Genomic DNA, 72,089 nt, shown 5'->3' with positions numbered 1-72,089 from the left:
CCGTCCTCACCTCCTCCTTTGCCAGCCGTTGCTGAACATGAGGGAGAGAGACACATCGACGGGCACAACACTTCCGTCGATGTTTTTTTTTTTCATTGTTCACCTGTCCCTGTTATTTGAGAGGGTGGTGTATGTCCCCCCCCGATGATTCACTGAATCCCACGTCTGTGTTCGGGGCTTTGAATGAGGATCACATATACAAGCACATGGGGCTCGTATTCTCATGTATATTGACATAACTTTGCATCGGACTCTGGTGTTGTTGCAAAGACTTAAGTACCCTTTCTTGCTATTCTTCTCATAAAGTGATGGTTTGAGAAAATGACAAAAATGCCCTTCATTCAAAAAAGAAAAAACAAACAGTTCAAAAAACGCACAAACATGTCCTCCATCCAGAAAGTCGAGGATGATGTTGACTCTTCAAAGTCTTCTTCTTCTTCTTTCTCCGTAAAACACTGTAAAACCCTCTCTCTCTCTAGAGAAGAAATCAATGGAGGATTCTTGAAAAGACTTAAGTGCCTCAAAGATGATTATTTAAGACCCAGTCTTTGCACTGCAGGATTATCCGAGAAAGAAATCTCCCCTGGAGGAGGCCATGAACATCAACCCTCTCACTCTCACTCTCCCTTCTCTTTCTGCTTCTGTGCACATCCAGCAGAAGATCTTACATTGCTACATCAAGCACCGACTGACCTGCACATTGACTGTTGTGGAGCCTGATTCAGAGTTTTTATCCTTACAGGAGGAGGGTTTGGGGGCTCCTCCCAGCGTGGGTAGCATGATTCAACTAAATGAGTTGTAGATCTTGATTCAGAGTTTTTACCCTTATAAGAGAGGGGTAAAACCTCATCTCACTCTCTCTTCCTTCTCTCTCTACTTTTGTGCACATCCAACAAACGATCTAACATTTCTCCATAAAACACCGACTGACCTGCACACTGACTGTAGCATCGTTCAACTTGATGAGTTGTGGAGCCTGATTTAGAGTTTTTGCCCTTACAGGAGGGGGGTTTGGGGGCTCCTCCCAGCGTGGGTAGCATCATTCAACTTGAAGAGTTGTGGAGTCTGATTCAAAGTTTTTACCCATTCATGTTTTAAGGCATTAGATCTCATATTTGAACATCCACACATGTGCAGTTTGCTTTCATCATGTTCAGTTGCTTTCTAGATTATACTTTGAATTCTGGTGCATTTTAGATCTATCGATTTGTATGTAACCAGAGCTCATTTTAATCTGAATTTTTTACTGCAACTTCATGCATATGTCTTCATGCTCTCCACCAAAAATCAGATCATTCTGAGTTTGTTTGACCCACTTTAAAAATCGAGATTCAGAATCTGTTATTTTTCACCGTCAGGATTTTAGCAGAATCAGGACCAACTTGCAAGAGTGATTTCTCCCTAACCAGAAATGATCTTTCCAATCCGTAAAAAGGGTTTTTTATAAATTGAATCTAGTTTGTTCATACCAAAGTTCAGCGATTTCTATGGTGTTTTCATACCAGTTTCGGGTCAAAAACCATAACCCTATCACCCTGTGTTATTTTAACAGCTCAGATTTTGATCCATTTTTTTTGAATTTTATTTCTCTAATGGGAGATCATTTTTCAATTATGTAAAACGGGTTATCTTCGTTTATGTGTCTAGTTCATCCCTATAAATTTTCAGAATTTTTCATGGTCAATTACTATTTTATTTTGATTAAATATCAGAACCTTGTATCCAGATTTTATAAATGTTATGATTTTCGCCCCCATATCATGATTGTTGTAGCACTTCTTCAACAAATCACTATTTGATTGACAATATTCTTCATCAAATCGTTGTTATGATTTGTTTTGGGTCTCTAATGAGTCTTTACTATGATTTGTAGTATTTTTGGGTCTCCAACGAGCCTCACAATGGTTTATAGTGTTGTCCGGTCTTTTAACTATGATTTATAGTGTTTTAGGGTCTCCAACGAGCTCCACAGTAATTTGTAGTGTTTTTCGGTCTTTTAACTATAATTTATAGTATTTTCGGGTCTCTAACGAGACCCACAACAATTTATAGTGTTGCTGGACCTCGCTATAGTGATTTGTAGTGTTTCCCGCTAAACACTACAGCGATTTGTGATACAAATCGCTATCCGAATCAGGACCAACTTGTCAGGGCCATATCTCCTTAACCAGAGATCGGATTTCAAATCCGTAAAAAGTGGTGTCTTCGTTATAAAGTCTAGTTTATTTATGTAAATTTTCAGTGATTTCTATGGTTATTTGTTACCCCATTTGGATCTAAAACCAGACCCCTATCAGTCTGCCTTATTTGAGTGACATAGATTTTTATTTCATTTTGTAAGAGTCATATCTCCCCAACAAAAGATTATTTTTCAAATCCGTAAAGAGAGTGTTCTTCCTCTATGTGTCTAGTTTATATCTGGAAAGTTTTATAACTTTCTATGCTCATTTGATATTTCAAACTTATTAAAAATCGAGACATGTTATTATTTCTTTTTAACTGAGTGGATGGAAGTTAATTAACCCTAACTTGGCTCAGGGTGAGGAGCGGAACGGGTGAGGAGCGGCGCACAGGGGAGGGCTTTGCTCTTACTCTGCGTTGGGTTTTAAAACCCTAACGAGGGCGGGCCTGGGTCGGGTCCCAACCTGACCCGAGTCCGGTAAATTTTTTTTACGTGGATTTTACACTTTGTCGACTCTTGTTGTTGTGAGATCAAACCAATGACACTTGAATAAAGTTACCATGTTATTTATGCCTAAGTAACTCAATTCTATTATTTCTTCAATAACACCATAGTAGTCAAGTTCATTTTTACCATAACTGCTACCCTTGACACACACGCCACTATTCATCATTGGTTTGTTTACACTGTAGTCTTTTGTATGGAATCGATAACTATTTACAATGTACCCATTGTAACAATGCACAACTTTGGTCGAACTATTTTGTAAATCACATATTTTTTTATCATTAACATCATCATGGCGAACCTACAAGCATAAACAATGACTGTAATCATGACCAATTAAGTAACATATTATTATTTACACAAAAAGAATGCATGTCATCGTACTTACCAATGCTTTAAACCATGGCCCAAACTTGTTTTCACGTTCTTTCTGTACTTCTAAAACAGTGAGATATGAAAGTTCTCTTTGCAACTTCAGATCAAAGCACTTGTCCTGCACTTAACAAATATTTATATTACTGAACCATGTATGTATGTACAGAACTTGGTGTTACATATTAAGTATACTTACTCAATAAATGGGTCGATCGCTGAGTAATTAAAAAGAATATAAATTTATGTTGTGTCTTACTCTCGATCTTTCAAGAGTTTTGACCGGCAACTGCCAAAGGCATGCCCAAGTGATTTAAATATCGATAGTTTGCCAGCCACAGTAAATTATTCTTCATCATCATTACGAGGTAGGCAAGTATAACATGTTAGAATATGAGGTTCAAAGTACATAGATGAGAAATTTGAAATCAATTCTAAAGTATACACCTCATAAATTGAATCCTCCACTCTTGCTTTATTCCGAACCTTTTTTTTTAGGTCAAACATGCATCTATCAATAATATACATCTCGTAATACAATAAATTCTCAATAGCATTAGAAAGAAAAATATAAATAAAAATATACCTTTCAAATGGGTACATCCACCGATATTGCACAGGACCACCAACCCTAAGTTCATATGGCAAATGTATGATCACATATTTCATAACATCGAAAAATGCTATCAAAAATATCTTCTCTAGCTTACAAATACTAGTAATAACAAAATCCTCAAGATTCTTTACCTCATTTACTACAAATTTTGATACACACAATATTCTAAAAAATCTACTCAACTCGGATAATACCCCCCATATAGGTTTGTCTAACATATCATGAAATGCTAGGGGAATCAACCGTTGCATAATGACATGACAATCATGGATCTTCAACCCATATAATTATCCCTCATCTTTCTTCACAGCTCGAGCAATGTTAGAGACGTATCCATCTGAAGATCTCAACTGTCTGGTCCAAGCATGTATCTTGCTATTGGTTTCAGTACTTTGCCATTGTACTCTTAGAGTTCCAATTCTGGTCTTTTACATATTACTTTTAAATCCATACGGGCCTTCGGATTATCCTTTATTTTTCTTTTGACATTCATTACTGTATTGAACACATTATCAAACACATTTTTCTTCACAAGAATCATATTCAAATTATGTCGTATCAATAATGTCGACCAATATAATAGTTTCCAAAATATAGATTTCTTTGTCCAATTGGGATCCTTCCCAAATCCAATAAAGGGCATCGGACTGCAGACATCTGTCAGTCCATATGCAAAGTATCGCATTCATCTTAAAATCTCTATGCCAGACAACCATGTAGGTGGACCTTGTATTTTAGTTGTGTCTGGTCAGAACACATTCCTTTATCGTCGAAACGGATGGTCGCTAGGTAGAAATCGGTGATGACAATGAAACCAGTATGGCTTCATTTCATGCATCAATCTAAAAAATTTTGTATCAGCAATGCAGTACGAACATGCCAACCTCTCATGTGTGCTCCAACTATATAACATATCATACGCAGGGAAATCACTAATTGTCCATAGAACAACAACCTTCATATTGAAGTTTTATTTTTTGTGGGCATCGTACGTGAGAACACTATCATCCCACACAGTATTTTTAGTTCATTAATCAATGTCCTTAAATATACATCAAGATTTTAGCCTGGAGAGGTCGGACGAGAGATCAATAAAGACAAGAAAAGATTTTGACGCTTCATACACAAGCTTGGAGAAAAGTTGTATGGGGTGACAAATACTGGCCAACACGAGTGTGAGGTTGATTTACCACAAAATGGATTAAATCTATCTCTATATAAACCTAGCCTAACATTTTTTACTTCTATTGTAAAGGCCTGATGAGTACAATCAAAGCGCTTCTAAGCTTCCGCGTTAATAGGATGAATGATCTTGTCTTCATCATGTTGAACTTTATTTGCATGTCATCTTATATGTTTAGCAATCCTCGAAGACATATACAATCGTTGCAATCTAGGGGTGAGAGAGAAGTAGCAGAGTGACTTGTATGTCACTTCTTTTGATCTCGTGCTAGCATTGCCTCTTGTCTTTGGCTTGAGCCGAGGATGCCCACATGATGGACATGATTTGTTGTTTTCTTGATCTTTAAAATACAACATGCAGTGATTTGGATAAGCATCTATCTTTTGATACCTCATACCTAGAGCGTTGATCATAACCTTCTCACGATAGAAATTTTATGACAGTTTCTCATCTTTGGGCAATATAGTCTTCACAATAGAGCACAAACGTTCAAAATATGATTGACTCAAATTATACTCTGACTTAAAATTCAATAGTTGAAGAACTGCAGACAAGATAGTATGTCTCTCACAACCATTCTACAGTGACTCATCAGTATCTCTAAGTAAGTCATAAAATCTACTAGCTGCATCGTTTGTTGCTTCTTCTTCTACTCCAGTTAGTACATCACTAGGACCTATAGCAGAACCCGGTTCTGGTTCTGCGACATCAAATATTAAATCCACATATGGATTATCGTGCACCACATCCACCCTTACATCAAAATTGTCCCAAAATTCTTCGCCATGAAGCATCCAATTTTGATAACCACTTACAAAACCCTTCTTGTATAGGTGATGTCTAACGCCATGAGGTTCTACAAATCGATTGTTCTTACACATCGTGCAGGGGCAGGAAGAAGAGGAGGCTGGAGGTCAGACGGGAGAGGAGAGAGGGCGAAGAGGGATGAGGGTGACAGTGAGAGGGGAGTTGCAGTCAGGGGATGAAAGGGGAAGGAAGAAGAGGAGGTCGGCGAGGGAGGGTCGTAGGTGGGGTGGGGTGAGGGACTCCGATGGTTGTTGGTTGGAGGCTGGAGGTTAGACGAGAGAGGAGAGAGGGCGAAGAGGAATGAGGGCGACAATGAGAGGGGAGGCGAAATCAGGGAACGAGAGGGGGGGAAGAAGAGGAGGTTGGCGAGGGAGGGTTGCAGGTGGGAGGGGACTCCGACGGCTGCCGACCGAAGGCTGGAGGTCAGACGGGAGAGGAGAGAGGGCGAAGATGGACGAGGCCGGAGAGGGAGGTGGGGTTGTCGGCGAGGCAGAGAGGGTGGGCTGGACGTGGGGGATGAGGTCTCCGGAGGGCATCATCGGTGTGTCGCCAGAGAGCGAGGGCGGAGATGGCGAGCAGCGCAACGACGGTCGGCGGAAGAGAGAGAGAGAGAGAGAGAGAGAGAGAGAGAGAGAGAGAGAGAGAGAGAGAGAGAGAGCTAATTGTGTGCCTTAGCTGCATCATTTTATATCAAAAATTGGCGACGAAAATATTTTATCTCAAAATCTGTCGCTACTTAGTGATAGATTAGCGACAAAAAAATTTTGTCGCTTATCCGTCGCTAAGTTGTGATGGAGTTTTAGACAGAATGTTTTCATCGTCAATCTGTCTCTAATTAGCGACAGATTTGGCGATAGAAATTTTTCGACGCTAATTCCGCAACTAATTCTTATTTTAGGGACGACTAATTTTCTCTCGCTAATTCGTTGCAAAATTGTAATGAAAATAATCTGTTGTAAATTTCTGTCGCTAATTAACATTTTTCTTGTAGTGATTTAATGATCATTCTCATAATCATTAATTAATAATATAGATTAGTGTAAAGCATTAGATAATGGTTTCTATATTGGAGCATGGACCTTTTGGATAAGATTCATAGTTCATGTAGGGTTCCATTATTTATAATAATAATTTATTTTTTTTTAAAACAAAAAAACTAATTAGAGATTTAACTAATTAAGATGGATATTTTCTAGAGTCTTTTAGAGAGAGACGAGGGCCTTCCCCAAGAGTGGGGCACTACATGGGATAAAGGTTAGAGAGAGAGAGAGAGTTCAAACCAATTAGGAAGGTTAGAGAGTACGGATCAAACTAGAAAACCTCTTTAGAAAAAGAGATTGGTTTCAATAAAAAAACCCAGCCCTCCTCTAAAAAAGGTAATAAAGCCTTATAATCCCATTCACATTTTTGAAGAGAAAGAGAAGAGAGGAACACGTTTTTGAAGAAGTCTCAAGTAACCCATTCAAGGTAAACTGAACCATGTCTGCATTAGAGACTTGCTGGTTAACAGTACAAAGAGAGCCCGCATGGAATTTGATATTATATAAATAATATACCATACTGTTTTCCTCCTTTTTCACATTATGAAGATCTTGTTTTAACCGAAGAATTCAAACATTTTAGTGTGATGCATAAGGTTTTTCTGACACAATTCATGCCTCTCGCGCATATGAGATGCTAATGATTTGTTCCAACACTTCTTAACAGTGGCTTTGATCCAACTCAATGCAAGTTGATCTTTCTATTTTCATAAAATGAACTATAGATTAGATTTTACCTAATATCCTTCAGTAATAACCGGATTCGATGTCGGGCAGGTGCCATCAATACATATTTGATGAAGTCGTGGTTGAACATAATGGACTTGATCTGTGAGCTCCACAGCAAGTAGTTGTCCCTATCCAGCTTCACAGATACTAAGGATGAAAGGTATTCTATATTGAATTGCAGAATTCAGATCCAAGGAAGGCTAGGATGGATCTCAAAAACACAGGGAAGGGCACTGGGTAGGCTCAAACACAATTAGAGATCGCTAGTCTCTGATACCATGAAAACACGAGAAACAGGAAAATATGAAAATTCAAACACACAATATAATGCGGTTAGGCGTCCACGATGAAGAGTCACCCTCTCTCTATTTGATGCTGAGAGGAGAGACTGCTCCTTGTTTATTTAAATAAAATATTGCAAGGTAGTTTTGGACTCTACAATTCTTCATGGTTTTAGAGTCTATAAACCCTTGAAATCCACTTTTTTGAGTGTCCTTTCTTGCACTCGATCTCATTAAGAGTTAACTTCGACTCTTAATCAATATGAGACTTCTCTGGACTCATTAAATAGGTGGGACTCTTTGCAAGACTAGAGTTTTCTGAAAAATGTTGGAAACTTTTGGGAGACTTTTAGATTCACACTGAACTGTGGATCTGGATCTGATGCTGGATCCGGTCATGCTGTCTTCATAGTAACTAGGGTTGGGAAAAGAGACGAGCTGCTAATGGCTCGGATTGTATTCAGATTTTAAAGAGCTTGTTTAAACTCATGAAATAGTTTCAACAAATTGAACATGAATAACAGGTGTTTGACTAGGATCGGCTCATGTAAGCTCGTTAGCTAGTAATAAGTATATTTTATATCAAAGAGTATAGATGATTGAATTTTTTGGCTTGCAAGCAGTATGTTTAATTAGAATTAAAATCTGATTGCTAACAACTTTGAAACATTATATTTATTTTGTAAATTAGTTGTTTTGAGTTTAGTTATATAAGTTTATAGTCCACACTTTTATTATTTTCAAATTTTCAATAAATATATATAGAGCAATGCTAGGTTGCTTCGGGAGCACCTACTCCCACATACTAGAAATCATAGTTGTAGGTTGCATCGTCTCAATCAGACCTAGTAGATGCACTTAACATAGTTTAGATAGGATTCGTGTTTTGGATCATGTTTTTTGGACATAAAAGTAGGCTTTTTTAAGTCACGGATTTTGGTACATCATGAGCTGTTGGTTTTTTAATATCTTAAAGTACATATATGCCATAATCACATGATCCAAATTAAACATGTTTTTCACTAAATAATGACTGTAGATCATATATATATATATATATATATATATATATATATATATATATATATATATATATATATATATATATATATATATATATATATATATATAATGGCACAATAGCTGTTGCTTAAGACAATAACCAGTTTTAAGGAGCTAATTATAATTTTTATTTTTATTTTTATTTTTTAAGCATCCTCCACTCTTCTTTCTCAAAATGCCTTTGCATGTTGGAGGAGTTGGGAGCTTGTTTCTTAATTTGGTATATTCTTAAATTTTTGGAGTGTATCCAGCAACACTACTAGACTTCATATAAAGTTTGAAGACTTCTTTTATTTAGGGAGGCATCCTCTGTATTGTGTATCTCAGACAAATAAAAAAGAAGGCTCAGTGCCATTGTGAACGTAGGCAATTTTTGTTGAACTACATAAAATTCTTGTTTTCATAAAATCATCTGAGCATTACAATTCCCCCCTTTCTCTCTCTTTCAAAATACCTGGATTTGGATCCAATTCCAGAACTCAATTGCCGATGTTGAAACTGAAACTTACCTGAGCATTAAAAATCCCCTTTAATTTAGGGTTCTGCGTAGTTCATTCATCTATGAATCTCAATATATATTCAGTATGCCATTAGATTAGTAAATGTAAGGACTAGGATTTCTGACTGTCATATCTGCAATAAAGCATTGCTCCAAAGAAAAGGTCGTTATGTGGTTCACTTATTTATTTGCTTCAATGATAATCAAAACATCTACCTTGAAAAGCAGCAGCAATTTATTTCACTCTACTGAGGGAAAGGAGATCCGGTATTCCCGGACGCTTACACAGCCCCGTGTTCTCCCCACCTAGGGGGCGCATATGGCTGCCCCCTATTAAAGAGGGCAACTCAGTGTACTTTCCCCAACTTTTAAAGGGGCGACCACAGATGAGTGTTCAGCCTGAACACACAACCACGTCTTCCTCCAGGAAATGTCCTTGTTCAAGAGTTATTGAAAACTTCTTAGATACTTTTTTTGAAAGCACGATACTTCTCGCTGACCAGAATCTTGATTTTATTTTCTCATATGCTTTTCACACGCTTCATATATTCTTTCACTCTACTTTTTATGTGTTTTCTCTCAGGCTTCTCACTCACTTTCATGTGCTTTCTCTAAGTTGGCAGTAATCATTTTAGATTTTGTTAAAATTTATTTCTTACACTAAAAAAATCATGAAAATTAATAATAATCACTTTTATTTTAGTTTTCATTTGTGTTGTGTTTTTTATTCTCATTCAATTCTTATATGGTTTTTTTATTTCTTGCTTCGGGCTTCCTATACCTTTTAAAATGCATCACTTCAAGTATAGTTTTTTATTTTTTCTTCCTGATCTGGCAACCTTGACTTACACACGTGAAACTATTCTTAGTTCACCATCAATACAAAAGGATATAAATTACTCAAATTCAATTGACTTAGCACAACACAAGACTTCCCCCATCTCCCTCAGCCAAGATGTTATTTGCAGTCCTAAAAAGCATTCACTGAATTTCCATGCAAAATGCTCTTATATCATTCACCCAAAAACATTATTCACAAAGCTGCAAGAGTACGCCAGATTAAAGCTTTGCAACCTGTAAACCTGCCAATAAAATTTGAAGCCGTTACCGAGTGCCTTGTTTGTTACTTGACAATAGAAGCTTCATCAATCACATGACTTATGTTTGCATTTAGAAGAAGCATCCTGCACATCCAAGCACAAGCCTGGTCATAATCTATCAATTCACTTATTGAACAAGATCACTATAAAGGAGAAGTGTAAAAAGCATCAAAATGACAGCATATGGTCCACATTCGATCACCGGAGTGCTATTAATACGGCTCGTGCCGAACCGAGCTGGGCTCGTTTAGCTTGTCCTGAGCGGAATGGGCCGAGCTCGGCCCGGGCTCAGCTCTACAGATATGGGTGGTGATAGATCGAGCATATTTACATTGTAAGTATAACCTTTTAGATTTCATCTCATCTTTTAACTAGTGTCATCCTGAATCTTAAATATAATACAATGTTTTATAATTTTACCAATTGTATGTGAGGTCTCCAGAAAAATCAGATTACCCTTGTTTTGACAAGAACATCCCTCTTAGAAGACATTTACAATAAAGATTAAATAAATTCAGCATAAGAAGAAGAAAAAAAAGAAGAAACACTTAAAAAGAGACTAAATACCATTTTTTTGCCCCAACCGTTTATCTTCTCAACAAAATAGCCTATTTATTCGCCACGGCAGTCATTGCCTGAGGGCAGAGCGGCAGTGAGAGTGTAATAGGGCACCGGCAGTAGCCTAGCACCAGCCGCGGCAGTCATCGACTCATCATCGTTGTCGATACTCAAGGAGAGGCAGGCGCGACTAATTAAGGCAAGGGCGCATCGGAGGGGCAAAAGAAGTTGTCATCGTCGAAGGCAAAAGCATCAGCTGACAGTCGACACTCGGCAGAGGCAAAGGAAGAGAGGACTGGAGAGAGGCGCACAGCAAGAGAGGAAAAAAAATGTAACCCTAAAACATTCGTATGTTATTAAACTGGTGGGTTGGGCCAAGGTGGAGCGGTGCGGGTTCATGGGTTCTGACCCACTTACATGAGCCAAGAAGCCTTATTGAGCTCGGTAGGTTGATCAGGTTCGACTCGTTTACTCAATCGAGCCTCCTTTATTTATACAAGCTCAGCTCAATTACCTTAATTCCAAGCTGAGCTTAACCGAGCTGGGTCAGATGCCTCACTAGTTGAGAGCATCTTCATATTGACCACATGATAAGTAGTCTTATCCAAGACAGGATGCAACCTCTGCTATTAGTTCAGTCACCATATTTGCCACAATTCGCCTGTCGAGCTGTGTTTCATATACCAACGGGGCTTCGCTTGTCTGGTAAGAGCAGCTAGTTTACGTCACCTTGTGTTGGGACGTTGCAAGTTTGAATCCCAATGGTATCATTGTATTGACTGGTACCAGGTGTCTGCCTAACCCCAACTTGCCTTTAAAAAAAAAACGATGTGTTTCATATCAAGTTTTTCAACATAAAAACATGATTTATTAGCGTAGGAAATTTTGAAGCGTTGAAACTGATTATTCAACATAAATGGGACAATCAATAATACGTTTCTGACTAAACAAGTCATGTGGATCAAAATCTGCAGGCTGTGAACAGTTTTAAAACAAATCAAGAAAAATGTTTAGAAAAAAGAAAAAAAGTGGTTTTCATTTTTTACTAAAAAGTACGCTGCACTAGAGTGCAGCGAATATTTTTCAATGTACACAACTGTAACACTGTAAACAACCTCCACTTGCACAGTGAAACCTGCCCATGCCTCAACCTACCGACGTCATAAGGAAGGGTGTTAGTGGGTCAGGTTTGATCCAGACCCGATCCGTACCGAATCTTATAGGATCAGGGTTTGGTGATGAGAAAAGAGGATCGAATAGAGTCCAGGTGAGACACAAGTGACCGATTAATATAAAGCCACGTATGGTTTGTGAAATTTCATACCAGACCCTACTCGGTCTGAGCAATTTTTCAATGTAAAAAAGATAAAAACTATCATTTTGTTGGGTATGATCCAGTCTGGTTCATGTAATCTTTAGAGGATCCGGGTACGGTGCTTCTTATGGTAGGTACGATTAGACCCGGTACCAGCATCTCAAACCAGATCTGAGTTTGGTTACACCTGAATCCAAACCAAACCGGACCCGTTAGTATGGTGCGTGGAGGCCACATTCATTCGGAACCAATTAAAAGATGCCACGTGCAAACAAGCGGGCTCCACATGGGTGTGATGATCCGACGGCCAGTCCGTTCGGCACATGGAGAGCACGCAACTATTAAATGCCCCACCGGGTCCTACGGTTCTCTCTCTCTCTCTCTCTCTCTCTCTCTCTCTCTCTCTCTTCGATCCAGTCCAGAGCAGAAATGGAGGGCGTGTCGTTGGGGCTCTGCCGGAGCATAAAGCGGTACTGGAGGAGGAGGAGGTACAATCGGCTCGACGGCACGGCGGCAGCGCCTCTCCGGAGGGGCCGGGTGCAGGCGGCAAGGGCCGGTGGCGGAGGGAGGCGGAAGTGGCGGATTAGGCTGCCGGCGAGGATCCGCATCGCCTCCCCGAAGGCGATCCTCGTCCGCCTCCGGGACTGCTACGTCAGGATGATGCTCCGGCTCTCCAACTCCAGCGCTTTCGCCGGCACCGGCGGCAGCGCCTTCGGAGGGCAGGCTATCGGCTACGGCCGGCCGTTCGGCTCGGCGACTCTCAAAGAGTACGACGAGAAGGTGATCGTCGAGATCTACAGGTCACTCGTCGCGCAGGGCCAGCTCGTTCCCCGCCGCCCCTGCGACGCGCTCGGTTCCTAACGTTATCTTCGCGTTAGTTTTTCCTTCTTCTTCTTCTTCTTCTTATTGTTAGTACTTATAACTGAACGCTTTTTTTATGGCTAGAATTGTTTAAATAACGGCCGAGAAATTCCCATCTTTTCTTTTTGCTTCATCCTTCTGTCGTATTCCTTGCCCGCGTTTGGTGATCATATAATTCATATTGACCAAATTACCCTTATGGAAAATGCTTAAGTTGCGTGAATTCAACGTCTTTGTTGATGAATACTGACGAGGGTAATAAGGTTATTTTGAGTTGCCATGGTATAACATGAATCTGTTATTCTGCGCTGACACGTTCACGGATTCGTGGGATTGAGTGAAAGAGTGACACGGCATGCGTAAAACGCCACGAATTTATCGTGATATTTTAAACTTTCTTCCGATTTTATCTCCAAAATCTTAGAAAATTAATTCAGTAACAAGATAAGCTAAATAACTTTGAAAAATCACAGGTTTTTTCTTTGAAAGAGGAACAAAAAAAAAAAAAAACTCAGCGTAGCAGAATCTAGGGTGTTGGGGGAAGAGGACATTGGGGTCTGTTCTACCATAACCGAGAACGGGGTCACTTAGAGGGCCCGCCTTTTTATAAGGTAAAACTCCCTGTTGATGACACGACCACTCAACCTTCGGTGCACCAACCGCCGGATTGCCTTCAGCTTGACACAAGACCCTGCTGAGTAACCACCGTAGTGGTTAACCTTCTGCTTTTTATACAACAATTGACTATCATCTAACCCCGAACATCTTACCATTGAACCAACCAATTAATAGGTGTTAACAAAAATTTTGCGATAAAAAACCTGTATTTAGTAAAATCTTTTTTAAATTTGTTTAAAAATATGTGGGTGCTTATTTCAAGCTTCAATCATCCTTCTCTACAAGAAGGTAAGACATTTAGATCTCCGCAGCTTGAAGCTTATTATTGAGAAAGTCTCGATCTCAGATTCTAACTTCAACTATCGAAATCATCTTTTTTAGACTTTGAGGTTTACTTATCCTTTAGGCTCCTCTTGGATCTAACAACACCTTCGAGTAGGTACGATGGTTGTTGTTGTTGCAATAGCTTTGAGAGTTGGTTTGATCTATATAAAAAATTGGATGAAAATACTTTCTATATTTATATAAGTACTCATTCAATCACTCGGGTGACTTGTTCTTCTTATTAAATCACTAGATTTGGTTTGATCTGTATAATTGCTTTATCATGTGGTTGAGTTTTGAACCTGTGTCCGAAACAAGACACCCCTAATAATTAATGACATGAATAGCAATCTACAAGACTATAACCAAGGCATAAGTGTCACTGTCCAGCAACCGCTGCTACCGAATAAAACATTCTATTCACTAAAATGAAATGTTTTGCTAATTAGTTAAAAGCTTGTTGCTATAATGCTATGCCCATATATGTGCAGTTTCAAATGGGGTTTTCCCATAGTAGCAAACCTTCCCTCAGAAAACCTTGGGAAATTTTATTGCTATATACATAATAAAAGATATAAAAATAGAAATAAAATATGAACAATATAGAAAACTATGCAAGAAGTGTTTTTATCATGTTGATATCAGGTTGAAAACATGATATTTTCCAAATAGGTTACTTATAGAGTACCCTTGCTCAAAAGGGATACCACCAATTAGGTCAAGCATTATCATTTGACATCTTCCCTGATGCATAAAAGCACATTTTCTGCATAGACCCTTTGATTCAGCACACAGAGTCATAATTTTACTTTTTACTTTTTCAAAGGGGAGGGGGAAGCAACACCCTTTAGATGGTCTTGAATGTGGCCATAAATCCTGTTCATCATTCTGGCCAACTTTTTTGTTTTAATTTACACGGAGAAATTAACCACCCCCAAGCACAAAGACCTAGTTTGCTGTCCTCACAGCGTAAAACTCTCTAAGTTTACCTTTTGCCCCCAAGGACTCGCCACCCTTCAGCTTTGCGCAACGAATGACGCCTATGAAATTCGAACATAAACCACCTGCCTAGCGGCCTAGGTCCCTTCACACTAGGCCAAGCCCCTTTGGGGGCCCCGGCCCTACCTGGCCAACTTGCCCAACAGAAGTGAATCAAATCAGGTATTGCTTTTTCAATAATGAAAGCATCCTTATACAGTTATTCGACCTTCTCCTTGTCAGATGCAACCCATTCCCATCCTGTTGCATACATTACCTTTCAAACGAGTTAACAACGCTGCTCCCATCTACATACTTGATATAAACATCATACCTTCTTCTTCTTTTATTTGAAGGCACCAATACAGCACAGCACAGAAGTTGCTTTCTACACTTATCCAGGTGAGTAGGCCCCACCTAGGGTTTGGCTCGCTGAGGGAGGAGGGGGGGGGGGGGGGGGGGGGTCCACGGTTCTCAGCGAGAGTTCCTTGTTATTAAAAGGGCATGTTTGGAAGCTAGAAAATGGTAAGAAAAATGCAAAGTAAAAAAGGAAAAATGATAATTTTTTCATCCATTCCAAACTGGAGAAAATTTTTGAAAAGAAAGTTTTTCTAAAAAGTATGGTTTTTTGATAGCGGAGGAATTTTTCTTATCAAAAAATTCTTCTTGATTAGGGCAACCATTTTATCCACAACACATCTCATCCCATGGGCGGCCATAGAAAGAGTTTCCTCCAGCTACACACTCTCTCTCTCTCTCTCTCTCTCTCATGTCTTGGGCCTGGTGGGTTATCCGGTAGGTTCAATGTTGGTTGAACCTGTTTCGTAATATGTTGATGGTTATAGTTCGTTTCTCTCTCTCTCTCTCTCACACACACACACACAGCTTAGAATAAGTATAAATCCAGAGATTCCGAATTAGGTTAACCTTTCAAACAGGTGATGAATTCATGAGAAGACAAGAGACAACCAAGGGAACTGAAACATATTAATATCCCACAAAAATGCACACAAACTTAAGAGCTCATAAGCTTGGTATGTTTAAGTTTAGGATTCCTTTACCTTCATAAATACATGGATAAAAGTAATTCCCGAACTTGGTCATTAGAAATTAGAGGTGTATGGGGTCCATGAACTTGGTCAGCATTGGACTTGGTACGTGTCAACGGCAAAACAAGTAAACATGAATATGAATATGGATATGGACACAGTACAAAGATGGGACTCAAATACTTGACTTTTATGAAAATTAGGACAGGGGAAATTAATTAAAAATATTATAATACTACAAAAAATATAATAAAATATTACAAAAACGACGCAGGTGTGTCATAGCATGCCATCATGCCGTGTCATGTAACTTAGATAAGTTGCCTCATGTCAACGTTTCCGTGTGACGTAGATGGCACGTTGCAAACTAATGTAAGGTCATGTTTGGAATCTCGGCGCTGGGATGGGGGCGTTTATGCATTTGGTGTTCCCGAGGCAAAATTTTGGTCAAACGCCCATGGATGGTGGGAAGTGAGGCTCTTTGTCCTTTGTAAAGGATGGTTTTGTGATGAAGGTGGTAGCTGGTAAAGCAGCAGTCACTTCATCAAATGCATATGTATAAACTCCATAAACGCCCATCCCAGCTACCGATCCCAAACAGGCCCTAAAAGTTCATGAACTACGCTTCAGTTCACGAACTTGGGCAAAGAGATTGTAACTTTCTATCAATTTCACGCACGTGAATACTGGAGTTCATGAACTCGGGCATGTGATGAGGGAAAGGAGGGAAGTTCATGAACTTGGTCACATGGATTTCCGATTCATTTGTAGCGTGTTGGTCGTTGATAGCTCTAGACTGCACCATTGGTACAGAACTACACTGTACCACAAGTTCACTCATAAGTCATATCTAAGCCATTGTTAATCGGTGTCTTCTTTACGTCCACGTATTTTCAACGCTCTTGGCACTCCTTAACTGTTCAGGTACGGGGGAGCCTTCATTTGCTAGGTATCTCATCCTCAGTCATGGTTGTCCAAACCAGTGTTTTAAAACCTTGTGATTAGTGTCCAACTCGTGACTCGTGAGGATTTATATTTTATATAAAATATATAAATATATGTATATACTATTTATATTTTATAATATTTTACCAATATATTATAGATAATATACATTATATGATATTTTTATAATATATTTAATGTATACTTTTATTAATACATGTATAACCATATATATAGATATATATATATATATATATATGTGCATGATTCGCCCATGACTCGTCTGGGTTTTGTAAAAAAACAAGTTCAACATGATGCCGTCCTGAGTAGGTAACTTGTTGTCACATCAATTGTTCCACAACAAGCTGATGCTGCTACCGCATTAAACTTATATCTTTATTTTTTGATATTTACATGGCGAAACCACATTCAGGATCAAAGACTTAGCTGCGTTGGCTCTGCCATGCCATACTTATGGTCTGTCCTGACAGCATAAAACTTCATGGACTTTACCCCCTTGACGCAATAACAAATCTCTATAACATTTAGATATTTGGGAGCAATAGACGGCAGCGTTGCATGGACCCCGCCGAATGCTGCCTTGTATTTGGTCCAAAGGCCCAAGCTATGTGTCAAGGCACCATTGGATGCCGAGCAGCTCATAACTTTGAAATAAAATACCTCACCAGCTTTTTGTGCTGTGACAGGATCAACTAATCAGGAAATGGGACCAAGTATATCTTATTTATTCGGATCTGGGTTGGATCCAAAATTCCACACCACCCCAAGAAAAAATGAATTGCTGCCTAAAAGTGCCTAACGTGCTGAATGTGAAACATTTCTAAGGTTCAAAATATAAAGGTCATTGCATTTTTAATTCTGTCTGCTCATTTTTTACTTTAAAAAAATCGCCAAGAAACTTAGACGAACATCGACTCACGTGGTGATTCCTTATAATAACATATTTTTGGGTTTTTTTTTTCAGTTCTTGGTGCTTTCGTAGGGGGAATTTCATTTTAATTAATTAGTTGGTTTTCTCAATTTTTGTTTTTCTCCTCGAGTACCAAGTTGTCTCTTAAAGTATAGGAGTTTAATGTGTTTAATTTTATATTAAATATTCAAAATAAAGCAACAACATGAAATTCCCAACATTAAATAAAGCAACAACATTAAATAAGCAAAATAAAGTATAGGAGTTTGGTGTTTTGTTGTTGTTGTATTCAAAATAAAGCAGCATGGGTGCCAAGACAACAAATTTAACTGATTTAATTGAGTCCCAAGCTGTCTCTAGACTAGGAGTTCACATGCTTTGGTTGTGCTTAAAGAAGATACTGATTCTTTTTTCATTTTTTTAGGGGAAAGGTAAACTGATTTTATTAAAATTAATCTAACACAGTCACCTAAGATTAGGCCATAAGTTTACTGAACATACGGGAACAAGAACAAGAGAAGAAGAGGGGTTAGAGCCAAGATACTATTGAAAAAAATAGCTGAAACATATACTCAATCAAATAAAAAATTTGATTGAAGGCCCACATATATAAGGGCAATCTCTAAAGCAACAGTTGTCCCTCTAAGATCAATTCTTCAGTGTAACAGGGCAATCTCTAAAGCAACAGTTGTCCCTCTAAGATCAATTCTTCAGTGTAACAGGGCAATCTCTAAAGCAACAGTTGTCCTTCTAAGATCAATTCTTCAGTGTAATAGGGTTGATTGATTGAAATTTTGCTTCCTAGAGGCTACCTACCACGACACCAAACCATGCTTTTTCGCATTAAATATTACCCCAACTTGCACTAGAAAAGGTGATGGATGAGATACAATAGAATGAAAGGAATTATTATCTCACAAAAGAATCCTGATATATATAAGCTTAGGTTCAATGATAAAAAATAAATGTTCAACCGTTACAAATAAATGTATAACAGTTATATCCAATGGTTGGTGGCTATTCGAAAACAGCTAACACAATTAAGTATTCAACAAAATACAATAGCTAGCTCACTTATGTGCCTAACCGTCAACAATCAATTTTTCTAACAATCAATTTGAAAAAGTGTAGAAAGTCAAAGTCAAATCAAGCATGCCTAGCTAGGTGGCTCGATCAAAGTTAAGAGTTTTAGCTAGGTGAATATATAATGTTGATACATAAATCCAATAATCTCCCACTTGAAACTATGAAACAAGTAAAGCTACTCATTAAGCTCTTATGTATAAACTATGGTACAGTTTGGGTTTGAACCTTCACTTTGTGTAATTTTGTCATTATAAGTTCAAACCTTAGTAGCTCAGCTTTGAACTAAAGATATTAACAAACTTTTTAGACTCAACAACACACATTAAATTTGAGTGATAATATGTGTTTACTAAATGTGAAGTTGCTTTTACACAGTATCCTAGGTTCATGAGTGATCTAGAGATAAACCTAAGTCTCATAGAAGGCAACCCTAAATTCACGCTCATATAAGTGATGCTGATAAAAGTGATAAACCTGTTTGAAATACCTCAGCCACAAATCTTATAAATCTCATTATGGGTTCTATATAAACTCATCCTAAAGATCACATGTTTTGAGTACTTGACATAAAAAATTGGATAAAAATATTTTCTATATTTATATAAGTACTCATTCAATTACTCGAGTGACTTGTTTTTCTTATTGAATCACTAGACTTGGTTTGATCTATATAATTGCTTTATCATGTGGTTGAGTTTTGATCACATATAATTGTTTTTAATAGGCTTTAGCTCCATTTTTACTCAATGTACATACCATCTCTCAGGAGCCCTTTTAATGAGTGTCATTAGAGACAAAAAATCTAATTAATCAACTTTCAAGAAATATACTCCTCGAGTGTTTTTTCATTATTAGTCAAAAATTTGTTTATATATTTTCCCTTATGTTGTATCATGATACATTTATAAGGGGCACAAATGCTAAATGACCATATTGATATCATTTTTTTTCAAAATTTTTGAGATATTAGGTCAATTAAATGTCAAACATCTATCAATAACTATATTATTGCTTGATAGGATATTAGATCAATTTGCATCACTATTTAAAATGTGTTTTTTCCTAATAGTACTTTCAATCAAGACTTAACAAGTTCTTCAATTGAATACTCATAAAAGTGATTTTTTCATAAACATTTTTATCAAGGTTGTAAATAGTTTCTAATCTTATGTATTCATGCTTATCATGTCATTTAGCGTACCGGCCATATTGTAAGATTTAAATTTGATTCACTTGTATCATTAAAATACTCATAAATAAGTTGCATCAAGTATTATCTCCAAATCTGTGATGCTCAATCCATTCACTTGAAGCACAAAAGCATCATTATAAGTTCTAAGAGAATTAGTTTAAAAAATAACCTCAAGTTTGACACAAATTTGGATATTCCAACTCCTGTACTTCACTAGACTGTCAGACCAAAAGAGCCAGAAACCTAGAGTTTTTAAATCCATTAAAAACACGTGTATAAATTCAAAGAAAACATAAACATGTCAAGTTGGAGTTAATTTGATTCAGATCCACATACATAAGCCACTTATCCCAAATTAAATTTTAAGTGAATCTTCTAGATCCATAAGATATATAATCAAACAATGAGTTGTACATCATGTCACAGTTTACAGATTCCTCATAAATAAATATATATTACTATACTCTTTCAGTAAATGTCTACTCACAATTGAGCCAGCGCAGTTAGGTCTCTGTGCTTAGGGCAGTTTCTTCGAGTAAAAAACAAAATAAAAATGTCTACTCACAATTTGAATTTGACAACCAAGGTAGCACACATATACTATCACATATACTGGCTATCATGCAAAGAAATTTATCAAGAACAATTTAAACATTGGTACAGTTTTCTCACAAGAAAAATCTTTCATAACCATTTTTTTTTTCACAAAATTATCTCAACTATTTCACAATCATGAAAACACTAATACATACACTCGCTATGTTCTTGTCTATAAGGATATAACAACAAACTTAATAACAATATGTTATCCATTATACAAATTGAAAATCTTGTCTAAGTTTACCTCTTATCCGTGAACGATTAATCTAAAAAATATTTATGAAAACAATTTTAAATATATTTTAATAGGTGATATGAATAAGAGACATCATGATACAGTCACTTCAAAAGTCATCCATGATCGAAAGTTTTTTTTTTTTTGAAGTTTTCTGTTTTTTTAAGACATTGGTGTGATATACCTCATCCATATATCAAATACTCACACACCAAGTACCAAATAGGTATGTTATAAAATTTTATATACCGATGCATAATCATCGCTAATCAAATTGAATTGTTAAATTTTCTTCAAAACTTTCTTATGCAATTTAAACAATTATGATCAACAATAATTTATAGTACATTTAATGTAAAGACACTACGTGTTATCATATATCACAACATTTGCGATCACGATACTCAGCAAAATCTCACTTCAACATTGTTATTATTTTTTAAATCAATAGCAACTCACAAGAAGCATGTTCTGTTAATCATTAACACACATTAAACATAATGATAAACAAATTTTCATTTAATCTGAAAAAATCAATTTGGCTGTTATAATTAAATATCATGACCTACAAAATCGTTATTTGGTCGACCACAACAAAATTTGGCCAAATAGCTAAGGGCATCCCAAACGTCTATCCTGTTTTTGGTATTGGATATATCAACTTATATATCATTTCATGATGGAGTTTCAATTTGGATCCTATATTGATCCAAATAAAATCATACGTTTTGATACACTAGTTCCACAACCGGTCTTCAAGTTTCTAAATCAATATTGGGTTCCTATGACCCAACCCATAACTGCAAAATACTACAAAACTCATGAAATTATACCTTAAATATGTCATAAGTTATAGATCCAACCCAACTATTAAGAAGGCTTAAGAAGGATTGACCTTGGTTTTTATGCAAGTACAAGTCCACAAACCTGTTCATGAGTCCAACATCGAGATTAATTCCAATGCTTGTCCAATAGGTCAAGCTGGGTCCAACTGTCTACTATGACCAACCTGGTTTTTCTAAGTTGAACCTGTTTGATTTGATCCTTGTGATTTTACTGGATCCAAACTGGTCTAATAAGGTTCAATAGGTCTACTATGACCATTCGTCTTCAGCTAGATCCAGTAAGTCTGATTTGGTCTGATCTTAATAGATCCAATCCAACTTGAAATGTCTCCATCCATTATCAGTTTCAACAAAGGGAATAGCCCATGCACTCCAACTTACTTTGATTCAAGTTGAATTCAATCTGATTCAAACCATAATGATCCAAATTGATTAGATCGAACCACATCAAAGTAGATTCAACCCAGTCCATCAGATATAAGCTGAATGGTGTGCTAGGTCCAAAAAATCCAACGGAGTCATCTTGACCTGGTTTAAATAGATTCAATCTTACTATGAATCAATTCAAAAGAAACCAACTCCAATATTGGCCCCATCAACGTGATGGTGGTCTGCCTCTTTTTTTTTCAAGCTTTATCACTTTCTTCTTTTGCTTAACTGATAACTTGGCGTCAACTGCTTTAGGCCAATGCTTGCAAATGAAAAGATACCTCTGAATTCAATAGTCACTGGGAACTCTGCGAGGGCTTGGTGCTGTGATGGGTTCAAAACTTTCCATTTAGGGGTGTCAACGGGTCCGGTTTGGTTTGGACCCAGGAGGAATCAGACTTGGACCTGATTTTTGGGTATGGAATCGGGTCCAGAACCACATCTAATGTGGCATGTTCTTAATTGCAAGATATTTAATATTTTGCATTGTTCTTGTGACATAGTTGATATTTGATGATGTCTTATACAGCTCATAGAAACATAAATGCTTCATATATGATTTTATGGTTGTATTTTGTGCAATTCATCATTGTTTCATGTGATTTGATTTTTTTAGATTTTTTGCTAACATTTCATGATTTTTTTAATTTTGTAAAAAAACTTATTAAATTTTTACATTTTTTTACGATACAATACGCATCTTATTTGATACGAGTAACGATAAATATATGATCCTTACAGTGTCATGGAGCCTCATAAGTAGAAGACCACAAGACAAGCAAGAACTTTGTAAAGTTGTTGCTGCTCACCATTCAATACAAGCAATCACCAGATTTTGAAGTGAACCCAATCTCAAAGTTTTCTCTAGCCTGAAAAGCAAATTACAAAATCTTACAAACTTGTCATCTTCAAGCTCATGGCTAGGGTGCCTTCCAACCCTAGCAAGAGAAATTTCAATCCCTTCGTAGTTCTCGCAGAGAAAGACGACAACCAACATATATCGTAGGGATATCAACTCTCTTAAGCACCAACTTATAGTTTTTCAACGGTCCAAACTAGTCCTAAGTGAAGGATGCCTACTTGTGTATCACCTCAAAGCGGTCCTTCAAAGTGTCTTACTGGGCACTCGTCCATACAAGGGCAACATGACCCAATGTTGCAAATTTCATCTGAAGCTAGAATGCTGCAACTCTCAGCTTGAGCCAGCAAAACATTTCTGCAAGAACCAAATCGATGAGCCATGAACAATAAATTTTTTTGCACACACAATCCACAAAGCAACTATCAACTCAAGGGGCCAAAACAATGAGCATTCTGCCCAACATGGGCACTCCGCTAACCCACAATTTTAAAAGAGAATCTAGAAGTTTAGTTGAGTCTTTCATACCCAAATGTGCAAATCCATTCAACTGAATCCAACGTGCATTCTCTGCATGCACAAGGCAACTGTCATGCTCAACCTGCGAGCCTAACGCACAACTGGTAGAAATATTTGGTTTATCCATGTTTACTTAGCCAACTCAACAACAACCTTACATTTCTTCTTATCATCAACAAAATGACACATACCAACTTGTCAGTATCTTGCTTATGTGCTAGGTCAATCACATTTCAGCTGTGCAAAATTGCGTAACCAAGATAAACCATCACTGTCTTCTTCAGTGTCACACACAATGAACAACAAGGTTCCGTTAATCTTTCTACTCTCATACCAATTTGTCACGAGAATAAAAATTTTCGCAAACCTACAACACGCCAGACTACCCAGTCCGGCCAGCCCAACGGCCAAAGGCCGCCCACCAACACTTTTCTACGTGTAGAATCATTTCATTGGCTCTGCGCACCACCTCGTACGTAGCTGCCTAGCGAAAGTTGATCAAGCGCATCTTCAAATACATATTCTATTTAGTCTATGCAACTTAGTGCATAGTCATCCCAAACCAGCTATCACTTCCTAAAAGGGCACAAACTTGCGTTAGCCTTGCGTGCTATCGAGTGTATTGTGACTCCATGCGCATGCTATAGCAAAACCTCACCACTGAAGGAACAAGACCTTGCGACCCCCAGTTCGAAAACCAGTTGATGATTGAATACCATAGCAAAGAACACCACCCAAACTCATTTGTCATTGCTTAGGCATTCTCTCGCCTAGTCCCGAGTTACTATACTCGATTGGAATCACCTAAGGTGATTCTTGAAGAAATTAACCCTAAAATACACGCACCTCTGTGCATTCAACCGCTACGGGTGAGAAACTCTTGCAAGCCGAGAGGTCCTTAACTAAATCTCCAAAGACAACATTTTCTGATCCGCTGACACTGCTTAATCAAATAATGCTCTACGTATGTGCTGCCACACAACAATGCACTAACGATAATATCATTGTTTATCGTGTATCGTGCTATCACCATACGTCGCTGATCTAGCCAACACATGTTGCACGTTTCTGCACTCGATGCATTTTTTACTCAATAAAGCTATGCAATACGCATGCCCTATTCCGAAAGCTTAGTCCAAGACAAGCTCATTGAGATTTCATAATCAACTCTCAACCCACATTTTTAAAGGGAAAAGGAAATTACTTGAATTAGTGTAGCAAGGATCAAAGCATAAAGTATAAACTCTTGAAACAATAACCATTCTATCGTACCCTAAGCCCATGGCATAGCAAAGCTCAACCATGCATGACCTTACGGAAAGATAGGCATATTTTAAAACACTTTTTTTTAGAGAGAGAAAAGGCAATGTCATATTTTAAAACACTAGTGTATAACATTTTAGAGAGTTTTTTAATACGTCATGGATGATTTAAATAGTTAATTTTCAAGTTAAATGAGAGAGAGAGAGATTGCTACAATCTATTTGTACCTAAATCGAACTAGCAAAACCCTTTTTTGTTTTTTTAATAAATATGATCCACGTTGTGCTTTTGGACTGACCAAATCCAGCATGTGTATAGATCTTCTGCCAATGCAAAAATCAATGGTCGAAAATCATCAGTTTTTTTCTAATCAAAGAAGTTTTTTCGAAACAACTATGACATATGAGTCTACCCTCACTAAATACACCACGGTGAACACTTCTACAAGGTTAGCTCTTGTCAAAACCAATGTTTTAAAACCCGGTGACTAGTCCTTGAGAAACTTGCTCGGCCTGGTCAATGACCCGGTTAGGTCATGTTGACTTTATATTTTATATAAAATATATAAATATATGTATATAGTATTATAATATTTTACCAATATATTATATATAATATACATTATATGATATTTTTTATAATATATTTAATGTATAAATTTATTAATACATGTATAATCATATTATATATATAATATTAATAATATATATATATGCGCATGACTCGTCCATGACTCAGCTGAGTCAGCAGAGTTTTGTTAAAGCCGAGTTACACCTATTTTTTTGACCCGGTGACTGGGCAATCCAGGCCCAGTCACTGGGTCAACCTAGCAAGTGTTTAAACTATGACCAACACAGTTTTTTGATTTACTCTGAGAAACCACCATAAGATTACAGACCTAATCACACTGGCTCAGACTGCTGTACTTACGAGCGCTGTCCTGACAGCTCCATGAGCAAGAACTAAATTGTGGAGAGAGAGAGAGAGAGCAGCCTTGATTGAATCATTGAAAATTACTTAATTAATCAAATTTTAAACTCACCCACCAAGTTGATGCAGCTTTCTAACAAGAAAAATCCTAATTAGCGATGACAATTTGAGACAGATTTTTTCCGCGACGGATTAACAAGAGAAAACTATTTGTCGCTAACATTCGAAATATTTACGGAATTAGCGACGGAAATATCTTCCTCGCTAAATCCGTTGTTAATTAGCGAAAGATAAGCGATAACATTTTTCTGTCACCAAAACACTACAAAAAAAATCTAATTAGCGACGGAATTAGTGAGAGAATTTTTTCATCCCTAATCTGTCGCTAATTAGCGACGGATTAGGGTCATCGCTAATTAGCGATGGATTAGGGACAGAAAAATTCCCTCGTTAATTCCGTCGCTAATTTTTTATTTAAACCATCCCACCTGAGGCACAAAATTTTTCCTCTCCCCATTCAAAATTTTCCCTCCCCCCGTTCGAACTCTGAACTATGGTTTACTTATCAGGAATGAAGCATAGGTGCATTGGTTCTCCAATCGCTAATTTAACTAAATTTCGATAAATTTTTTGGAACTCTAGTCGTGAGGTTTCTGACGGGAAAGGAAAGGAAGAGAGAAAAAATCAATGGCGTCTCAAAACTGCTCAAGCCTCGACACGTGGGCCTTCCGGCCTTTGCTGACCGTCGATTTCTGGTTCTCAGAGGCATTCATGAGCCGTGAGACCGACGCCCTCACTCGGGCGCTCAAGCTTGAAATTTGCAACTCCGCCTCCCTTCCCAAGCCGAACGCCCTCACCACCACGAGTGTCACCAGCTCTGAGACGGACGCCCCCCTCCTCCCTTCCGCCCGCCGGACCACTGTCGCCCCTCTGCCCACCGGAAGGATCTCCAAGAGGAAGTCTCGGGCGTCGAAGAAGACGCCGACGACGTTCATCAACGCCGACCCCACCAATTTCTGCCAGATGGTCCTCTGGCCGTCGACACAGAGCTTGTCGGTCTCCTTCCAGGGGCAGTTGTTCTCCCTCCCGATCGGCAGCCGCGAGAGGCTGCTTGCGGTTGCCCGCGTCCCTTCTCCTGTCGTGACTGACTCGCTGCGGAAGAGCGTCCCGATGCCGCAACGCGCCAATTTTGTGCAAAAAAAATTGCTTCCTGTCGGAGAACGTGCCGACAGAAAGCAATTTTTTTTTATTTTTTTTAAAATTTAACGGCAAATTAGCGACGGATATTATCCATCGCTAATTTAAAATAGCGAAGGACTCGCGATGGATCATGTTCGTCGCTAATTCGTCGTAAATTAACGACAAAAATAGCGGCAGATAAGTTCTGGCACTACTTAGTATCGAAAAAATCGCGATGAAAGTTATCCGTCGCTAATCCGACATTAATCCGTCGCTAAACTATTTAGAGACAGATTAGCATTGGATTAGCGACAGATTTAGGTTGTCGCTAATCCACAAGTTTCTTGTAGTGTATATTCATATAGTATTATAGTATTATAGTATTATAGTATTTTACCAATATATTATATATAATATATATTATATGATATTTTTTATAATATATTTAATGTATAAATTTATTAATACATGTATAATCATATTTTATATAATATATATATATATATATGGGCATGACTCGTCCATGACTCAGCAGAGTTTTGTTAAAGTCGAGTTACACCTATTTTTTTGACCCGGTGACTGGGCAATCCAGGCCGAGTCACTGGGTCAACCTCGCAAGTGTTTAAACTATGGCCAACACAGTTTTTTGATTTTTACTCTGAGATACCACCATAAGATTATAGACCTAATCACACTGGCTCAGACTGCTGTACTTACGAGCGTTGTCCTGACAGCGCAAGAATTAAATTGTGGAGAGAGAGAGAGAGAAGAACATTTATCATTCAACATTACCAAAATACATCCAACCGAATATTGGATGAAAGAGGAACATAAGAGTAAAACAACCACCATCTAGATGGTGACTGTGCACAGTTCAGAGTACAAGTAGATCCAAACCCCCGTCTCTACTATGTAATTTAAGAGTCACCTTCCAAAATTGAATTTGATGCCCCTGAAAAAGATATTGTTTCTTTCGGTCCATATCACCCACCATGCTGAAAACAACCATACCCGCCACAATAATTTCTCTTTTTTTTTGTTTCGTAAACTCATGGGACCAAACAAGAGGTCCCGAATAACAGAACTTGAACGCGTTTGAACCGGCGGTGCACCCCAAGTTTGAAAGAATAGGTCTAAAACTACCGGGCAAAACCAAAATAGGTGAGTCGTGTCCTCTACCGCCTTCTCGCAAAGAACACACATGCTTGGAAACTGAAGCCCCCGTTTTCTGACATTAATCTGGGTTTGAACACGATCCAGAGCCACTAACCACGCCAATGCCTTTGCCCTTGGAGTGGGCCCCTTACCCCATATACAATCAATGGAAAACCAATCCATCCCGGATGACAACAAGGAATAGTAAATTTGCTTAATAGAGAACCTATCTCCGCTCGCCATGGCCCAATGAAGCCACGGGCGGCCATGGCCAGGCCTAAGATCCCTGTGTCACTGAAGGAGCGAAGTGTTTTCCGCCACTCCAACCAGAGGGACGAATGGCAAATTACTTAATTAATCAAATTTTAAATTCAGCCACCAACTCATGCAATTTAAAGTTGGAAGGTAAAGTTGGATATTTTTTCCCCATTTCACCAGAAGGACTGATTCGGATGACTGAAATGCAAGGCACAAGGGCCAAAACCACGGTTGAGAATAGTTGGAGAACGATAGATGCGATTTGCAACTTGGAGCTAGTACGTGGTCCTCCCCCGACTCCCCAGCATTTTAAAAAGAGAAGGACAAGGACAATGTCTAGAACGTACCCATACAGCTAAGATTCAAGGATGGCCCACAACTTGTAGAAAGAACCCCAAGGCACCAACCCTCCACAAAAGGCCATATCATAGCCACAGGACTATGGACGACTATATGGCCTGTGGTTGGTTTAGTCGACTTGGCAAAGTACCCACCAACACTCACCAAAAGCATAAGCCTGGGTTGCCATATATAGACTCTATAAGAATCAACCAAGAAATCTGGGTTAGCTCCCTTGGTTACCTAACCCTTTATACAAATAGTTCAGTTTTTATACATGTTTGGAGAGAGAGAGAGAGAGAGACGCAAGTTTTAAATAAAAATGAACCAGAAAACAGGCACACAAGAAAGGAAACATATGATCCAGCTTGTAAGGAGCTCATTAAACCCAGAAAAATAAGCTCTGCAAGCTCAGCACAAACAAGAGGTGTTTTGGCCTGTCTCCACTTGTTCAAGCTCATTAAGTAGAAATAAATATATTTCAGACATTTCGTGTATCATATAATGGTATGTAAAATAAATGTTCAACACGTGTGACTTGCAAGCAATAAGCTTTTAGAGTGTGTTTGTGTATCAAGAAAACTGTGGGGTTTCCACGAAAAATGCACCAAGCATGAAGGGCTTCTGCGGCCCCACCGTGACAACGCAAACAGTGGGTCCTCTTTCCTTGCGGATTGAGGTGCGGAGCCTCCATCAGCTGTAGGCAAATCCCAGCCTTCCAGCTTTGAATCTGTGTTTTTCTCTAAGTCTGTGTTTGGGAGAGCCCAGTCCGCCCCCCCCCCCCCCCCCCCCCCCCCACCCCCTCGCTCCGCCTATGCACCCAGCCAAGCAGCCCTCAACTTGTGTCTAAACCAAGTAGGCCGAGCCTTGAACCCCAACCAAGACACTCGGTTGGCCAACAAGCCTTAAAAAACACATACCCTTTCCATGAAACAAACTCACAATGACAAAGCCAAATGAGGCAGAATTTCCATCCACCAAAACCTCAATTTAGAAAACACAATGACAACCCTAAAATAAAACCACCAAAGAAAAAGCTTATGGAGGAAAACTACATCAAAACATTTTCTGTATAAACACCAACAAGCACTCACTTTTGCTCTCCCTTTTAAAGCTTTTGTATGTGTGTATCATATTCATATCACAAGCACTCCTTTTGCTCCTCTTTTCTTTTCCCTTTTAAAGCTTTTGTACGTGTATCATATTCATATCACTACCTGCCAATAGAGAGAGACCCATTCTCCATTCACCAAAATCATCATATTATATTCCTTCTCCTTACAATTTATAAAGAAACACCCTATCATTAAGAAAAGGAACCAATATAAAAAAAAATAAATAAAACTTGAATTATTAGTACCGAGCTGTAGCACCATCTGGCTGGTGGATGGTAATCCTCAATAATCTGAGTGTTTTTTTTTGTAATTTTCACCATTAAAATTCAGAAACCCTCTTTCTTATTACACTTAAAATAAAATACATAAAGTCACAAACATCCAATTTAGAGAAATTCAGAAAAAACAAAAAAGAAAAGGAACTCCAACATTGGATGCTCTGGACGTTGCGGGACCCACCATGAAATTGGCGTTTAGCCTGTCGACTGAACAAGCTGAAGAGAGAGAGAGAGAGATTCTCTCACCGGTATAGATTGTTTACTAATTTATCGAAATTAATAAAAAAATAGAAGGATTCCTACCACCGCCCTCGGCCGGCGTGAGGAGGTTTGTTTGTGTCATACAAGTTTAACCTGATTCACGTTTCCGGCGAGAAAATTAGAAATTTTTTAATATATGATTTTTTTATGTTTATTTTCAGAAAACGAATTTAACTATAAACCATCATGCAACAACAGAATACAATAGACAAATGTAATCCCAACAAAAATAAACCAAAAAAAAACGAAAATCAATCACAGGAATTAACCCAAAAAAAAAAAATGGGAGGGAACAGACCACGAGCAGCACCTTTTTCCGGTGAGTCACCGCCAGAAAGCGGCAACGGAGGAAGGCTTTCGTGATTGGCTCTAGGAGGAGGAGGAGGAAAGGTCGTAGAGATCGTAGGGAGCCCAGAGCGAGTCGAGAGGGCACGGCCGGTTCGAGTCGAGCCGGAGCCATGGTTTGCCGCTCCCGCTCCAGTGGAGCAGGCTCACCGGGCCCGGGTGGAGGCTCCGGCAGCTCCCCCGGACGTTGTCGCCGCCGAGGCCGTGCTGGTTCCACCGGTGGTCGATCGGCTCCACCTTTCCGGCGAAGACGAGGAGGAAGGGCGGGAGCGAGCCGAGCTCGTAGATCCGGCGCGCCTTCTGGACCTCCATCCAACGCTCGATCCGCCTCGTGTAGCCGAACCTCCGCCACCGCTCCAGGTCGATCACCATCACCCCCGTGTTGAAGTAGCACGGCTTCCTGCCCCGGAAAGTGCCGGAAAACCGTCCGTCGCCCCAGAAACCGCTCGTGAAATACTTTGTGAAGTTCGCGTGGCAGTATTCCGGCGCGCCAACGGTCCTCGAGCCGAGCCTGGTCCCCCACAGCTTTCCGATGTCATCGACGACGACGACGTCCGAGTCGAGGTAGATGACCCGCCCGACGCAGGGTTCGAGCAGATCGCCGAGGTAGTTCCGGGCGTAGTTGAGAGGCTGTTCGAGCGCCGATCGGACGGACGACGAGATGAGGCCGCGGACCAGATCAGGATCGAAGAAGTAGAGCTTGAATCTCAGCAAGGGGAAGGTGGAATTGACGAGGAACTCGAGATTGGAGGCCGAGTCGGAGACGAGGAAGTGGAAAAAGACGTTCTCCGGGCAGACGGAATGCTGAAGAACGGAGTGAACTGCGGCCATCGACCCACGGAGATACTCGGCGTCGAGCGTGATCGCAACGTGAACCAGCAACGGGTCGCAGGCGGTCGTTCCGTCGCCAGCCGGCCGCTCGCATTCCCCGGCATTGCGGAAGGCCGGAGCTTTCCTGAAGGATAAGAAATTTCCGGCCGGCGGCATCTGCGTCGGCAGTCGAAGATAGCCCCCCCGGAACGCCTCCGCCGGCGGGAACGACTGCAGCGACGGCGCGAGGACGATCACGACCATGGCCGCCGACGCGAGGCCGGAAAGCTTCACGAGCCAGAGCATTCTCCGGCGGGTTTTCCGGTGGCTACTACTCGTCCGGCATCCGATGTACCTGAAATTGATGAGCAGATGGAGAATGATGAACGACCCCTTGAGGTCCGCCAGCCTCTGGTCCCTCTGAACCCTCCAGATTTTCATCTACGGCTGAGATTCTTCCGCAGCTCAGACGCCGAAACCCTCCTTCTCCTCCGCTTGGAACCCGAGCTCCGGCATTGGCTGCAGACTTCGGACGACGCCCATCGACGGCCACGACGCAGAATGGGAGTCGAATCGACGGCCGTCCTTCCCTTCCCTCCCAATGTTGGTGATCGACGGTGGTGGTGGTGGTGGTGGCGGTAGTCGGGAGGGAAGGAAACGAAACAAAGCGATGCAGAGAGAGAGAGAGGAGAGGCCAGAAATGAAAAAAAATTAACTTTTTTCTTCCATTTCCGCCATTGAAAACTACGTTGACACCTCCAGAGATTTTTCTTCCTTTATTTTATTTATTTGTTTATTTCAATTCTTCTTTCTAATATATATATATATATAAAGAGAGAGAGAGAGAGAGAGAGAGAGAAGATAAAAAAAACAAGCACCCACACACATCATCAGAATCCTTCTCTCTTACTTTACATTAGAAAAAGCCAGCAGAATTTTTTTCTCCTTTCTCAGGAAAATGGATAAAAATAACAACTATTTTTTTTAAATGAAAATATCTTTTAGTAAAAGTTTTTTTTTTTTGAAGAACAAATCGTAGTAACTAGCAGGAACCCTCTCTTTTTCTCAGAATTTCAGATCAGACAACTACCTTTCTGATATTCCTGAAAAAGACTGCCACCTTTCTTTACACTGTGGATAAGGTAGGGCTGGTAAACGAGCCGAACAGTGCATGTTCGGGCTCGGCTCGTTTACTAGTGATTGCGCTCGTGGCTCGTTTTGTGTTCTTGTTTAGCCCAGCCAAGCTCGTGTAAAATTTATACATAGTATATATATTTTATATATTGAAAATATGCATAACTTTTTATAAATTACACTTAATAGATCATATTTTATATATATATTTTTCGTTCATTCTTCTTTTTTATATATATTTTAGGCATTCTTTCTTTTTTATATTACATAAAATATATATCTTATCTATAAAATATATATATTTCACTTTGTGTTCGGGCTCGACTCGATTAAGTCTGCTCGTGGCTCTCGGCTCGCCAACTATACAAACCGATCGTGAACCAGTTTGTGATGAGCCAAACCTAGCCAAGTCACGAGCTGCTCTGTTTGTTTACCAGCTGTAGTTGCAGTATTGCAGACAAGTTGGATTCAATTCAGGAAGGGAAAGTTTGCAAATTTGGCTGTTCCAGATCCAAATCCGACTGTCCACTGCATTTTGAGATCCAAAATATGATCCGTTTGCGTCCCTCACTGTGGATACAAAACTACTTACACATATCCCCGGTCAATGTGATACCTCTAGGCCCATAACAACATGTTAAGACCATATCTGTGGTGTATCTTCATCAAATTAAAAAAAAACATGTATATTATATTTGTTTTTTTTTAGTTTCCTTTTTATTTCATGTTTTCTTCAATTTCTTGAATTAAAGGCATTTTAATAATGTATTCACTATTTAATGAATTTCGTTGTTTTTATACATTGCTATGGTCCAAAGTCGCTACAGGTAGGCAACGGCCCAGCCCGCTCCACTAGTGGTTCAGGCTATCCGGGCCGATGACTGGACCAGGCCAAATGCTCGGTTTGGGCCGGCCTGTTGAAAAAGTCCCAGCCACGACCCACTAGTTAGGCCCATGAGCCTAATCGAGCCAGTTTAGCCCTATATATATATATATATATATATATATATATATATATATATATATATATATATATATATATGTGAGATGAGTTAGACAGTGGCTCAGCCTGTGTCAGCACGGTTGGGGCCGAGCCAAGAACCCAATTTGGGCTAAGCTTGGACCTAATTTATAGGTCAAAGCCCTACCCATGGCTGGCCATTTTCCACCTCTAAAAGTCACCAACAAGGGCTCCGCTTATTGCATAGGGGCGACTTGTGAATGTCACCAAGGTCATGTTTGATGGCGTGTTCAGGTTTGAACAAAATGAACAAAAAGGATGAAACAGAACATTGGTTATGTTTGTTCTGTAACAACTGTTTCAAGTCCAACGTTTGTTTGGATTGTACCCAAATGCTATGTTCCAAATGTTTGTTGTTTGATGACGATGTGCAGACAACTTGGACAGTCATGGATAATGGGCCAAATTATTTTGGTTTGGATCGTATGACCTGATCCGTACACCATTTTACATGTTTTAACAAGTTTATTATGGTTTTTTACCCAAATATAGATCCAATTACGAAATTATATCTAAAATCATGAATTTTTGCCTTAAATATGGATTTGAAATTGGATTTTTACCTCGAATATGGATCTCAAATGAGATTTTTGCCTTAAATATGTATTTTTGCTCTCAATATGGATCTCAAATTGGATTTTTGCCTCGAATATGGATCTCAAATTAAATTTTTTTCCCAAATATAGATCTTGAATGAGAGTTTTGCCCCAAATATGGATTTTGGATTTTTACTTTGAATATGGATCTCAAATTGGATTTCTGTCTCGAATATAGATCTGGAATTGGATTTTTGCCCCGAATATAGATCTTGAATGAGATTTTTGCCCCAAATATAGATTTTTGCTCTGAATATGGATCTCAAATTGGATTTTTGCCTCGAATATAGATCTAGAATTAGATTTTTGCCCCGAATATAGATCTCAAATTGGATTTTACCCCGAATATGGATATCAAATTGGTTTTTTGCCCCAAATATGATTTTTCAAAAACTATTATATATTATGCTCATTTATCAAAAAAAAAGGTGAAAAAGATTTTCACAAGAACATTTTTGGATTACCTCAAAGTCTTAAAAAAGGTAAAGAAGATTGAAAGAATCTTTCAATTCATAGCATTTGTGGAGGCACCAGCAAGGTTGTTGTTAGTTGTTTTATCCTTTTGTCTCAATGGGTTGACTAAAATTAGCTTAAGACTCTTCTGGGGATATATATTTTATGCATATGCATTCGTCTTTATATTTTGCAGTTCAATGCATGATCTAAAAATAGAAATAGTGTGCGATCTTTGCCATCATATTCATGAAGAATTAGACATAATTTAGATCAACTTAGCATTGGCAATTTAGATCATTTACTGAAAGAGTAGTATTAATAAAGATGTATGACTTTATGAAAAGGTTCAATTGCTGAGACTTGTTCTAATATGGAGTAATTTTATCATCAAACTATTTCATATCCCATTATATGCATCATTCAGTTGAAAGGTTTCAATCCTTATCTCAAAAGTTTATTTTCATGAAAAAAAAGAAATTAGAAATATTTGAGGTTAAATGCACAAGAAATTAGAAAAAAAACCTCAAAGATGTAAAACTTATTACCATGCACTTAGCTGATAGCATGATCAGTTTGCTAATCAAAATACATAACAGAAAGCAACACAGAGATGTAGTTTGTTGCAGCTGTCAACAAATATCACAATATCAACTTTGAAATCAACAGGATATGATTATCTCCAACCTCACTTGATCAAACATAACTCTATGCTTCCAAATCATTGTGATGAGCTAGACCGAGCATCTCTGCAATTTCAGAAATGAACTGTATTTACCTCTACATAACAAGATCATGAGAAGTTTAGATTAGTTGCAACCACCATCTACATTCGCACCTCATTTTGCTTTTGTCTTTTCTTTTTTTTCATTCTCAGAAGTTTTCGTTCAACTACCCATTAATGTTTTCTCTTACTAACTAATGTATTGTCTTTAGTCTTTTATATCCTTTCAAAATACCAATATGGAGGGGTATGTTAAGGAATTTTAACAAATTCTCTTTAGAATCTTCTTGAAAGCACTAAACCAAGGATTCCATAAACATTCTGATGTTCTCAGAATCATGCTCATATTTGACATACCTTTGTGGCTTAAACAGTCGAGAAAATTCAGTTGTCTACTTGCTCTTATGAACCTTTTCTTTGGTCAAATTTTCAAAGATCTTTTCATATTCTAGATACGGATTGACAAAGAAATTGTAGACTTTGTGCCTGCTAGGCTTCACCAAAACCTTCAATCCCACCTCAACAGCAAGCCCACCTTGTGACCTCAGCCACTGAATGACCTTGTATGTGGGAACAATCTGTTTCTCAAGATTCACACTCAAGTACTTTGGAACTTCAATCAGAGCACTGATTGGGAATCCGATTTCATCAGTAAGAAAATCGATCTTCCTCCCCACATTTGCTAAATCATAAATGAGAATTCTAGGTTCTCTCCACAACAATTTGAATGCATCTCTATGATTCAACTCGTGTCGACCAAGGCAACCTACATTTCAAAATCTTCAACCGAATCACACATCTACCCAATTCCCCCTGCTTCAATCCAAAAAAATTGTGGGTTGTTGACAGGGCCTTCTTAATCTCAAAAAAACCAAAACCTAGTTCCCTAAACTTTGAAACTAGAGGTTTTAACTTGTCCTCCACCCCCAATTCAAGAACCCCTGGGAGACCGCCGACAATGCGATCAATTTCTTCGCTTCGAAATCCAATTCCCTTTAAATAATTGATCCTCGACGCAATCTGTCGCGTACCCAATTTGAACAATTTTGAGAAATCCATCAAAATCCTTGTTATGGCTTTGTCTCCAATGCCGACATCCCTCATAACCCCCACTCTTGGTTCCAATTCCAACCGCCGATCCCAGAAAACCAAACGTCCCTTCACCGGTCGCCGCCCAGAGAAAGCTCGTCCCTCAATCTGGATGCCACCCCTTCGCCGGCCACTGCTGAGAGAGAGCGCACTGCCCCTCTGGCCGCTACACAGGAGAGGGAGAGACAGCTATGAGAGAGAGTGTGTGTGTCGAGCATCTGAGAGATGGTTCGGCATGCTCGCTACACAGAAGAAACCCTTGCTGGAGGAGCGTCTTCCTCTGAAGACGCTCTTGCAGGAGGAGCGGATGGTGCCTGAGACCGAAGAGCTTGTGGGTGCGCCCATCGAAATTTTTTTGTTCTCCTCGTCCCTATTACTTTTGTAACGGGGGTGGGGGTGGAACGAAAAAACCACGTATATAAGGATATGGCGGACGCACAGAATGCCGTCCGCCGCATCCAATGTTTGTTAGAAATCGTCGTTTCCAGCGAGATTTTCGTCCAAATCACGCTGGAAACTCTGTGGACCTCAAAGTTTTTACCAACCGGAGGTCAGCTAACGGTGTGGCCAGTGATTTGATTTTTTTCTCTTAAACTAGAAAAAAACTATGTTCCAAATTTTCAAAATGAACTTGAGGTGCCATATTTGAATTTTGACAGCTTCTTAAAAAAAAGTGATTGCATTAGTAATTTAAGAAAATATAGACCAGTTTCTGAAACTTTCGTAAAATTAGGTCTCTCTGTGAAATATTACTCTTTTTCTTTTGCAAGGAGACTCACACGAGCGCGGCCAAAAGTGCCAATATCTGCCACGTACGCGAAATGGAGGCCGAGATGGCTTTCACTGCCACGTGTAGGCGAGGCTCGCTGCGGAGTTCTGGCGAGTGCCGACGCTTCCTTGTGGAATCTTCTAGAATCATATATAGAAAGATGCCCTACATACGTATTTTCGTACTCGAGTACGTACCTCTGCTCCCCCATCAGTGCCAGGCTGGCGCCCATTAAATTGAGAGGAGCTTTGTGCCGTCCTAGAAAATCTAAAAGCCCCTTTTTTGTCAAATAAATAACTATAATACCATTTCGCCATATCATACTGGAATGGCGTTAGGGTAATGTATGACATAAAAGAGTTCTCTAGTTTAAAATTTAATTTGTTTGAATCTTTTTCTTTTTTTTTTCACGGATTTTCGGAATTTGTTCCTTCCGGAGAACAGCTGGCATATCTAAGGGCCTGTTTGGAATCTAAGAACTGGGATAGGAGTTAATGCATTTGGCAAAAAGTTGGTCCTGGTGGCTGTTTGTAAACTGGTAGCTGGAATGAGAGTTAAGGCTTCTTTAGAATCTAATCGTCGGAGTGAAAAAATAGGCGCCGGAGTGGGTTTCATTTTTTTCTTTTGGTTTGGAACGAAGGGAAAAAATGAAATTCATAGGATTGTTGTGAGTAGCATTTGCCGACGCCTGATTCACGTTTCGACTGCCACAATCAAAAGGTGGTAGTCGGCAAATCTCATGCTGACTTCACTCTGCATGGTGCGTCCGGCTACCTCCGATGCCCTCCCAACCTACCATATTAACTCCACTTTCTTTCAGGTGAAGACCTCCTGAGTGGTCCGATCAGTACAGAGGTAGGTGATCCTGAACTCACCCCGGTCGAGATCGTACCGGCTCTCGATGTTGTGACCGGTGAGCTCGCTCAGGGCGGCGAGCTTGCTTTCGGTAGTGCCCTTGTTAACCTGGTAATCACCAAAGAAGGGATTCTGCTTCTTCGCCTTCTTATCCTCCCGAGAACTCCCTGCCATAGCACGTCAATTTCTCAGCGATCAATTACCAACAAAAATCACCAATTACAATCCAGGAAAAAACAACGAAGTCTATGGTTTTTCGATCTTCCAGGGCAAGAAATGAAAAGGGTTTGAAGAAAGAGATCTGGAGAACAAAACCCAGTTTTTATTTTTCCTTCTTCGATCCAGAAACAAGACTACAGGAATTGGGTATAGAGGTTTAGAAAGAGAAACACCCATAAATTTCTCTTTTTTAGGCCAAGGGAGAAATGGGTGAGCCAGAATAGGAAATTTTAAGAGGAAAGAGAAACTGGGTTTTATCTATACATAGAACTTTTTGGGGCAATTGCTCGATAGAAGTTTTTTTTTTTTTTTTTTGTTGGAAGAATCTTGAGTTTTTTTTTTCATAAGTTGGCTTTCTCAAGAAAATCTCATAAGCTTCAAAAGTTTTTAAAAATATATAAAAAAAAATAAAACAGATAAGAAATAATAGGTTATAATAGTATTTTTCATATGAAAACATGAAGAAACAGCTAGAAAAGTTTTTAAAATACAAAAGAAACACATTACTCTCTCTCTCTCTCTCTCTATATATATATATATATGTATATATAAGAATTGTGCTTGAATGTCAGAATATTATCATGATGTTTATATTAATTGCTGATAGTTTCCTATTTTATTGGCTGTAGTGAAAAACTGTTAGCACGGTGACATTGTCAAAATATAGACGAAAACAAAATAGATCAACTTTTCATTTTTAACTATGGGCTCGTTTGAAAGAAAGAAAAAGCCTATGAGAGTTTTTGACATGAGAAGTTAAAAAAAAAAAAAAGTTTTTTGCTTGTTTTTGTAGTATGAGAAAAAAAAGTGGGAAAATGTGAAAAAATTGAGAGATAGGGTGGTGGGTGGTGGTGATGGTGAGATACAGTAAGATGGTGAGGAGTATAAAAATAAAATTTCTTTTGGTAGGAAACATTTCTCCACCCCATGGTCGAATGTTTTTTATCAAAAAGTGTACTTTTAGAAGCAAAAAAGTCTCTGGTTTGAAAGGGTCAAAAAATCCATATAGATTTTCTATTTCACATTACTTTTCTTACATCTTGTTGGCTTCTAAAAGTGCTATAAGTATGAGCTTTAACCTTTAAAAAAAAAACCATATTCTTATATATGTTTGGAAACTGCTATATAAAAAGAAAATTACAAAATCCACACATCCTTCTAAACAATTTCAAAATGAATTTGTTAATTACTTGTCAAAATTTTGATGATGCTACCAAACAAGCATGTGTAAAGTAACAAATCACCAAGATTTGTCAGCTAACATGGATGTTGAGCTTCCAAACACGACCTTAGTGTTTGGGATGATAAGTGGCATTGTATTTACACTAAAGCATAGAATTGGCAGCTGCTACTTCCTATCCTAAAATGCCACTTCCCATCCCAGCTACTAGTTTTCAAAAAGGGCCTAAAAGACTTTCAGATCATGTGATTGATAGGCGATCCTCAACTCATTGGTTGATCTCAGATGTCATATAAATTAAGGACGTACACTTGAAAATTCAAGGGATTGTGTTTCCCTAATTAACCTTGAGAGTCGTTCATCTAAGAGATGAATGGTAAGTGAAACGTTCGCTTTACATCTGATGCACGACGTTGTTCATTCAAAAAACCCTTTTAAAGTAAAATAACGATAACGGCCATGATGTGCGTTATATTTGAACCATTGCTTAGTTCCTAATATTCCACTATAAGTAGGGCTACATCTCAATTAGAAAGATACAAAAAAAAAATCAAATGATTTTTTTTTATGTCTAAAAAACTCTTACCGAGAATCGGGTAAAACTCCGAGTTGGGGACATGATCGGCGGGACCCCACCCCGCCTCACCCCATTTGGATCGGGAATAGAGGACATGAAATGGGGATAGAGGTTAAAAATCAAAATCCATGCAGGGATGAAAGGTAGAATTTTGAGAGGAGGCTGGGGTAGAGACCTTGTCCCCCTGTTCACTGTCATCCCTATGTGACATCCCGTCAACTTGGTGACATTCACAAGTCACCCCTATTCTTCATTTTTTACATTAGGACAACAAACCACTCTTGACTTGGGAAAAGATCAATTAGTTAGTAAAATCATACATCTCCTTTAGGGGTGTAACTCTACCGGGTATACCTGACCCGACCCAACCCGATGTCCCAAACCAATTATAGCCGACCCAAATCAATATTGGTGGACTCGGAGGGTTGGGTCTTAGGTATTGTAAATGAAAACCTAAACCCAAACCGACCCACCCAATTATTTGCACAGACCCAAAAGGTTCTCTATATTTTAAAATTGAATTGAACCCGACCCGATTATACACATTAACCGTCCGTACTCAACTTGACTATATACCTGAACCGACCCATACCCAAATATGTTTTTGTAATTCTAAAAGTTTTACCTTTAAAACAGAGAACCTTAAAGAGTGGGATTTTGTAAAGATATTTCTAGCCTTGTAGGTTTTGGAGGGCAGAAGACCTTATGGAATAAAATAAAGTTGAAGGGAATAAAGTTTTTATAAGACGTACAGTCCATGAAGACGTGTTTGGGGCTTCATCATCGAGAGTACGGTAACACTGTTAGATGGTCAATGTTGATCTTTTGATATATATATATATATATATATAAAAGAATGAAAACGGTCCCAAACCTACTCAATGAAAAAAATTAATATTTTTTTCAAAATTCTGACCATACACATGATTTATTTACTCTAAATAAAGACTTGGATCATGAATGTTGGATAGAAAAAATGGTATTTAGAGCTTCAAAATTTTATGAAAATTGTAAGCCATTGATTTTTGAAACTTATAAAAATCTATCCATGAATCGAAATCAAATGCTCCAAAAACTGATTCCTATAAATCAAATGCTCCAAGCATAAAGATCACATGAGTAGGTTTGAGATGAACCGCTATTTACATAGATTTTTTGTTCTTTTCTCTTGAATCTAACCATACGGATGTGATCTTCATACCTGGTTTTATAAGAACTTGTTCTTGAACCATTAGATTTTGATACTTAAAATGTAGTTTTTTAAAGTTTTTAAAATCAATGGCTCATAATCTTTATAAATATTCAAGCATTCAAAAGTCACATTTTTCATCGAAAATACATAACTCAATGGTTGATTCTTAGCAAATTCACCATGCCAATCCCATCTATACGGTTGGATTTGAAAAAAAAAAGTGTTGAAAATATCCATATTTTTAGTTCTCATATTTCAGTTATATATATATATATATATATATATATATATATATATATATATATATATATATATATATATATATAACCGGCTTAAACCAAAGTATTAAGAATCAAATCTATTCAGGAAATCATGGGCGATTCCTATTCAGGGCTGAATCATTTTGAATCAGCCAGCTTTTAACCACGGAAAGGCGCATGTCAAATAAATATGACAATAATATTAAAAACTATTTCAACTAATTTCAGATTTATTTAAAAATGAACCGGTTCAGGTCAGTTTGTATTGATTTTCTGCTGATACGAATATGAATCAGCTGGCAACCATACTGACATCATTGTCTTGAATACAAAATTTATGATTGATTTTTCCGTAGACAAGCTACCAAGCATCCACCAACAATAGTTCCGTGCACCTGGTTAAGTGAGTTGGCTTAAAGTGTTCAAGTAGAAACACATCGCAAGTACGACACCCAGTGTATGCATCTCTTATTATAAGGCCCAAGGCAACCAGAAATGATCCCTAAACTAATTGGTGAATATTTGTTTAGTCACCGTGGCACCTTGATGCAGTGAACATGAGGATCACTTCTAGCGTAACTACAAAACTAAGACACAATGAAAAATAATAAGAATAATAGAAAAAAAAACCAATAATAATTAATTTATCTAGTCTCCTTTCTATTTTTAAAAGTAATGTGTTTCAGCAGATACCTTAATTTTGAATAGAATGGTTTTGTCCAAAGTTCCTTCTTAAAAAGCAAGGTGTTTCGAGTCTTTTATAAGAAAGTTGGATACCTTGAACATGCATATATACTTGGAGTGTTAGTCCATGTATATTCGGGCAATGACCGAAAACAGCAACCCCTACTTAGTAGAACCCAGTGAAGTGGTCTCGCTGATCCATGGATCATTAGAGGAGATGTAGGAAGCCCATTGTTTTCAAAAATTGAATCTATGTGTTGATTGTCTTGCTTAGACTCTGGCTTATTGGTAGAACCTACCTATGATCAAGGTTTTAAAGAATGACTCCCACGTGGAGTCTCCCAAAAATCTTAGTCAATCCAAGTTGGGTCAAATTTTTGGTAGCCCTGGTCCAAAATTATAATTTGAGTCTCTGATCCAAGACCACCAGATGACTTACCCAATGTTGTTAGTATCGGTATCGGCCCTAAATAGGTTGGCCAACGATTCAAGTGTATCGATCAATATCGATACTCAAGTGAAACGTTTTGTATCGACCAAAAAATAATAAAAAAACATTATGTGTCAATCAGATACACTTGTTAAAACAAGTGTTAAAACTGTTTAAATAATATTTTTAAAAATATTAAACATAATTTTTAGTATTTTTTTACATTTATTAAAAAATAATTGATTCAGGGGTGATGCATATTGATTTTGATATGTATCGATCGATACACACTGATACCTATAACATTGGTCTTAACTGAAAGCTCAAAGTTGTCGTGGAACTCCAAGACTTGTGATTAGGGGAGAATTCCTACCCAGGAAAAGTGACAATCTCGTATGAGGTAGATCTTTTTGACCAATTAAAAGGGGAAGAAGGGCACCTAGATGATGATGAAGATAGGGTCTAGTCAGGCAATCAGACTACAGATAAAGGAAAAGGGTTTGTCCAAACGTCCACTCACAAATCCGCATATGAGAACCTAGAAAATGGGAATGCCTCTTTGAGGAGGAGCAGGAGGAGGAGGATGAGAGAAATTCAACAAAAAAGTTTGTGCAACCTACATATCTCCTCTTAGAGATCTCAATCTAATGAAGTCTACAATTTACAAGAAGAGTTGAGAAACATGAACCATCAGATGTGAGGTGCAAGGGTGAAAGGATGCCTTATGAGATATAAAATTTCATCTAGGACAGGTGCAACGAACCATTGGAAATCACCTGTAAACACCTCAAAATTTTTAAGTCCATTCTAGACATTTCTTTTCGCATATGCCAAAACCTTGCAGGGCAGTATCGAGTCTCGCTCCTAGGATTATCTTAGTCTAGAGATCGGTCTATCCTCACTTCGTTAATAAAATTATCATTTTACCCTTGAGTCACCTTTAATCCTTTAGTCAGTCAGACTTAGCCAAACTCAGTTTAAGTTCAGAAAAGCTAGAATGTCAGTTATTTCTAGCTCCACTAAGCTCACGATAAGCCGTGTAAGTCCATTTTAGCTAAAATTAGTGCATTTCTCACGAAATAAACTCATTTTAGCTTGAATTTTAGCCAGACTATCCCTAAGTCAGCCAAATCCAGTACATCCTATCCCCGAGAGTCTGACATAAGTGCATCAAGAGTTTGAATGATCTAGTTTCAATTTAAAATCGCTTTTTACACACTCAGACCTTCGTTTTAACTCATCTCAGCACATTTTTAGCTCATTCGAGCTCAATTCAGTCCAAATCAAGCTAACTCCAGCTGAATGAGCTAGTGTTCTAGCTCCGAATTTAGTTCATCTGAGTATAACTGATTTCAGATTCAGTTCATTATAATCCAGTCCGGTTCAAATTAGTTCAGACCAGTCTAGTATCGTGTTTCTGCATCTACAGGGCGAAGACAAAAAAAATAAAAAATATCTGAGACACTGTTTTCAATAATTTTTAAACTGGGACAGACCCCAAATTCAGACTCGGATCAATTCTTTCATCTAATATCTTATCAATATTAGAGATCCGATCCATTTTAATTTGGATGTTGGATCCAATGTTGGATCTGGTGTCTAATTTCTTTGTGGACCTGGATTTTTCCTTTGATTCATTCAGAAATCTATATCCAGAGTCAAATTCATTCTTTCAGCCTGGAATATCCCATCGGATATCCAGGATCCAATTAACGATTTCAAATCCATTTGGATCCACCTTCTGATCCGTTCATAAGTCTAATCAAATCAATTTCTGAACTCATATTAATCTAACATCTGAGATTCAATTTCACTTCTTGGGTTCTGATTTAGATCCAAGATCCAATTTCATCCTCTGAGTTGGATCCAAGATCCAAAATAAAAAATCTCAATCTTATTATGAATTTGGGGTTTTTCATTTTTTTAAATTTCTTCAGAATACCATATTCAAGGTTTTATTCCCATTTTGAACCAATTTTCTTCAAATCGAGATCCAGATACAATCTTTTTCAAAACTTCGGATCCAGATCCTTTGTAAAACTCAAATTTTATCCTAATTTCAAAATCAATCTTTGGTTTTCAAATTAAAATCCATCATTTTGCAAAAATCCTCTGAAAAATATCCTCAATCCAGTTCAAAATTCAGTTTAGATTTCGAAATGTCAAAGTGGATCCGGATCTAGTTTGAAAATCTAATTTTTATTCAAAATCAATTTGGGGATTTCAAATTTAAAATCAAAATCCAATTTTTATCCCCAAATTCAAAAATAACCTTTGAATTTCAAAAATCTTTTGAAAAATGCCCTGGATCTAATTCAAAATTTAATTTGGATTTCGAAATGTCAAAATGGATCCATATCCAATTTCAAAATCTAATTTTTATTCAAAATAAATTTGAGGATTTCAAATTTAAAATCAAAATCCAATTTTTATCCCCAATTTCAAAACAATCTTTGAAATTTCAGAAACCAAAATCAGTATTTTTGCAAAATTCTCAAAATTTATTCTGGATCCGGTTTTTACCCAATTTGAATTTCATAAAGCAAGATTGGATTTTTTAATCCAATTATTTTCAAAATTCCTCTTTTATTTTTCATATTTTATTTCCCTTTTTATCTTAAATTCAAAATCAAAAGGAAAAATATTTGTTTTTTAAAGAAAGGCGTCACTTGGTATTTTCAAAAATCAAAATAAAAATCATTTTGAACAAATCTTTAAAAACCCTTTTGCTTTTAAAAACCCACATGCGCATCACTTACAAGGTGATGCCATATGTCAAAGTTTTGCCAAACTTTCCCTTTTACCCATTTAAGATTTTTCAAAAAGACCCACATGGGCACCCATTTGCAAAAAGGGTGCCACATGTGCATTTCTTAATAAATTACTTTTTTGCCCATTTGGCAAAAAGAGAAAAGACTCACATGGGGGTGCCGCCAATTTTGAGAAAATATCTTCAATTTTGATACCCAAAATACTCCCATTTCAAGCTATAAATAAGACCCTTGGGGTCTCTCATTTCATAAGTTGAAAATTTGAGAAATTAAGAGAATAAAAAAGAATTCTCTCTTTCTCTTCTCCTCTCCCCTCTCTCTCTCAAGTGCTCCTCATCCTCTTTGGCTCCTCACTTGGTGGTTGGAGTGAAGAAGAAGAAAGCCCAAGGTAGGCCTCTCTCTCTCCTCTTTTCTATTCTTGTTTCTCTTTTATTTCTTTTTTTCTCAAAATTGCCCCAATTTCTTCTCTTCTTTCTTCTAATTTTCTTTCAATATCATGTAATAGCAATGTAGATCTATTTTAATTTCATATTAATTTCTATTTTATATTTTTAATCCATTCAATTTGCTATTTACTTTGTGCATTTTCATTCTAGCCATTTAGAATTGAGATTTGATTTTTTATAGATCAAATTTCATATTCTATGGGCAAAATCAATTTCAATTTATACCCCAATGCTTTTAATTTTATTTCTAGATTGTTTAATTCTGTTTTTGCATTATTTTCATCATCATCTATGATCTAGAATGATAGATCTCATGTTTGATCATTGTATCAAATCATTTATGATATTCTATTCCATTCAATTATATTGAGATGATATGTTCAATTCTGGTCTGTTTTTGCTTTTATCATTTCACATAGAATTAGATGTTATTTTGATCTGATTTTTTTTACTGCATCTTCACACATATATTTTCGGAATCTCTACCAAAAATCAGATCATTCTGAGTTGGTTTGGTCTCTCAAAAAAATAGGATTTGGACCTTTCTATTTAGCCTCGTTTGAATTTGGCCTGAAATTAGACCAACTTGTTGGAGTGATTTCTCTCTAACCAGAGATGATCTTTCAAATATGTAAAAAGGGATGTCTCTAGCATTGAGTTTAGTTTGTTCACACCAAATTTCATCAATTTATATGGTATTTTTTATGCTCGATTTTAGTTAAAAATTGCAACCCTATTATATTGTATCACTTTTAGGGTCTGATTTTTAACCCATTTTGTCAGAATCATATATCCTTAATGGGAGATCATTTTTGAGATATGTAAAAAAAAAATTCTTAATCTGAATGTCTAGTTCAACTCTGTAAAATTTTATACATTTCTATGAAGTATTTATATTTCTTTAACATTTTAAGTCAAAACCCTGCCTGTTTGCAATCCTAGGCATTGCTCAGGCCCAAAATCAACTTGTTGCATTTATATCTCTCTAATGAGAGATCATTTTTTAGATCTGTAAAAAGAATTTTTATCCTTAGAATGTCTAGTTTATGCATGCCAATTTTCATAAACTTTCATCAACTTTTCATTTGTCATTCAGACAAAAAACCAGAACCCTATTGATTTTTCTTTCACAAGTTTTTACAAATTTTTGTCCAACTTGATCAGATTGGATCTCTCCAATGGGAGATCATTTTCTAGATCTGTAAATTGAAAAATTTTCCTTTACATGTCTAATTTATCTCCATAAATTTTTAATACATTATATAAAGTTTTTATATCTGATTCGGATAAAAAATTAGAACACTGTCATTTAGCTTCATTAAGCATTTCTTAAGTTCTATTTTCAATTTGTTTAGATGTGTTCTCCCTAATGAAAACTCATTTTGAAATCTGTAAAAAGGGTTTTCTTTCATTTTAATCCTAGTTTAATCATATAAAATTTCATAAATTTCTATCATGTTTATGGATTTTTCCTTTATTTTTTGGGGCATAAAAAGGCTAATCTTGGATTTTCTTTAATTTTTCAATAATTGAAGAAAATTCATAAATGCCTATATTTCTAACATATTTGTTCATTTTGCAGGATTTTCTTTTTCTTTATTTTCAATTGATGTAAATTCATTCAAGTATTATAATAATTTATTACTGGAATTTTTTATTTTATGCTTAGTTTAAAATGAATGAGCATTTAGATTAAATTTCATAATTGATGTATTTCATTTATTTTTCTTTTCTTTTGAAATACATTGTAGAAAACACGAATGACACGTGTATCATTTAATAAAGGATAAATAACGTTAAGTAAAATTTGTATTTATGACTCTAGTCAGAATATGAATAATACTTAGAGTTATTATTATTTATTAAATAAAAAAATGATCTACACTTTAGATCATTTTCGAAAATCATCATTTCTTCCATAATTTTCTTTTCTTTCTTTATTTGAATCAAAATAAAAGTTAATTTAAAATATATTTATGGCCCTAGTCATGAATATATTAAAATTAATTTTGCTTTAATTCTATAAAGACACAAAAACTTGTTTTTTCTTTTTTTTATTAGAATTTTAAATAAAGATTAATTTAAAATATATTTATGGCCCTAGTCATGAATATATATGAAAATTAATCTTATTTTTTAATTCTATAAAGTATAAAACTTTTTTTAAAATTCAAATGATTTTTCAAAGAAATAGCATATTCATCATTTAAGATAGAATTGCATTGATTTTTTTAAAATTATTCCAAGTTATTTTCAAAATTTTAAGTGATTTTTGAAATAATTTTCAAAAACAATTTTCACTTAAAATTTTAAAGTCATTTTTATTTCCATTTTTACAAATTCAAAGTTATTTTTCAATTTTCATTTTCGATTCTATTTCATTCAAATCCTATTTCAAATATTCGCTTTCAATTTTTATTTTTTTATTTTATTTTTTTCTTTATTCTAACTTTTGATTTTCGAATTTTAAAATTTTAACTTTGAGTTTCATTTTTAATTTCGAATATCAATTTTCTATTTCTCTCAAATTTCAAATTCTAAATTTTGAATTTCATTTTCAATTTTAATTCACTACAAGAAAAATGCTAATTAGCGACAGAAATTTGCGATAAATTTTTTCCGTCGCAAATTTACGACGGATTAACTAGAGAAAACTATCCATCACTAACATTCAAATGATTTATGGAATTAGCGACGAAAAAAAATTCGTCATGAATCTGTTGCTAATTAGCGACAAATTCGCGGCAAAAAAACTTTCATCACTAATTTGTCACTACTTAGTGATGGATTCGCGACAGAAAAATTATATCTCAAACTCCATCGCAACTTAGTAACGGAAAGTTTTCCATCACGAATCTGTCGCTAATTAGCGACAGATTTGTGATGCTATTTTTCTGTCGCTAATTCTCAATACAAGAAAAGTGTTAATTAGCGATGGAAATTTGTGTCAGAAAACTTCTATCGCAACTTCGCAACGGATGGCTGACATAATTTTTCTGTCACAATTCCGTCACTAATTAGCAAGGGAATTAGCGACGAATTTTTTCTGTCGCTAATTTCATCGCTAATTAGCGATGAAATTTACGACGGAAAAATTATGTTGCTAATTTCGTCGTTCCTTTTCGATTTAAACCGACCCATCTAGGGCGCAAAATTTTCTCTCTCCCCATGCGAAATTTAAAGAGACCCAAAAGCCATTCGATTTAAACTAGTTTTTGGCAGAACGTTCGAACGAGGATGACTTCGTGGCGAAGGAACGCGAGGAAGAAGAGGAGTCGAAGTCGTCGGCACTGGAGGACCAGGCCAGCCTGACCTCTTCAGTCTCGAACAACTCTTCTTTTGTTGATTTCATCGACGTTCTTAACGGCAGTGAACTTTCCGTCCCGATAAATGGTTTTCTTTTTCAAGCGTGGCTTTCCATTCCTGACCTCTATTTTTTTGCCTAACAATTCTGTTGGGGGTTCTAGTTTCAGGTCGATGGACAAGCGAGAGAACCGAATAAGCAAGGAAACAAGTTGGGAGGACGTCGGAGAGCGCGTCGGTTCGGAAGTGCAGCCACTGCCTTGTGTAGAAGTCCCCGCAGTGGTGGGTCGGGTCAAACAAGCAGGGAACTAGGTCAGGAGGGCACCAAAGAGTGCACCGGAGAGCGCATCGATTCAGATGTGCAACCACTGCCTTGTGTAGAAGACCCCGCAGTGGTGGGCTGAGCCGCTCGGGTCTAAGACCCTGTGCAACGCTTGTGGGAGCGGTACAAGTTTGGCCTGTTGCTGTCGGAATACTGCCCGGCAGGGAGCAATTTTTTTTTAAAAAAATAGTGATGGATATTATTCGTCGTTAATCCATCGCTAAATTAGCGACAGATATTATCCATCGCTAACCCGTCACTAAAATAGCGATGGCTTAGCTACGAATCATGTCCATCGCAAAACCAAATCTATGCTTATTTAGCAACGAACTCGCGACGGATCATGTCCATCGCTAATCTGTCACAAATTAGCGATGAAAGTAGCGACAGATCAGTTTTATCGCAAATTAGAGACCATAAATTTATGATGGACGCTATCCATTGCTAATTCGTCACCAATCCGTCGCTAAACAGTTTAGCGACATATTAGCGATGGATAGCGTCCGTCGCTAATCCACAGTTTTCTTGTAGTGATTTTCTATTTTCTTTCAAAATTTAATTTCAATTTTCTATTTCTTTCAAATTTCAAATTCTGAATTTCCTTCTCAAATTCAAATATCAATTTCAAATTTTCTATTTTCAAATTTCAATTCTTAGTTTCATTCTAATTCTCGATTTTTATTTCAATTTAAATTTTGAATTTTATTTTGAATTTCCAATTCCATTTCCAAAATTTCAAATTCATCTTTTTTTAGTTTCAAATTCAATTACATTTTCTATTTCAGATTTTAAATTTTCAATTTTAAATTCAAAGTTCAATCTTAATTTCCAAATTTCAATTCTAACTTTGATTTTCAATTTCATTTTAAGAGTTCCAAATTCGATTTCTAAGTTCAATTCTGATTTCAAAATCAATTTTAATTTTAATATTCAATTTCAAATAATTCAGATCTCAAATTTCGAAATTCAACTCTCAAATCCAATTCAACTTTAAATTTTCAATTCGAATTTCAAGTTTTCAATTCAAGTTCCAATTCAATTTAACTTCAAAATTTTAGTTCAAACTCAAATTCAAACTTTTAATTCAAATTTCAATTCAATTCAACTTCAAATTTTCAATTCAAGCTCAATTTCAAAACTTTCAATTCTTCTTCCTAAAGGATATTTTCAAGCCCATTTTCAAGTCACTTGGAAATATCAAATCTCTGAAATCCTTTTCAAAAGCATACACATTTTTCAAAATTCAAAATCATAGCACAAGCCTGATTCAATGTGCATTTAGGATTTAGAATAATTTCTTAAACAAATTTAGGCAAAGCAAAGGCATAAGTTAGATTACCCCTAGTAAAAGTGCTAGGAACAGTTGAACATCGTACTGACGAGCGAATTCAATATCTTCATTTTCTCACAAATTTTAAAATGGAGGCGAGTTATTTCAAAAAAAATTCCCAAAGGTCAAGTGAGACCTTGCGAGAGTTTTCTCTTTCCCTAAAAAGAAAAGAATGTTTTTTTGCAACGATCACACCACCTTCCAAAAATTTGGCAAATTCAATGGGATAGAAAATCCAAAGACTAACGTGGGTCTATTCTTGAATGTTTATGAGGACTGCTCGAATAATAGTTGAGCCTTAATTTAATGGCATGCAAAGACCTGCTTAGGCTAAAAAGTGGTACACAACTACCACTATATATATATATACACTAATGAAGGTACAAAACAAATGAGCTAGAAATCAGTTGCAAGTTGTATCGACTCAATCTAACCACATAGGCGTGTTCAACATGGTTTGTTTGCTAAGGATCAAGCCTTAGATGTGCTTTTCTATGTAAAAATGTGATCTTTTGAGTTGTGAAATTTTGGCACATTGTGGACAGTTGATTTTTTAACCTTTTCAAAAACCTAATTACTTGTCATGATCACATATTCAAAACAAGTTTTCTACTAAACAAACCATGTAGATCACATCTTTAATATTTGATCTAATTTTTTTTTTTTGAAGAAAAGAGTGATTTCCACTCATTAGTATATATATATATATATATATATATATATATATATATATATATATATATATATATATATATATATATATATATATATATATATATATATATATATATATATATATTGCCAAACACCAACTTTGTACTTTCTGTGGAATTGACTGGAGAAAACTATGTAAAAGAAAGGGAAAAGACTTGCTTTCCAAATTTTCAATCCCATGAAACACGACCAACTTTATGAACACTGATGCTTCTTCTTGCATTCGTGGTGGCAAAAGTTGAATATGATATTGTCTCAGCCTTGAATTTTCTTGAAAAATTTTCAGTAAGTTTCAAATTTCTTGAGGGTTCATAAAGAATCTAAATAAGAAATAAATTCAATAACACAATGACAAAAAATCAATATTAACAAATTAAAGTGAAATTATTAGACAGGAGTTCTCTTTCCCCAAGCAAACTGCTAATAAAAATAAAAAATGAAAATATCAAGATAATAAAAGTAACATGACGGTGTGTTTTTTTGCAATATCTAAAATATCATTTTACGATAGGATTGCATATGCTTATGGTAAAACCAAAATCAAAGGACAACACAAAGTTGGTAGTCATTTCTAGAGATTTATTGGGTATTTTGTTTTAGGTACTCTATAAAAGTACATATATGGCTCACAAACTTAATTGGGTTGAAAAGCTTCATGAATAGTCCATGAGGTAAAGCTGTAGCACTCATCCATGGCTTCTTCATGGAGAAACGAACATCCAAGTGTACTACTACTTACACTCTTGATGTAATGGTGATATCTAAGTTGCCTATCTATCATTAATTCTCCTTGTTCATTTTCACAAACAATGTACGAGTTTCCAAGACAAATTTTAGTGCGACATGCTTTGTTTGACATATATATACATATATATATATATAGTAATGTGCTGGTTCTACCCACTTTTGAGTTCTGCCCCTTCAAAATCATAGTTTCTTGCCAGGAGATGGACGCCCATCCTTTGCTGTTTCCTAGATTAATGGTTCTCCATAGCCTGACATCAACATAACCAGCAGCAACTCCAAGCACAAGGTAGAAAAACAGCATGCCAGTGATTAGAGTTCCCCGCGAAGCAGGCGACATGAATCCGAATGCAGCAAATATAGTCACTACTGCCATGACCAGTATCTGTACCCCATCGCCCACAAAGATGCACATAAGGCGCGGATGCGAAGGAGCCTGGAAGACATCACCACCTACGATAAGCTTCCAACCATAAAGCTCCTCATTCATTTATGCCTGCGCTTCCTTGTCAAGCTCCTCATATCTTGCCAGATCCCGGCTAACCGTCCATAGGAGGATCACAAGCACAATTCCAGCAAGGTAAGTGACACCATCAAAGAATTCAGAATGGAGAACCAGTGCACTCTGGCTCCTTCCATCTTGAGATAGGCATCCCATCTCGATGGCCACAGGATTTCGCTCTCCACTAAAGCAACCTCATAGGAGAACAAGATGGGTTGGCCTTTCTTAACAGTCATGGTGAGGGCTGCTGGATCATAGCGTATAGCATTTGGAAACTTATCATAGGTTTTCAATTCCTTGGCCACTTAGAACATCATGTTGGTAACTACAAGGGACTACCTCAAACCCAACAACCATCTAATTAGGCATGGAATTAGCTTTCTTTTGTGAATTGGGTAGCAACTCAATTGCATCCCCTGTGCCCATAACATTAGCCACGTTTGGTTCTTCATACTTGTTAATCAAAACCTTGAATATCAGGTGATTGAAAATGAAATGGGTGTCCTTGAGATTGTACCCAACAGGTTAACCAGTCCATCTGTAATTGATGTCATCCTTCTTGGCATATCTAATAGCAGAGAGGTTCTCAAGAATGAGATTTACCTGGTATAGCTCATTGATTCTTTGCATCAAGATCTTCGCTTCCCCTGCACAAGAAGATGTCGGTCTCATTGTTGTTCAACCTAAGGGGAATTCTCAATCCTGTCCCCCACCATAGATGTTATCTATATGTTTTGTTTAATGAAAACCGGCATTTGGATCACAGGAATCTGACCTGTATATAAGTTTTTATCAATGGCTATGAAGGCATCAATTTTTCGGGCTCGTAAAAATACATTTTTTGTCAAAAAAATATGATCCAAGAGTTGATTCTCACTGAATCGAGCATGCTAAACACATCTAAGGGTTCAGATATATCATAAAACACTTCAAAATATGGGGCAGAACGGGGCTGAACAAAAAAATGGAGCCTAATATGTTCAGTTCCCACATATATATATATATATATATATATATATATATATATATATATATATATATATATCAGTGCTAAACTGGGTGATAAATAGGTTTTCAGCCTTTTCCGCCCTATAAATGTGAATCCATACCTAGATCATGTGTTTTCGATGAAAAAAACAATGTTTGGAGCCTCAAAAATTCACAAAGATTTTGAACCGTTGATTTTTTCCAACTTTTATAAAAACCCACCCATGTGTTTGAATCAAACGCTTCAAGAGCTGATCCCTATAAAATCAAGTATACAGAATTTAAAAATAAAATAAAAAACTCAAAAAACCCATTTAGAATGTGGTTTAGCACCAAATGGGTTTAGCACAGACCCATTACTATATATATATATATATATATAGAGAGAGAGAGAGAGAGAGAGATTAGTAGTGGCTCACACGTTAGGTGCGAAATGATATGTGATAAATGGTTTTCTTTCGTTTTTGATATTTTTTTTTTCGGAGTTTCGACCCCATAAATGTATATGGCATGGTTGATTTAAAAATTCCTCCTGGATCATGTATTTTAGATGAAAAAAAAATGATAATTGAAGCCTCAAAAATTTACAAAGATTTTGGACCGTTGATTTTTTGAACCTTATAAAAACCCACCCATGTGTCGGAATAGGGATGGCAGTGGACCGGAGCGGGGGACAAAGTCTCCACCCCCGCCCCGTCACAAAATCATGCCCTTCATCCCCGTCTTCATTCCTGCACAAGTTTTGATTTTAACCTCCATCCCCACCTTCAGTTTTATGTTCTCCATCTTCGGTCTAAACAGGGCGGGGCAAGGCGGGGTGGGGCGCGCCGTTTTCCCTTGGTCCATTGCCATCCCTAAAGAAGGATTGGAGACAGGGTAAGTCAAGGATAAGGACGGTGCAGGAGATAGTGTAAGTCCAATATCCTCGCTTCTATCCTCGCATGGGTTTTGATTTTAACCTTCATCCCTGCCTCCTTACCGTTTCATGTCCTCCATCCCCGGTCCAAACGGGTGAAGCGGGGAAGGGACCATTTCTTCCGGTCCACTGCCATCCTTATGTCAAAATCGAACGCTTCAAGTGCTAATTCCTATAAAATAAAGTACATAGATCGCATTTGTACAATTATAAATTAAAAATAAAATAAAAAAAACTGAAAAACCCATTTAGCATGTTTATTTTGTACCTAACTTGTGAGCAGCTACCAATTTCCCTATATATATATATATATATATATATATATATATATATATATATATATATATATATATATATATATATATATATATATATAAACATTCGGGCTAGGTCTGGTACCCAACAAAAGTAATAACCTAAATTAGACCCACATATTGCTCAAGTAGGGTTCGGGTCTACCTAAATATTATTTGAGTCGGCACCTTTTTATGTCTATATCCTGAAATTTGGGTTCTAGTGGGGTGGAACAGGATCCCTTAACAGCCCTAGCCGATTCGTCGATAGGCTGACTGCTCTCTCTCTCTGACATTTATTGTTTCATCTAAATATGGGTCTGCATGCGGCAATCATACGCCTCGGTTTGGGAGCTTGCAACCCTTCTTAAAAGTTGTCTCCTCTTCTCTTGGCTCTTTTTTCGGAGTTCTCATTCATCCTACGAGACCGCCTCTTTGCACTTTAGAGTCCGAGATTGGTATGCATGGTGGTTCATATGACACGTATCCTGGTCCTTCCTCCCCCCTATCTCTCCACCACAAGGCGACGGGCCGGCTCTAGGGTGGTCTGGTGGGAGTTCTGAGCCATCTTTGCCTCATTTTCGCCCATGCAATCTGTCATGGGATTCGTGGAGGCTCGAGAAGCGGGTGTCGCTGCAGTCGATCCCTATGGTGGACCCCTTGCCGAGGTTGATTTGGCCTAGGGGGGCTTCAGGGGGTCATCCAGGCACCACAGTTGTCTCTCTACCCCTATGTACAAGTTGCTTCATCGTTTCTGTCTGCGTTGATCAATGGTGGTTCTGAGCTTGGGCCTTTCCCGCAGCCGATGGTTCAGGTATCGGATGCTTCGGTTTCTGCGTGGGTCTATCAGCAGCATCTTATTATATGCTCGGCTCAGCCCCGATTCATCTGCATGCTCGTTGATGGCCTCTCGTCCTTAGTATCATCTCTCAAAGATCGATGCAACGTCTCTCCGCTATGCCTGATTTCCAACAGTCTCGTTCGTCCCCCTCCATTCATCGTGGCTTGCTGGAATCCGTCTTCCTCTGCCATTACCTCATTCACCAGGGAGTACGACTTCGATGGCCAGGGGGACTCTCCCATCTCGCTCTCTCCTTTGATCGTCGCTCTGCCTTCTCCGCGCAGTCCTCTCTCATCCTCTATGGGTCTGTCAGTGGCCGAAGCAGCCCGACAGCTCAATCTATCGCTACCCCACTCGCAGATCCAAAGCATTTATTCTCTTATGTGTGAGTCATTCGCTGCTATCGTAGATGATTTGCCGATTGTGGTCGTTGTTGATCCGCATATCCCAAACGCCACCACGCCTCCTCCTTTGGTCGAGGGCTATTCACCTCCTGGACGGGGTGGTCTCTCCATCAGGGAATGTTGTCGGCCCTCGCATTCTCTCTCCTGCCAGTTTAGAGTATCTCCTAGGCGGTCGGTGCAAAAACGTACTCCTCGGGGTTTTCTGAATTTCCAGTTATGAAGATTCTGTGCTGGAATATTCGGGGCCTGAATTGCTCCTCTAAGCGTCTATTCCTTGCGAGCTGGATCCGTCAAGAACAACCCAATATCATCGCTCTATGTGAGACAAAGATGGCGGACATCTCACGCTCAATTGTTTCCGAAAACTGGCATGGTGCGGATTTTTTCTTCAAGCCCGCGCTCTATTATGCGAGAGGTCTCCTCATCCTTGGGAAGCCTTCTCTAGGCTTACACCAACTGGACGAAGGCGCATTTTCCATATCCATCGCCCTTCTCCCTTCGACCAAGACTATGTCAGCCGTGGTCACCATGGTGTATGATCCCCACTGACATATCCGCCGGGAGGAGTTTTGGTAGGACCTGAATAAGGTCATTGAATCCTTCGGGGAGCAGCATCTTATCATGGGAGATTTCAACTCCCTACTGTCGTCAAAGGACTCAAGCATTCAGATTTCCTACTCGGCTTCCATGATTAACTTTCAAAACTTTATTCAGATACACCAGCTGTACCCCGTCCCCCATATCGGTGAAGTTTTCTCTTAGACCAATCGGCGATCTCGCCCATGCTATCATCTGCTCGATCGAGTGCTCGTATCCCCGGATCTGTTGACCTCTCTTAATGACATCTCATGTTGTCTCCTTCCCCCATCCGTCTCGGATTATAGTCAGGTTGTTATCTGATGGGAGCATGGCTTCTCCGGCTACAGAACCTTTAGATTTGAACAATGATGGCTTAAGGAGGCAGGTTTCGAGTCGATCATCCTCAAGTCTTGGAGTAAACCTTGCTATGCGACCCAGGCGGCATTTTGGTGCCTGGTTAAACTATTTCGCTTATCTTGCGACATCAAATCTTGGCTTATTTTCAATAATATAAGTAAATTTCAAAATCTGGGGGAATAAGAGCATGAATTGTCTTCTATCCATCAGTCTCTCTTGGCTATGACCTCCCTGTCTGCATTCGATATTGAAAGCCTCAATGCTAGATCGGTCGAGCTGACTCTGCTATTGCAATCTTGGCGATTGAAGGATGAGATTTATTGGAAGCAGCGGTCTCGAGTGATATGGCTTAAGGCAGGTGACAGGAACACCAGGTTCTTCCATTCTTTCGCCTCTCATAGGCATATGAGACAAGTCATTCAATCTATGTCCATCGAAGGTGTTTTCTACTCGGGCGACCAGGTCCTCCCAACTGTTACCAATTATTTCACTAACCTGTATTCCTGCAGCCACTTGGCAGGTGATTCTATGGGTCCTGCATTAGTCTTGTCCATGGACCGGGCTCTCTCCAAGTAGATGCAGGTGTCTTTCACTGAAGACGAAATCTTCTCGGCCGTACGAGAGTCGTTTGGTTGGAAAGCTTCAGGATTTGATGAGTATCCTGTGGATTTCTTTTGCATATTCTGGCATTGCATTAAGAGTGACATTCTTAGTGTTTTTGCTAAGTTCCATCGCAACGGTCGATTGCCAATTCACTCTCACCTGGTCATTGTTTCTCTTATTTCTAAGGGCGCAGCCACATCGAACATCTCGCGGTTCTACCCCATATCCGTGTTAGGGGGTTTATACTGCATTATCGCCAAGGTCATGGCAAATAGGATGCGTTCAGTCGCTCCTCGACTTTTTTTGGATGCACAGTTCGCTATCATCCCTTATAGACGGCTGCAACATTCTTTCATTCTAGCCACAGAAGTGTTGTACTCTCTCAAGATCAGCGGGCGACCTTTCTTCACTCTTAAGCTTGACTTCCATAAAGCCTACGACTCGGTTCATTGGCCTTTTCTTTTCCACATGCTGGCGAATTTTGGCTTTGGTAGGCGCTTCTCTAGCTGGGTGCATGAGCTGGTTACCAATGCCCAGTCCCAAATTCAGATCAATGGGGTCTGTGGCCAGCAATTCAAACTTGGTCGTGGTCTTCAACAAGGATGCCCCTTGTCTCCTTTACTCTTTAACGTCGTTTCTGAAGGCCTTGTGGTTTTGTTTAAGAGGGCAGTGGAGTATGGTCTAATTGATTCTATCAGTATCCAGGAGTTCCTGAGTCATATCCTTACCTACATCGATGACATGATTATTTTCAGCAGGGCCTCCATCCAACAAATGTCAAGATTCATGCTTATCCTTCTTTTTTTCGTATCGATGTCAGGTTTATCTATGAACAATGATAAGTGTTGTCTGTCCATGGTCAATGCCCCTACGTCTATGCTGGCCATGGGCCAACGGATCTTCGGATGCGTTGTCTCAGAAAACTCCTTTTCTTACCTAGGTCTGCCTCTCCAGATCACGTGTATCCCAACGACAACCTGAAACGCAACTCTTCAAAGGGTTCAAAATAAAATATCAGCCTAGCAAACCTCCTACCTTTTCATCATTGGTAGACTTACTCTCATTAAGCACGTTTTAAATGCTATGCCAGAATTCTTTATGTCTATGTTCCTTATGCTTATGGGGGTCCGTAAGAAGCTCTCTCGGGTGTTGGCGAACTTCCTGTGGTCTAGGCGAGGTACCAACACCAAGCGCCACCTGGTGGGGTGGGAAACCCTAAGGCTTCCTCTGTATAGGGTGGGTTTGGGGGTCCCAGATCCCAGGTTGAGGAGTATGATGCTCATCGTGAAGCAAAGCTGGCTTGCGCACCAACCAGGGTCCCCGTGTGCAAGTATTCTTCTCGCTAAATACGGGGATGTTGAATCGATGTTTGGTGGGCACCGCGTGATTTGGCAAACCGTGTCGCAGCTGTGTCGTTTGTGGATCAAAGCTTGGTTTGTTGTTCTTTCAAATGATGGCAATGATGTCCCACAATCTCAGTTCTTTAGCTGCGCCTTTGCGCCTAACAACTCTTTTCACACAAAAGCCTGCTACCTCTCTCTCCTTCCTTCAGGGGTGGACCGGTTCCCTGCGTACCTTATCTGGGGCAAGGGATCGACTCCTCGCTCACGCTTCCTGGCATGACTTATCTTACACAAACGGGTGTAGACAGACAGCTTCCTTAAATCCATTGGCTTCCATCTTTCGAGTAAATGTGTGTTGTGCGAGGCGACCGAAGAATCTGCATTTCACCTTTTTTGGGAGTGCCCTGTTTTTTTAAAACATCTTTAAGGTTACCTGGAATAAGTCAGTTGTCAGCGTGCGATAGGAGTCGTTCACTATCGACCTGTTGTGGGGCCCTCAACCAGTTCACAGTTGCAATAAATGGTGGATTATTTGGCGAACATGGCTACTCTTGTCCTGGTGGGTCATTTGGATGACACACAATAATGCCATTTTTTGGAAAGTTCTGGCAATTTTCAATAAATTAGTGAACTGTATTTTGGTAGACGTGTACACCATTCTCTGCATTAGCCTCCCAGATCTTCAACGTAATCTGTCACCCTAGCCCCCACCTGATCAAGGCTGAATCTCATCAGTTTACTATGCCTTTTGTTTTTAATTTTTGTTTTCTGGGCTTCTAGGCATGTGTGGGGCCTTTTTGTGTTTTCGACGGGTTCAATGTTGGTTGAACATTTTTCGTAATGTTGATGGTTATAGTTTCTCTCTCTCTCTCTCTCTCTCTCTCTCTCTCTCTCTCTCTCTCTCTCTCTCTGATGAAACTGATTCCTTCCCCAGCAATGACCGATCTGGAATCAGTCGCTCTCGCTCCTTCCTTCCTTTTCTCTCCTCCTACTTAGGAGGAGCATCTCCCATCATTCTATCAGAGTTTGTTCTTCTCCAATAGAGGTCGCAGGGGACCTCCTGTGCAGAAACGAGTGGAGCACATAGGTTGAGAACGAGTTGAGCGTCCGCCTCCCCTCTTTCGCTCCATTCCAACTCCTACTGCTCATAGAGCGAATTGGGGACAGCAGAAAGACTCTAAGATTCTACGAGTGGGCGAAATCTCAAGCACACACATGCCCAATCTCTCGTATTTGTGCCCCTTCTGCCTTCTTCTCCATGTTCAAGCTAGCACATGGCGACCCCGTCGATTCTCGGCCGTGAATGGAAGAATTGATTGTTAAACGCTGAGCATATGAAATAAGGTAAAGGGAACAAAGCACGAATACAGAATATACATGGTTCGACCTTAAGATGTCTATGTCCACGCTAAATCAACTCTCTACTTTCTTGTATATTCTCTTTGGTACATATAATTAAAACATATAAATAGGGAACACAGGAGAAGAATCATGAGGGAAATCAGGATAACAACTGATATAAAAGAGTTTGTAACAAACTCGATAAGGGTGAAGAAGCAGCATATCTACTCGACGGTTATGCAAAATCTGATATGGATCAAGTCGAGTTCACCCAGATGACAGATATCTAACAATCTCCCCCTCAAGTTGTTAGACTGACCTCCGTCAATCCCAGCTTGTTGACAATATTTTTGAACTTTTCTATAGTCCCAGCTTTAGTAAACACATCAGCCAGTTGTTCATCGCTGTGAACATAAGGTGTAACAATAGTCTTACTTTGAACGTGTTCCCGAACGTAATGTCAGTCAACTTCTATATATTTTGTACGCTCATGAAACACTGGGTTTGCTCCAATGTGAATAGCTGCCTGGTTATCGCATCTAAGTTCCATTGGATTGTTGGCGATGAAGCCCATCTCTTGTAGTATGCATTTTACCCATACCAACTCACTTGTAGCTGCTGCCATGGCTCTATATTCAGCCTCGGCACTGGATCTGGAAACAACTGCTTGTTTTTTGCTTTTCCAGGTTACCAGATTTCCTCCAACCAGGATGCAATATCCGGTAGTGAACCTTCTATCATTTGGATCACCAGCCTAATCCACAATGGAGTATCCTGTGATATTATGATGACCATTTCTTTTCATCAATATTTCTTTGCCTGGAGATGCCTTGAGATATCTTAGAATACGATAAGCCACTTCTAGATGAGTCATCCTTGGCATGTAACGACTTATAGCATTGACCGCATAAGTGATATCGGGACGAGTAACCGTTAAGTAAACTAACTTTCCAACAAGTCTTTGAAAACTTGCAACATCCTCTATGAGATCTCCTGAATTTTCATGAATTTTATAGTTGGGCTCCATAGGGGAGTCAGTTGGTTTTGCTCCCAACATTCCTGTTTCTTTCAGGAGGTCTAGAGCATATTTCCTTTGATTTATAAATATTCCTTTTTTTGAGTGTGCTACTTCTATTCCAAGAAAATACCAAAGTTTTCCAAGATCTTTGATATCAAAGCTTTCTTTCAAATATTTTTTTTTTGTCTTTTTTTATCTCACCTTCACGATCCCCTGTTATTATAATATCATCTACATATACCAAAATGACTGTAGTGCTATTACTTTTGTTGGAAATGAAAAGAGAGTAGTCAGACATACTTTGTTTGAACCCAATAGAGGTGAGAGATTGACTTAACTTGGAAAACCAAGTGCGAGGGGATTGCTTGAGACCGTATAATGCATTTTTTAGTTTGCACACCTTCCCTTTATCTGCTCTGAGCCTGATAGGAATATCCATATATACTTCTTCTTCTATCTCTCCATGAAGAAATGCATTTTTAACATCCATTTGGTATAAGTACCAATTTTTTTGGCAGCTACTGACAGTGGTATCTGCACATTGTTCATCTTTGCTATTGAAGCAAATGTTTCAGTGTAGTCGATTCCTTCTTCTTGTGTGTACCCCTTTGCAATGAGTCTCGCTTTGTACCATTCAATCGACCCATCACTATTATATTTTATTTTGTAAATCCATCTGCATCCGATAGGTCTTTTTTCTTGAGGTAGAGGAATAATGTCCCAAGTGTCATTCCTTGTGAGGGCTTGAAGTTCTTCTTTAATTGCGTTTCTCCAACATTCATGAGTGACAACCTCCTTATAGCTGTTTGGTTCAGATTTTGAATAAACTTTCTCAACGAAGGCATTGTAGGCTGCTCCCATGTTTCCGACCTTTAAGTGATTTGGAGTTTTGATTTGCCGGTTGGATTGAATTTCATTATTAGAAGAATGGGCCTCCACATTTTGAATGGAGTTATGAATGTCTTGAATACCTTCATGAGATTCTGGTTCAATCATCATGTGAATGTCATTGTCCTCCATTGTTGGTAGGATGACTTCTCGAGTTTGAGTGAGAGGCTCACCCTCACTTCTATCAAGATAGAAGTCACCTCCTAAAGACGTTGTGTAGAACGACTCCTGTTCAAAAAATTGCACATCATGAGAGAAGTAAGTCCTTTTTTTAAAAGGATCATAGCACTTATATCCTTTTCTCACACTCAAATATCCAAGGAAAATACATTTGACTGCCCTTTTGTCGAGTTTATCTCTTAGATGGGTTTGAACATGAACATAACATGTGGACCCAAAAATTCGAAGGTGATTTAGAGACACATTCTTTTTGTACACCATGTCTAAAAGCCTTTTATTGTTTATAGCTTCATTTGGCATTCTATTCATCACATAGCAGGCAACGGCCACGACATCGTGTCAGTAGACCTTAGGGACATTCGCTTGAAACATTATGGCTCTGGCTATGTTCAACAAGTGTCGGTTTTTTCGTTCAGATACACCATTCTGTTGTGGTGTTCCTGCACAAGTTCATTGAGGCATATCCCATGATCTAAAAGGTATGTTTCAAAGACATCACTAACATATTCCTCGCCATTGTCTGTTCTTAGACATTTTATGACTGCCTGAAACTGAGTAGAGACCATAGACCGAAAGACCTTAAATGCCTCAAAGACTTCATTTTTATTTTTTAAGAAATATATCCAAGTAGCACAGGAGCAGTCATCAATGAAGGTAACAAAATGATTATAACCAGAATAAGATGTAACAGGGGCAGGTCCCCAGACATCAAAATGAATTAAATCAAAACATCTTTCACTCCTACTTTCAGATGAATGAAACGGAATTCTACTTTGTTTTGCATTCTGACAAGCATCACATGAATAAGAAGATAATAGTTTAGGAAATAAATGTCTTAATTTTTTCTCAGACGGGTATTCGAGCCTGCGATGCCAAAGGTCATACGAGTTCTCTTGACGAGTTGTGGTGAGAGCTTGAAGGTCTACATCCGGAATGTATAAGCCATTTTGTTTATGTCCCCTACCAATCATCCTCTTCGTCCTTGCTTCCTGCACAGTTACTTCTTTAGCAGAGAAAATAATTTCGCAATCAAGGTTTTTTGTTAACTTGCTAACAGATAACAAATTACTTTATAATTTTGGAACATAAAACACATTTCCAATGTTTTCACCTCTGAAACAAGTTATTGTACCATATCCACGGATATTCATACGACTGCCATCAACAATGCTTACCATTGGGTTGCTATTTTCTTTCAAGTTGCTGATTAGAGATGAGCAACCAGTCATGTGATCACTGGCCCCTGAGTCAAAAATCCATGTATCATCTATGGCGTTAGCAGATAGAGCATGAAAATTACCTGATTTTGTCACAGCCTGATTGTTGGCTTCCAAAACCATAGTCATGTTTGACTTGCTTTCTGTTTTTTATATCATTTGTTGTAGGAGTTTAAAATGTCCTCCAATGGGTTACCATCTTTGTTGTCCCTCTTTGGTGGCTGTCATCGACCTCGACTGGGTCTGCCTACAATATCCCAGCATCTTTCTTTATGATGCCCAAGTTTATTGCAGTGGCTGCATCTAATTCTTTCCCGACCTTTGAATGAGTCAGGTCGCATATTTTCTTGGTTGTTCCTGATGTTGAAGGCGACCTTCTCATGAGACTCGGTTGTGGGTGTGCCACCCATAACCTTTCTCCGAGTTTCTTCATGTTGGACTATGGAGCAAACAACATTTAAGGCTAGAGGAGAATCAGACATGAGAATTTGACTTTGTAGAGGGTCATAATCTTGTCCTAGACCCGCAAGGAACTTAAACACCTTATCTTCCTCCATTCGTTGTTTTATCACCATAGTATCATTGGTGACCGGACGATATTGAGAAAGTTCGTCCCACATGCTGCGTAGGTTACCCAAATATGTATGCACAGGAAGATAATGTTTTTCGAGCTTACCGATTTCCTGGTGAAGTTGGTAAACTTTGGCGGCATGGTTTTTTTGACCATAGATCTCTTGCAGGGAATCCCATATTTCCTTAGCCGAATCCATGAACAAGAATCCTTTGGCGATTTGTGGCTCCATGGAGTTGAGGAGCCAGGACATGACAAGATGGTTTCTTGACTCCCATTCGTCATATTCAGAATCTTCAATGTTTGGAGTTTGAGTTTTACCTATCACATATTCGAGCTTTGATTTTCCACTTAGATATAGGGATGCTGCATTTGCCCATGATATGTAATTTGTCCCATTCAAGGGAATATTGGTGGTTTTGAGCATTGGATTCTGGTCTTGCATGATGACCTTCGTGGAGTTGAGCATGTTGTTTGATCCAATCGTCTGACTCACCATGAAAAAGCGTGCTAGTTAGTGCTATCTTCTGCCCACTGTGTTGGCTCTGATACCATGTTAAACGCTGAGCATATGAAATAAGGTAAAGGGAACAAAGCATGAAGACAAAATATACGTGGTTCGACCTTAAGAGGTCTACGTCCACGGTAAATCAACTCTCTACTTTCTTGTATATTCTCCTTGGTACATACAATTACAACATATAAATAGGGAACACAGGAGAAGAATCAGACGGGAAATCAGGATAACAACGGATACAAAAGAGTTTGTAACAAACGCGATAAGGGTGAAGAAGCAGCATATCTACTCGACGGTTATGCAGAATCTGATATGGATCAAGTCAAGTTCATCCAGATGCCAGATATCTAACATTGATCTGGAAATTCAACGAGCGCGACTCTCCTTTGACGTTGGATTCCGCCTCCCTGTTGGTGAAGTACTTCGAAATAGCCAATTCGATCGAGAAAGCGATCCGAGTGTTCGAAGAGGTAAAAAAGTCAAAAATCCCTATCAGAAAACCCTTTCTTTATAACAATCTCTTGGAGGTTTTGGTTAACTGTGATCGTTTTGATAGAGCCATGGAATTGATTGATGAAATGGTCGGCAATTGCCTTCCTAATCGCGTTACGTTTTCGATCATTTTCTCAAGTTTATTGAAGAAGGGAAGGCTTTCCGATGCTTTTGATCTGGTTATTAAGATGGGTAGTCATGACATGTTTCCTGATACTGTTCATTTGTCTCAATTGATAAGTAAGTTATGCAAAGTTGGTGAGAGTGAGAAGGCTTGGAGTGCACTTCATGCTGTTATGGATATGGGGGGTAGGCTAAAAGTATCCTCTTTTAATGCCCTCTTGGCTGGTTTAGGTAGAGACTGCAATTTTTCAAGGATGAATTTGCTGCTTAGTGAGATGAAGAAGGTGGGAGTTGCACCTAATGTCGTAATGTTTGTTAAATATGTATATGTAAATGAATATATTTTTGTACTGTATTGTACCACTTGTACAGCATACTGTACTGTATTGTACTACTGTACTGTATTGTACAGCATACTGTACTGTATTGTACTATTGTACTGTATTGTACTGTATTGTACATCATACTGTACTGTATTGTACTATTGTACTGTATTGTACCACTCGTACAACATATAAATATCAATGGAAAGGGGAGAAGACATCATTGCCGCCCAACATTTTTTTCTCTCTTCCCTCTTACCTCTCTCTCTATCTCTTGCTACGATAGTAAGGTGACTCCCACATCTGATTTCTCACATGGTATCAGAGCCAAGGGCGTGGTAATCACGATCATCTGGAAGGCCCCTAAGGACCTTGACGTGCGTTTTTGGGCGTTCTCAAGGAAAGTGTTTTTTTTTTCATCTTTTCTCTGTTGTTTCTCCGTTGAATCACTATATTTCGACGTCGTTTCTTCATTTCCTCATATCGTGCATCTTTTCCTTCTTACATATTCTGTTATCCCCAATTTTATCAACCCTAATTTCTGTTTTCCCCAAATTTGGGAACCCTCATTTCTCAAAAGTGCCTCTTTTCTCAAACTTCTTGTGATTTCTTATCTATTTCTTGCAATATAGTTGATAAATCGTACATTCTGCACGACTAACTAAAAAAATCGTGATTTCCAAAACTCAAAAATTTCTGTCCGTACGGTTCTGTCCGTACGGTTCTGTCCGTACAACCTACGAATTTCTGTCGTGCTGTTTGATTCATCTTTGATCTTCTTCCTTATGGATTCTAAAATCAGCCCCGGATTTCTTTCTCAACTTGTTTCTCACAAATTAACTCATGATAACTACTTACTTTGGAAACGCCAAATTCTGCCGTTTATCCGAAGTCATGGTCTTTCCGGGCATCTGGATGGGGGATCACCCGCCCCACCTATGACTATTACGCAAGAGGTAACTGGTAATGATGGGAAGGTGAGTTGCATTGCTATTCCAAATCCTACGTATGATGTTTGGTTTCAGAAGGACCAATCTGTGGTTGCCTATTTGACTGCCACGTTATCTGATCGTATATTACAAACTATCTCTGACCATTTTACTGCTGCAGAACTATAGAGACATCTTGCTCACTCTTATTCACAGGTTTCTGAATCACGTGCACTTCAACTGAAATGGCAGTTCCAATCTATGCGAAAGGGAACTAAGACCATTACTGAATTTCTAGGGGATATCAAAATTATCATTGATCAGTTGGCCGCTATTGGATATCCTGTTTCTGACAGAGATGTTGTTCAGCAGGTATTGGGAAGCCTTGGGCCCCAATATCGTATGTTTTGCACTGCATTACAGGTTGCCTCTACACTTCCATGCTTTGAGGATTTACAGGCCAAACTCCTACAGTATGAAGTTAGTTTGACTCAAGATCATCTTATTGATGATCCTCATCCTGTCATGTTTACATCTGGGTCTACCTCATTTCGTCCACCTGCTGCTCATATGGGCCGTGGAGGACTCCTTCCTACTCCTACTGCTCCACCTGCCACTAGAGGTACCCGTGTCCCTACTTGCTTCCATTGCAACAAGCGTGGCCATGTGAAAGCAGATTGTTGGCACAACCCACAGAATCGCAACAAGGCAGGGAGGCCAGGACCAAGAGCTGGACAGATGAATGTTAGACAGTTTCAGGGGCAGCCGCAGGGAAATTTTCGAGCACATCAGGGTACTGATCAGGGATAGAGTGCAGGGTTGCCACATGATGTGCAACAAATTCTGATGACTGCATTTAACAACATGAATTTGCGTCAGAATGGTGATGGAGTTTGGTATATTGATTCTGGAGCAGCCGCACATGTTACTTCTGATGCAGGTAAACTTTCCAACATGATTCCTTATATTGGCACTGGCACTATTGTCACGGGAGATGGTTCCCACCACCCTATTTCTCATACTGGAAATGCATCTCTCTCTTTGTCACAATCTACACTACCATTGAAAAATGTCTTACTCACTCCTGCCATTGAGAAAAACATTTTATCTGTTTCTAAATTGGTTGATGAAACAAATTCATCCATGGAATTTACTCCGTCTTCTGTTTGTCTTAAGGACCTTCGAACCAAGAAGATGCTCGCTAAGGGTGAACGACGCGGAAACATGTATGTCTTCGAAGCAGCCCCCGGGACTTTGAAGACGTCATCTACCGTGTCTCCATCTTTTCCTGCTTATTTGAGTCAGTCTTCTTCTGTTATGCAATGTAATAAGCCAGTTTCTTGGCATCGTCGGTTAGGTCATTGTAGTCAAGGGTTCCTTGACAAATTGTCTTCTCAGGGTTTTATTCCCAAAGTCAAATTAGATCATAAGTGTCCTAGTTGTAATGTCTGCAAGAGTCATGTACTTCCCTTTCAAAGTATCAATAAAAGAGCTTCCAAGCCATTTGAAATTATTCACTCTGATGTTTGGAGCCCAGCTCCTGTTTCATCTCTATCTGGCTCTCGTTATTATGTGTTATTTCTTGACTCTTTCACTCATTACACTTGGATTTACTTTATGAAATCTAAATCTGAAGTGTTCAAACTTTTCAAACAATTCCATGCTCTTGTTCAGAACCTTTTCAATTCAAATATCACTTATTTCCAGTGTGATGGTGGTGGAGAATACATATCTCATGATTTTAGTGAATATTTAAAGGACCATGGCATCACACGTAACTCCTCTTGTCCTTACACTCCACAACAGAATGGAGTAGCAGAACGTAAGCATCGGCATATTGTTGAAACCGCGTTAAGTATGATGCACAATATTGATATTTCTTTTTCTCTTTGGACTGAGGCCTTTCACACTGCAGTGTATATCATTAACAGGTTGCCTATGGAATTATTAGGAGATCAGTCTCCTTATTATTTGCTTCACGGTTCTCACCCTTCTTATGATGATTTGCATGCTTTCGGATGCATTTGTTATGTCCATGTGGATCATTCTTTACGTAACAAGTTTCAGGACAGAGCAGTTCAGTGCAGATTTCTGGGATATGCCGATGGGTATAAAGGATATAGATGTTATGATCCTATTTTGGGTAAGATTAAGGTGTCTAGAAATGTTGTTTTTGATGATGACCATTTCAGCACTTGTGATACTTCTCAGGTATATGAGCAAACTACTTATGATCCATGGCTTTGTGATACTTTGCTATATGACTCTATCAGAGATTCTGTTGTTGATGAACCAATTCAGTTTGAAGCAGACAACTCCATCATCCAGGATGCACCTTCACGGTTTTCAGGTTTGGTTTATGCCCGTCGAGGAGCCCCTTCAACTCCATCTCACGAGGCTCCCCCTCTTCGACGATCCACACGTGAAAGGCATCCTATCCATCGTTGGGTTAGTTACAACAATTTTTCTCTTGACTTTCAGTTGTTTCTAACCAATGTGGCCAAAGAGAAAGAGCCGTCTACTTTCCATCAGGCAGCCCATTCTCGAGCTTGGGTTGAAGCTATGAACGAAGAAATGGCAGCACTTCATGAATGTCATACATGGGATATTGTTCCTCGACCTGTTGATAGAAATGTTGTTGGTTCCAAATGGGTTTACAAGATCAAGCGTAAACCAGATGGTAGCATTGAAAGATATAAAGCTCGCCTTGTTGCACGCGGATTCACACAACAATATGGGCAAGATTATGAGGAAACTTTTAGCCCTGTTGTCAAAATTGGCACCATTCGTGTGATCCTCACTTTGGCACTTCAGCATGGTTGGTCTCTTAGCCAGTTGGATGTCAAGAATGCGTTCCTACATGGGGACTTGAAGGAAGAGGTGTATATGGAGCAACCTCCTGGATATAGTGAACATGATGCGGCTACATGGGTTTGTAAATTGAGAATGTCTCTTTATGGTTTAAAACAGGCATCTCGGTCTTGGTTTGAGAGTTTCTCCATGGAAATTCAGCAGCATGGCTTTTCTAAGAGTATACTTGATCATTCTTTATTTATGTATAAGAATGATCATGTTACTACTTGGGTTCTTATATATGTTGATGACATCATTATCACTGGGAGTGATGATGCACATATTGCCTTGGTCAAGTCTTTACTCATGGCCAAATTCAAGATGAAGGACTTAGGCCCATTGCGATACTTCTTGGGAGTTGAAGTCGATAGACAAGATGATCGACTCACTCTAAGTCAACACAAGTATACTCTTGACATTCTTCACACCACTGGTATGATTAATTGTAAACCTCTCAGCACCCCATCTGTCTTAAATCATAAGTTTAGTGCAAAAGAAGGCCAATTATATCATGATTCCACTTTATATCGCCGCATTGTTGGTATGTTGCAATATCTTACATTTACAAGACCTGACATTGCTTATGCTGTAAATCAAGCATCTCAGTTTATGCATGCTCCCACTGATTGTCATATGGAATGTATTAAGCGTATTCTCAGATATCTGAAAGGGACTATTGGAGATGGATTGCTCTATCACAAAGATGAAAGCTTCACTACAGGACACCGTTTACTTATATATTGTGATGCAGATTGGGGTGGGGACCCTGATGAGCGTAGGTCGGTTTCAGGATATTGTGTTTTTATTGGCCCAAATATTGTCACTTGGAGTAGTAAGAAACAAAAGGCCATTGCTAAATCCAGCACTGAGGCAGAGTACAGGGCAATGGCAGCAGGGACAGCTGATGTCACTTGGGTACGGCATCTTCTTCAAGAGTTGAATGAACCTATCTCTTCCTCTCTGCTTTTATGTGATAATCAAAGTGCCATTAATATTTCTTTTAACCCTATTCATCATTGTCGCACGAAGCACATTGAGATTGATCAGCATTTTGTTAGACAAAAGATTGAAACAGAAGAAATTGAGGCTTCGTATGTCAGATCAGAAGACCAAGTAGCAGACATCTTCACCAAAGGATTGGTTAGTCATCAATTTTGGTTACTTAAGGGCAAGTTGAGCATGATTGAAGATCATCCTCAACTTGAGGGAGGCTGTTAAATATGTATATGTAAATGAATATATTTCTGTACTGTATTGTACCACTTGTACAGCATACTGTACTGTATTGTACTGTATTGTACAGCATACTGTACTGTATTGTACTATTGTACTGTATTGTACTGTATTGTACAACAAACTGTACTGTATTGTACTATTGTACTGTATTGTACCACTCGTACAACATATAAATATCAATGGAAAGGGGAGAAGACATCATTGCCGCCCAACATTTTTTTCTCTCTTCCCTCTTACCTCTCTCTCTATCTCTTGCTACGATAGTAAGGTGACTCCCACATCTGATTTCTCACAATGTTTAGTACCCTTATCAATAATCTCTGCAAGTCGCACTGGGTCAATGAGGCATTGCACATATTCGAGAAAATGAGAGAGGCTTTCGGGTGCGATCCTCATGTTATTATGTTCAACACCCTGGTTGATGGCCTTTGCAAGGTGGGCAGGCATGGAGAAGGTTTGGCATTGGTTGGAAGGATAAAAAAATTTGGTTGCTCGCCAAATGTTGTGACTTATAGCTGCTTGATAGATGATCTCTGCAAGGCTGGAGAGATTGGTGGTGCGTGTGACTTGTTCGCCCAGATGGTTAATGACAGGGTTCGGCCAAATGTAATTACAATGAATTGTGTCATAGATGGCATGTGTAGGCATGGTAAAGTAAGAACCACACTTGAATTTTTCCGTGGCATGGAAGCAGAAGGTCTGAAAGGCACTGCTGTGACTTACGGTTGTTTGATCAATGGATTCTGTCAAGTAAACAAAATGAACAAGGCTCTCAGTCTGTTCGAAGAGATGAAGCATAGGGGCATACCGCCTAATTCAGTCATATATTGCACTTTGATTTATGCTTTTAGCTATGCTCAAAGCTTGGATGAAGCACGGTCTTACCTGCATTTGATGCAAAAGGATGGTTTTGCCCCTGATAATGTATGCTTTAATATTTTTATCAATGGGTTTTGCAGTAAGAAGGAATTTGACAAGGCCCACGAAATGCTCATGGAAATGGAAAAGGCAGGTTTGAAACCCAATACGGTTACATATGACATGCTTATTGCAGCTGCATGCAGGGATGGTGATTTCTCCACTGCACATGAACTGATGGAAAAAATGA

General features: G+C 38.5%; 2 protein-coding genes and 2 pseudogenes across 3 annotated transcripts; 1 reads left to right on the top strand and 3 right to left on the bottom strand.

The window, feature by feature from the left end:
* Positions 1 to 12,643: 12,643 nt before the first annotated feature.
* On the top strand, positions 12,644 to 13,242 carry LOC149833635 (uncharacterized). The gene has a single exon (XM_090009782.1). It carries the CDS (start codon positions 12,681 to 12,683, stop codon positions 13,110 to 13,112), a length of 432 nt encoding a protein of 143 aa, XP_089865908.1. The 5' UTR covers positions 12,644 to 12,680; the 3' UTR covers positions 13,113 to 13,242.
* Positions 13,243 to 30,816: 17,574 nt separating this feature from the next.
* LOC149833634 (putative galacturonosyltransferase-like 7 pseudogene) lies at positions 30,817 to 32,440 on the bottom strand (annotated as a pseudogene). Its single transcript, XR_016432464.1, has one exon. The product of XR_016432464.1 is annotated as a putative galacturonosyltransferase-like 7 pseudogene (transcript).
* Positions 32,441 to 35,975: 3,535 nt separating this feature from the next.
* On the bottom strand, positions 35,976 to 37,652 carry LOC149833633 (transcription termination factor MTERF15, mitochondrial-like). Its single transcript, XM_090009186.1, has 3 exons — positions 37,639 to 37,652; positions 36,354 to 36,838; positions 35,976 to 36,265 (listed from the first exon to the last, which is right to left on the bottom strand). The coding sequence occupies exons 1-3, from the start codon at positions 37,650 to 37,652 to the stop codon at positions 35,976 to 35,978; spliced, it is 789 nt and encodes a 262-aa protein (XP_089865312.1).
* A 605-nt stretch (positions 37,653 to 38,257) lies between these two features.
* On the bottom strand, positions 38,258 to 53,686 carry LOC149833632 (transmembrane 9 superfamily member 11 pseudogene; annotated as a pseudogene).
* Positions 53,687 to 72,089: the final 18,403 nt, after the last annotated feature.

The sequence above is a fragment of the Nuphar pumila genome, chromosome 6 (genome assembly GCF_984573655.1).
Source record: "Nuphar pumila chromosome 6, dmNupPumi1.hap1.1, whole genome shotgun sequence".
Taxonomy (NCBI): domain Eukaryota; kingdom Viridiplantae; phylum Streptophyta; class Magnoliopsida; order Nymphaeales; family Nymphaeaceae; genus Nuphar; species Nuphar pumila.
The sequence above is the reverse complement of the archived record's forward strand: the minus strand, read 5'-3'. Positions and strand labels throughout refer to the sequence as shown.

Excerpts from the sequence above, each read along its gene's own strand:
- LOC149833633 (XM_090009186.1), bottom strand. Across the intron at positions 36,266-36,353 it reads TCGGTTGAAGATTTTGAAAT|CAAATGTGGGGAGGAAGATC; the intron begins GTAGGTTGCCTT and ends TTTATGATTTAG.
- LOC149833635 (XM_090009782.1), top strand. The coding sequence starts at position 12,681 with ATGGAGGGCGTGTCGTTGGGGCTCTGCCGGAGCATAAAGCGGTACTGG.